Source organism: Bacillus rossius, chromosome 7 (assembly GCF_032445375.1).
Source record: "Bacillus rossius redtenbacheri isolate Brsri chromosome 7, Brsri_v3, whole genome shotgun sequence".
Taxonomy (NCBI): domain Eukaryota; kingdom Metazoa; phylum Arthropoda; class Insecta; order Phasmatodea; family Bacillidae; genus Bacillus; species Bacillus rossius.
In genome coordinates, this window is record NC_086335.1 from 44,978,229 (window position 1) to 45,039,176 (window position 60,948).

The 60,948-nt window shown below is 37.9% G+C and overlaps 1 protein-coding gene and 1 long non-coding RNA gene across 3 annotated transcripts; both read left to right on the forward strand.

The window, feature by feature from the left end:
• Nucleotides 1–11,049: 11,049 nt before the first annotated feature.
• LOC134533938 (uncharacterized) lies at nt 11,050–15,480 on the forward strand. The gene is made up of 3 exons (XR_010075411.1): nt 11,050–11,254; nt 11,342–11,699; nt 13,483–15,480. It is a non-coding gene; the product is annotated as an uncharacterized LOC134533938 (long non-coding RNA).
• A 6,683-nt stretch (nt 15,481–22,163) lies between these two features.
• On the forward strand, nt 22,164–60,649 carry LOC134533939 (ITG-like peptide). Of its 2 annotated transcripts, none has more exons than XM_063371757.1 (6): nt 22,164–22,374; nt 32,033–32,203; nt 50,584–50,710; nt 53,053–53,199; nt 57,152–57,240; nt 58,398–60,649. In XM_063371757.1, exons 2-6 carry the CDS (start codon nt 32,045–32,047, stop codon nt 58,536–58,538), a joined length of 663 nt encoding a protein of 220 aa, XP_063227827.1. In that variant the 5' UTR covers nt 22,164–22,374; nt 32,033–32,044; the 3' UTR covers nt 58,539–60,649. The 2 variants fall into 2 exon arrangements, with proteins under 2 accessions (XP_063227827.1, XP_063227829.1); XM_063371759.1 differs by having other exon boundaries at nt 32,037–32,203.
• The last annotated feature ends 299 nt before the right edge of the window (nt 60,650–60,948 follow it).

The following is a 60,948-nucleotide window of genomic DNA, read 5'->3' on the forward strand; positions in this document are numbered from 1 at the left end:
AAACAAACATTATCTTTTATGTGTTCTCTAATTAAAAAAAAACGCCGTCGGAGTTTATCAATCCCAAATATACCAATATTTCGATTATATGTACATGTATTAGCCTTTATACAGCTACGACTTGTTTTGCTATTCAGTTTTTAAATTTTTTACTTCAACTTCAGGAACAGACGTCAACTCCATAGACTAACACATCCATAGAACCTACTGTGTGTGAAACCTCCATTGTGCACCTACTTTATTGTTTCGTTTTATCGTTCGAGTGAATTACTGAAGTGCGAAGTTTCACTGCTAACGTGCGTGGCAGTCACGTACCCGTCCCCCCCCCCCCCCCACCAATTGTCGAACGCAAGTTCAGGAAACCGCCGCGGTGCTCCGAGTCACGTGCGCCTCGGATCCGCAAGGAAGCCGAGCCGTGGGCTGACGTCAGATTGCGCCCTGTATTGGGAACCCGAGACCCGGTCGCTCGGAGGTGGGGAGGCGCCGGAGTCACGTCAACGGAAAGCGAAGCCGGCCGATGGCATGTCGAGAGGAAAACAAATTTTAACTGAGTACTACGCGTATCGAAGCGCTTCAGATGAAATGAAAAAAATGCCAACGACTCACGACAGAAATGATTAAATATAGTACGTGCGTAAGAAATACATATGCTTGAAATAGATCGGAAAATGCTCAGAAATTTCAACGGAAAAGTTTTATGAACAAACGTACAAACCACTTTCAGTGGTGGATACAGGATATTTTTTAGAGGAGAGGGGCTGAGGAGGCTAAGGTGTGTGTGCTTATGTACGCGCGTTAGAAGCTATACATCTTTTTTTTAAAGACACTGAACTATATTGAAATTTATTGTAACAAAAATTAGATTTAAAAAACATACTCAGTATTGATGATCAATATAAGCATGTGTATAAAATTAATTCTCTAATTGAGTAAACATAATCGAGATAAATTTCAATTAGTAATGAAAATCAATAATTATGCCAAATGTGTATTTTAATTTATTAATTTTAATTATTTATTAAAATAATGTAATATTTATAAAATATTTTTTCAAATAAATTGTACATACGGGAACTTATAACTTGAAAATACACCTGTAAAAGTTTATAAACACAATTTCTGGCACAAATATTCAAATTAAATAAATGTTTTTTTGATTATATGGACAATTATTAAATATCAATGAATAATTTTCGAACGCGACTCACACGAAGTTCTGCATCCGCTAGAATTCGCTACCGGAGCAGCTGCGTCGACTATCAAATAATTCGATTTGCAGAGCTAAAGGTTAAACTATATAATGCAACGTCTCCGATAAAAACGAAAAAAGATTTAATAAAATTTTAAATCCCACCTTGGACCTGCTTTTCGACAAGGATATTTATTAAAATTCTGCCCAACCTTTTAAAATTCATTAAAAAGGTAATATATTAGTTTACGCACACTTTAGATAACTTTAAATTATTAAGTATTAAAATATAGTTGTACTGGTGTAAAAATTATTTTTATTGTCTATGCTAAATCATTGTTATTCATTTCCTAACAAACGTATTTAATTTAATATTAATTTAAGTAAAAATATAGGACTAAGGCTTACCTAGTATGAAATTATCAACCGAATGGACTGATCTGTTTATTTAATAATATTATAGTAATACGTAAAATAAATAAAAAGTATTCATACATATTTGTTTGAAGCACAATTTGTATAATCAAGTAACTTATAATTAAAAAAAGAGTAAAAAACAATAATTTCACTGCCACATTTTGGACCACATTTATTTAGCTTATTAACTTCGCGCTAAGAAGCCTGACAGAATATTGCGAGGAGAATATATATATATATATTATAATTGTTGCAATACCAGCATTCTTAAGTTTTTAAAATTTTTAATTACTCTTTACCATGACTATTTTAGATTACCAAATATATTCCAGGGTAGTTTCACTATCACAGAGTTTCATTTGTCACACCAATACGTTTGGTGCCCTAATTTTTATGAATGTGACAATATATGGGCTTATGTTCATACACGTGGGTCCGCCATCTTCCTGTAAAAATAAATTTTAAAAAGCGCTATCCAGTGGTGGGATTCAAATCTTAAACCTCGTAATTCAACACCGCGCATTTACCCACTGAACGTTTTTTTAAAGAGACACGGAAAATAATTGTGTAGAATATTGGGTTATCAATGTTGTAATAATCCCAAAATTACAGCGTATTTTTAAAAGTTTAAGATTATTTATTTTTATGACCATTAAAGTTCATGAAATGTATTTCAGGATAGTTTCGCTATCACGAATACTTGTTTGGAACACCGACACGCTTGGTACGTCCCCCGATGTTCACGAAAGTGACTATATAAGGGTTAATGCCGCCACACCCGGTCAGCTGCCTGGACATCTTCGGCACGTGGGCATAGCAGAAATGCGAATGCGAAATAAACTGCTTCGTTCCAAACTTCCGTCAATGGTGCGCGTGCCCTTGACTGCGTTTCCGTTTCTTACTAAAATTTCACCTCAATGCACCTAAAGAATTATAACCTAAATAAACTGAAAAGTATTTTTAAACTTTCATAATGTACAGTGTTATTTCGATCATAAACATCTAGAATTGCATCGGTTTTTCGTAACTTTTTTTTTGCTAAACTAAAAGAAAAAATGAACATAGGTAGGTTGTTATTTTGAACTTTGTTAATGAATGCATGTGTGTGTTATATTGTCACTATTATGACGTGTATCGTCACTCCGCGTATATTCTTATGTTAACAGTGGTTTTTTTTTGTGTAACTGTTTATTCATATGTAATTTAATGTATCATTTGTTTTATTTGTATGTCATTTTATAAATGGCCCTCAGCCGTTGGATGGTACATAAGACAAATAAAAAATACAACTAAATAATAAAATTTGACAATAAACATAACCTGCATAGTGCTACCGTGATTTTATTTTTTAAAAAGCCCTCAAATACAAGAAAATAAATAACCAACATGGCATACGAGACCAAGCCTTGAGTTTCTCTGCACCAAACCCTCAACTGTTATTGAATTAATAAAACAATTTATGAAAAATTACCCATTGTTGAGCTATGAATGTATTTCAAAACATGAATCTAAAGAAGCAGTGTAATTTGGAAGACTAGCTCGGCACTACTGTTGACGAAAAACATACGATTCACAAGGTCTTCAAAAAACGCCCGAATGTTTACCATCGTGTAACTTGGGATTCTTTTTAAATAATCTTACATGTTTTAACTTTCGCCCGTGCAGTAACGCGGGCGCCACCAGGCGTGAGTCCCTTCTCCTTGCAAACATCTTGCATCGGTAAAGACAGGGACCTTAAAGTCAGGACTTCGCGTTGCGACTCGTATCAAGTGACGTAACAAAGATACTCGCAGCAATTTTCGATGTTTTTTTTTTCTCTCTCTCTCTCGTTTTTTAGTGGCTCAAGTCCCGCACGTTTATTCAACTTCAACTGACTTTGCTTCTCCCCTGTTGCCCGCAGAGTTGCGGCCGAGCAGCCGCCCACGGCTTCCGCAGCGACGCGCTTGATCTTCTCGCTGCAAGTCCCTCAACCACCGCCGCGGCCCTGCCCCCCCCCCCCCCCATCATTCCCGTGGCCTCGGTGACTCTTCTGCGGTGTTCCTCCGCGACCTTGCCCCGGCCGCCGCCGCGCAGGCGAGGCGCTGCAGTCTGCCACGCGCTCAACTTTGCAGTGCATCTACACCGCCCGGCTTGTTGGCGTTGTTCATATTGTTTGGTATGATGAGCTAAGGTGACTGGCGCCCCTGGCCAGACCTGGATTGAAAGAGAAGGGGGAGGGTTCAGTAACCGCGAAACCGTGGTGGCGGCCCCTCCCCGCCCTCCCCCCCCCCCGCACACCCGGCTCCGGCGCCCCTGGCGGGGGCCATCCCAGCCACCCGCCTGCTACGCCACTGATGATGAGTCGTCTTGCCCGTCACTGGGTACCGCGAGCACAGGCAACGCACGATATGATTGCCGCGACGTCCCAGTGCTTCTTGCCGAGGCAGGGTGGTTCCCGCGGTGGTTTGCCATTGCCTTCCGCGGGATGGAGGTGGGAGACAGCCAGTCCTGAACCCGGGGAGAAGGTTTAAATGTCCCCTCCCAAGTCGGGAATCGAACCCGGGTCCCTCGGCCCTAACGCCAGACACGCTAGCCACCAGACTAAGTAAGTTTTAATATTTATTAATTTTTTTAATGTTTTTTATTTTTCTTAGACTATAAAATGTGTCTATTCGCAGTATTATTAAAGTTTTAGTCATTCTAAGATGGGGAAAAAAATAACTCGATACTAAATACCAATTTTTTCATGGGAGAAACCATTTGTAGCATTTAGTCACTATGTATTACAAGAAACGCAATTAAAATATATGCTATGCTAAATTAGAGACAATTTTATAAATACTAAACTATATAAAAATGTGTATGAAAAAAAATTGTTCAAACCAAGATTGCGTATTTAAGTTCCATCTCCTTGAAGTAAACTAGAATACCATAAGATGATGCTCTAGATGAAATACAAGAAAAAAAATTAATGCCCCGAAATATTATTCCTAAATTTCATCTTAATAATATAATGATACGTTTGAAATTTTTTCCAACACCTACATTATAGGCCTATGTTTGTTTGTCTAATGTTTTTGTCTAAAAATGTTGTGCTCTATGGTGTACTGGTGTACATCTGGCAACAGAGCACACCTAAACAAGGGCAATGATAATGGCAGAAATCGTGCATTGAAGAGAAAGTAAATGCCCGGTACAATGCACACTGCAAACTAACGATGCGACACGCTGTAGCTTCGCTTAGCGCAACTGAAGGGCTGAGCGACGAGGCTCGTGAACCAAAACACTGGCTACATATTATTAAGGGATCCTTTTAACCTCCAAGTACCGATGTTGCTTACTTTGGACACGAACTCACAAAAATAATAATGGTAAAATAACTAAACATTCAAAAACTAGTTAATTCCACAGTAAAAACACTGTCCTTCGACGTGCGTGTTTGTTTACAACGGAACTCAGAAATATGGCGTAGTTTCAACGAAGCTACGAGGAACGCTTTGTTTATATGAGGTGCATTCTTTCTTGAAGAGTCCGTAAAATTGACGGTGCGCAAATCAATTCAATATGTTAAAACAGCTCTATTAGTTGGTAAGTTGGAAGCAGTTTCAAGGCTGTGCAGCTACCTTCAGCAGGTTTTAACAGTGTTTTCATACTTTCGTATTAGAGTAATGCTGAGTGTTGGCGATGGTTAAGAAATAAATATAGCTACAAATATTGGCTTCTTGCCTGAGAAGAAAGGACTTGCAATAGGATAAATTTTTGAAATACAAGTAAGTATTCGGCTTGATATGGTGAAAATATTTTCAAGGCTCTACGAAAAACGCATATGTGTTATCGTGTTTCTGTTTGTTAGAAAAATTTATTGAAGCTGTGATTGCAGAGAGATGTTAAGCAATATTGCGACTCATTGGTGAGTAATATTGTTACGAGGCTGCTATAGACGAGGTCGGCCAGCCAGCTCGGTGCGCCAGTCTGCGGATTCCCGGGGAAACCCCAACCCGCCTCCTCCTTGAGCGGACGTGACACAGGTAGCGCCCGTCCTTCACCCCCCCCCCTCAGTCTTTCTCTACATGGACATCCCCCCTTTCCATTATCAGACCTCTTTCTCGCGGAGTCCGGGGTGCCTTACTGTCTGGAACGTTCTGCGGGTTCTGAGAGCGCCGTCGCGTGATGTGGCGTAATTAGTATGCCTTTGTTCTCTCAGAAACGAGTGTTAATTCGGGTGCTTTGATGACGCGATACTTCGGAGGGCTAAGAGACCTTTCCATGGGTAACGCCAGCAGGTGAATAAGGCGGTCCGACCTGCAGAGAGAGACTGTTGGCAATACCGGCGGATCCTCGGAGCGACGCAAGAGGGAAGCGAAGAGGATGAGGTGACACCCCTTGGCGAGCGATAGCAGGTGGCGAGTGACGGGCTTCGTTTGCGAAGATCGGAGCACCTGGGTCGGTGTTGCGCGTGCGGTGGGCGAGTGAGTAGGTTTTGGGACCGAGGGGTGTAGCTGGTGTAGCAAGAGACGAACAGTAGAGAGAGCCATTGTTGAGTCGAGCTGGTGGAGAGAGTAAATAGTGGACCTACCATAACTGAAATTATTTCTGTGTAAAGTCATAGTGTAGATATTAGTCAATCAAGAAACTCTAATTTTAATTTGTATTCGACTAGTCTTTCCGGATCTGTATCCCCACACTGTATATGAATTGTTATAAAGACCTTGGTATGTACAGAAGAGTAGTTAAATGAACAATAGAGTTACTGATGCCATGAGCGACAGAGATGAGTTGCTTCGAGGTAATTTCCTAGCACTATGTTGAAGTTATTTTGCTTTGGGGAAACAGTAGACGCAGGGTAGACGCTACGAGCGTCCAGACCTCGTCGTCCGAAGCGAAGCGCGCGCGCACACCTGTCGGCCAGGCGAGCCGGTGCAATCAGCCGCCCCGCAAACAAGGCGACTAATCAGCGGTGTCCGTGCCGCAGGCCTCCCGGGCCGGTGAAGGGGGGGGGGCCGCCCCCTCCCCCATTAGCGGCGGATTAGGCTTGCCTCCGCATCGATCGTCGGCCGGAGCTCGCGAATTTCATCATTCATCTCGGACAACAGGTCGAGGTCAGCGGAGCTCAGCGCAACCCGTGGGGACAACACAGCTAATAATGCACTAACTACCCTGACCAACACCGGACAGCTCCGCACTAAGGGGCCCCGTTCCACATTCACGCGGAAACGGAACCGGACCAGCAAGATATTAGCGGTACATCATACGCATGTCGCCTTTTATGCTTGTGTTTACCCTGACAGTAGGACAAAAATCACAATTATATTGCTAATGAAAATTCATTGGAAAACTTACAAAAAATATGCAGTTTTTTCTCCAGATCACGTTTGCAGTTATTGCAACGGTAACATTTAGTCTTTAAATTTATTTGTTTTGTCATTGTGGTGTTTGAATGATTGTACATTATGTAACTGGGAGGGCGGCGATAAAATTAGTTGTCCCTGGCCCCTTGGGTTTCCTCAGCATGCGGAATAGTTCCAGTGCGTGTTCTTTTTAAGACTATCTCTCACTGTTAATATGTCATACGTTTTTTGTCCTTTGAGTTTTCGCAGTGTAGCAACCATTTTGAGTATTGTTTGGCAATTTTTGAAGGGCAAGGTCAAAGGTCAAGGCCTCCGTGACGTCACAATCCAAGATGGTGGACCGACTCCACCTACGGACTCCTTTGCTCAGACCGGCCAAGCTATACTACTTACTGTCCGTGTCCATGCATTTGAGTTTAAACAAACGCGCGTATAACTTACGAGGTTGAGTAAATAGCTACGTACCAATGTTCTCCCAACCCTTTACGAAATTTTTACGTTTACGATGGTTATTGTCCGCAAGTTTATCAAACAAATTTGTAAATTTTTTTGGAAAATTAATACCTACATTTTCTAGGAAAAAATTTACCCTAACGTGTGTCAGAAACCGGACTTTTTTTTTTTCACGCCACGCTGCCAGCTTCGTAAAGTTATTAACGGACAAGTGTTTGCGTTAACTCGTTCGAAAGTAACGTATAAGTGTGAGTGCAAACGCAGCGTGCTGGGGGTCGCCACGAGGTAGCTATCGCGATCGAGTGCTCTCCGACTCCCGCCCTTGTGGACACAGCCTGATCCCTGCGCAAACAGCGCTGGCGGTGGCACATGTTCACGTGGGTGTCCCGCGTCCTGAACTAGAGCAAACAGTCGGAAACTGTGGCCAGGGGACATTCGCACCCGGGGAAACCGATTACTCTTGCCGGCCATCCAAGTCTTGTATCTCGAATGTCTGGTTTTAACTTTTCAAATACCTGAAAATGTTACGCAAGACAATTTTTTTTAAGTTAAACTTCTTTATTCTTATTATGAAAAAAAAATTATGAGAGTGACTTTTACCAATGCGCGCCCATACCATGCAACGAAATTTTCACAGGATGAACATAAAAGACTACATACAAATAAAAATTAAATATGCGCTTTTAAATCATATACTTTAGTGACTGATATAGAATACTCGTCCATTAACACATTTATTTATCCGAATATTAGTGATAGTTATTGTGTTTAAAAACTTTTTTCAGATATATTTTTGTAAGTGAGGTTATGTTGCCGTATTTATAAAATGTTTGCATTATAAATTATTATTTTGCCTTATTACTTAATAAATAATTAAAATAAATATATTATAATAAATGTTCACCATATTTATTGATTTTCATTATTAATTTTATATTAACTCGAGTATTTTACGAAATTAAATAATTAATTTTATACACGTGTTTATATTACTTAATAACTGAATACGGAGCATTAATTTAATTTTTTTTACCGTATTTATACTCAATTTACCGTGTTAAAAACATCTGCAGTCATTTTATTATTTTATTTATATTAATTATTTTCATGCAAAATTAAAGTTAGTTTTTTACTAGGTAAATTAAGTATAACTTATAACGCGCGCACATAAGCACACACGACCATTTTTTGTTGTTGTTCGGATAAAAATTTATGTGGAAAAATGCTAATATTTCACAACTACCTACACAAATAATTAAATCTTCACATACCTCCAACCTCTTGACAAACACTAAAGCTAGCATCGCTTTGGCGTTTAGTTTAGTAGCCTATGCTAGCCATGGACGAAATATACTGACATTTCTAACAGTGGCAGTATGTCTTGGTCTCTGAAATGAAGTTATTTCTGTTAAACGAATTTCCTGTGCTAATTTAAAAGAAATAAAAAATATATATTTTAAATTATGAACAGTTTCTCTCTTAAAGCTCATCAAGCCATATTTCTTTATTTAGATTTCTTCTCAGTAAAAAATGAAAGAGTTAATTAACGTTTATATTTTGCTTTTTCCAACTAACTTTTTTTACGTGACTCGTGTCATTTCTATGTCGTGTAATGTTATCTCATGTTCTGTCTCAGGTTTCTCATTATGCTATTAATATAAAACTGTCTGACTTGATACGTCGCTACTATATTTATCATGCCGTTTTAGTAACCGTTTTAAATCAAAGCTGTCAAGAACACGTTCACAGCGGGAAAATTGCCATTTTCTACTTGCAAAAACCTGTGATTTTACTTTGTATGTATATCAAGTGCACGTCAAACCTCCTAAATTCAACACATTTTAACCTCATTCGGTTTATCCATAATGTAAGTAAAGGTTAGGATATATAAATCTGTCATTCATATGTTGTCAAGTGGTTCGAAGACTCTTTATATTCCTGGCTGTATTTAAAGTTGTATTAACTATCACATTTAGTGTCACAGAAAATAATATCCCACAGTGTTACCACGTATTTAATTAAATTTTGTAACTTGCAAATGTGTGAATAAATAATGAAAATAAATAATAATAATTGGGCACCTTTATAATTCCCTAAACTGTGTAAATTAATAAACTCTCATCTTGACTATTTATAATGTTTAATAAACCATATTAAATTGACTTTCGTACTAAAAGATATTCCATATTATATACTTTACTTGTGATTATTGCTTTGAAATATTTTCAAACTTAAAAGTTTTTTGCAGTAACTATGAAATAAATATATTCAATCGGTTAAAGTTCATGATCAAGTTCCAGAAGTTCACAAACATATGTAAACAAATCATAAAGAAAATAAAATCAACACATTTCTTTAATTGACTGATCAAAATAATAACAAAGGTGATTAATCAGTTTTGGTATTCGCCTCCAAATCTACTAAATTACTATACAGCAAACTTGAAAGATACTTCTTAGTTTCACGTTGATGGGACCTCTCGTACTGCTGGACAGGCATGGCGTTGTAGTTCCTTCGAAACTGCTGAACTGGGACCTCTCGTACTGCAAGACCTCTAATTACAACCACGTCGACGTTCCTTCGTAAGCTGCTGAACTGGAAACTCTTGGATAAACGGGACTGTGGACTTGTTCCGCTCTACGTATTGGACCAGTCGATGTCAGACTTTCTTTCTTCTTCGAAGCCAACATTTTGTAGTACTGGTTCCTCATATAAGCTAGAGTAATTCGTTTTCCTTACAGATTAACTAATTTGTTTCTTCGTCTGGGATAAATATCTTAAAAACTTCTTACGTTGTTCTTGTTAGTTGAATCTCTTTTTTTCATTGGTTCAATAACAATTCTTCTTCAGCTTGTCAGATTATTTATAACGCATAGTCGTACACCTAAGTTTGTCATCTTCTCCGACGAACGATACTTGAAGATAATTAACTTAATTATTTTCCTACTCTCAAAATCTTCTATAAAGATATCAACTGTAGACTGTAATAAATATGTTCATTACCAAGATAAATATGTTAATATTTAATATTAATAGACGGTTTTATGTGGAGCATCATAACACTTATATCAGATAGAGTTCTAAACCAGACAAATGTTCCAGTCTAACGTTTCAGCCGTTGATGGTCCTTAAACACCTTCTCAAAACAAAACTCTATCGTCGCTTCCCTGAACTATCTCAACGACCAATATCCACCCTTTATACCGATTTCCGTTAGTTTACATATTTTAACTAGTACTCTTAAAAACTTTTATTTTTACTTACGTTTCACTAATGAATATTTGCATGAAAACCACAGATAACCATTGCGCCTATTCACAATTAGACAATTACAAATAATACTTACATCACATTATTTTACAAAAATACATAAATGTCTCTTCATGAAACGATAGCTTTCATTGGTTGCTATTTTGAAAACCAAATTTACTATTCAACGACAAAATAACGAAAAATTATATGCACAATAAAATATTTACATAAACCGTAACTATCCAATGACAACTAATAATACAGAATTTAAATACTAAGAATAACATTTCTCTGAATGGCTGTGTTTCGCCTTCACACTGAGTTCACATACTTTGAACATGAAACCCAAAGAATATTCTTGGTATATTAACAAAACATTCAAAATACTTTGGTGTAAGCATAGAGGTAATATGGGTAGAGAGAGCGTGACGTCACAAATGCGTGTTCAACATGGTTGGCTCGAAAAACACGTGACTTAAGGACGATTGCTGTTGTTGACATATCGCATCGGGGCGAAAATACGTGTTATGTGCTAATTTTTGAAAATGGTTCTGTATTGCTGTGCGTTTGGATGCAAGTCAATACATCATAAAGGAAGCCAGCTAAGTTTTCACAAGTAAATATGCTTATTTACGTGAATATTAGCATTAAAATACGCTGGTGTTTGGTACTTGAGAGCTATAATTGGCTTTTTATCTCTCAGTTTTAATCTTTTTCAGTTTTCCGAAGGATGAAAACCGTAGAAGGTTGTGGGAAATCAAAGTAAGACGACAAGATTTCAAAGCAACTTCGGCGACAAAAATATGTTCCAAACATTTCGAAGAGGAGTGCTTCGATACAGTGAAGTTTGGTGGTACATGGCTAAAGAACACTGCTGTTCCCACAATTTTCGATTTCCCTCCGCATTTGCTTACCACTCTAAACCCGAGGAAACCAGTCAAACAGTTGTGTTGTAGAGGAATGTCACGACACTAATGGAAAGAGAAGTAAACAAGGTTATGTCCGAGATACGACAAAGGCGACATACTCGTCCGAAACGTATGTGTCAACAGAGGCAGAAGGTAAAGAAATACATCACTTAACAAAGTTATAATCATATTTCACCTAAATGTGCAACAAAGTATTGCATCCACTTGTTGTGTAATCATTTCGGCTAGTGATCTCCGGATAGTTAATTGAATGCATCATTGTTATACATTGATATAATATGCAACACAATGTTGTAACCTAGCTATTCTATTTGAGTAAGTTATAGGCCTACACAAAGCAATATTTTTTTATATTTATTTTTATTAAATTCCTAAATAAATTTGGAGTACAAGTCTCATTGGATGTAAAATAAGTCAATAATAATAATAAAATTTTATATATATAACATAAAATAGGTAAGACAGATAAGTAAAAGATACAACATACAAAACAATATAAGAGTATACCTAAAGATGTAAAGGATAAATTAGTACAAATGTACATAAAAGAGTAATAATTATATAAATAAACAGACACGAACAGATCCTTTGAGAACTCCATGGTAAATGATCCGAGTATTAGAAGTTGAATTTGTTCATGTCATGTTATCTTTTGTAATTACACTTTGTATTCTAGAATTAAGGTAAGATTTAAGTAAATTTTTGAAATTATTTCTTATTCTATAGTATTCCAGTTTTTAAATAAGGATTTCATGATTTACACAATAAAGCCTTAGGTAGGTCATAAAAATTTTAATAACACCTTAATGATTATTTAGAGCTAAGATTTCCGTGGTTAGTTTAAATATTGCATTATCAGTAGATTTATTCTTTTCAAAGCCTAATTAAGACACAGTTAAAGTATTATAATGCATTATAGGTTTTAAAAGTCTGGTGGACTCAAGGAACAAATGTGTTACAATTTAAAAACAAAGAACATACATTTACAAGTTTTTGGAACATTAATTAAATTAACCTTAAAATAAATATATTCCTTCTTAAGTAACTGTGTAACTACTTTGCAGATTTTTTCGATTAACAAGTTTTTTCCAGCCATGTTTGGTAAAGTATTTTCTCTCAAATTCCAATACATCCACCAAACCAACATTACTATAACTAGGTACCACAAATTAATTTAACTTACTGTTTTTGTTTAACTTCGTTATTGACATGTGACTCAAATTTCAGTTGGTGCTGATGTAGGATACCCACTACTACTACATCCTTGGTTTAAGTGAGCCTTGGAAGTTGCAGTTGTAAATTTCTGAGGGCATTTTAACTTTCATTATGACTTTACACCTAGAGTAAATACCATACTATGCTTATCAATTAGTATTACATCCACGATTGATACAGTGAAAATGTTTAACAAAACTGGTGCACTATTGATATTTTATTGATGACTTTCTTTATGAGTAGGCTTATGATAGTAGTGTTTTAATGCACACACGTTAGCCTATACTGATTTCATAGAGTGTGACTTGATATGTTTTGTAGAATTATGCATAAAATACTATCTATCTGTGGCACGCAATTGGGTTGTGGACTGCCTGGTTGCCATCCCCTCTTCTCCCACTCTATCCTCCTTCACAGTACATTATCCTTTATTATGTCCACTAATGGCGTTCTAAACTTGTGTGCTAAATTCATGATTATCATTATATAATAAATTCTATCTGTCCTTGCTACAATGAATGAAAATTAGTCAATTTAACCCCTGTAATGTTTTACTAGATGGTGTCAACTATCATATAAAAAAATTTATTTAATTTATGTCACTTCTGTGTAGTGTCTGTTTTGTGTTATTTGATCGAGATGTGAGTTTTGTGTTCAAATTGTGTGTTGAATATTTTTTCATTAGTTGTGCTCTCAACAGGTGGCACCAGTTATGTTTCTCCAAGATACCAATACATTGGTGACTTAAATGAACAGGATATTCAGTCTCCGAGGAAGGCCAAGAAGTTTCTTGCTATTGTGAAAAATGGACTAAAGAACCACAGAAATAAGTGTAATGCACTGAGGATGAGAAAAAAAGACTTGTGAAGAAGTTTATAATTAAAACCACTACGAAATTGCAATGCATTAAGCACTAGCCTTTACATTAATCAGTAAGTTCGGTCTAAAGTCATAATATAACTTTTGCATCACAGTAATGCAACAGTTACACAAAGCAATATTATTTTATTTATTTGTATTACTTTCCATAAATCTATTTGTAGTACAAGTCTCACTAGATGTAGAATAAATCAATTATAAAATTATGCACAATTCATACAAAACTAATTCACAGATTCACACACACAATACAAGGCATAAACAAAACGTACACGTGGAAATGGTGAACTGCGCTATCACATCTATTCAAGGGCGCCCATAGGATGAAAAGGGGGGGGGGGTGAGCAGACCTTCAAAAAGTGCCAAAAATTACTAAAATTTGCCAAAAATCTTCAAAAACACCTAATTTTTTTTCTTTTCCTGAAAGCTATGGTGAGGGGGGCATGGCCCTCGCCTGACCATAGGTATGGGCGCCCTTGTATTTATTACAGTGCATTTTAAAGGAGCAAAATTATTCAATAACCTACCGCAGAACATTAAGGAAATAAAAATTTTTCAACAATTTAAAAAAAAAAGTTTTTAACTTGCTACTTCAAGAATGCTACTACTCCACAGCAGACTATCTAAATAGAACAACATTAACTTCCACTTTATACCTACTTTATTTTTGATTATTTATAAATACAATTTCAATGTTTACGAGATACAGTACACTCCCGATTATCCGCGAAATTAAGTGGCGGGGCCACAGCGGATAGTGAAAATCGCGGATAATCCGCAAAAGAGCCGAAAAAGGGAAACAAAAAAGGAAATATTAATTTCAACTTAATATATTAAAAATTTATTTACAGTAAAAGTTACAATTTACAGAAAAAATTATAAAATAATGCTAAAATTGTAGTATTTAACTGAATAATTAACATACAATAAATTTCACTGATATAAACATAAAAGTGCTCGGTACTTACTTCGTAACAAGGATACAGTACATACTGTACGTACTCAGACACTTCATTAGACATTAAAAAGCACAACTCTTAAAATTTACAACTTTTTGGAAAAAAAAATCAGTCAGTTGCTTTTGTATCTTGCTTTGGAAACATCTTTTCTTAATTCTTGATTGAATTTCCGCAACATAAGTTTTTCAGCCAACTGCGCATCGTCGTCTTGTTCCTCTAAATAGTGAAGCAATGCGACGATGTGTTGCCAAGCCGCTTCGTGAGTCATCTGCGCCTTCGCACTGAGCTCGCCTGTGGTGGTTTACTGTATACTGCACACCATACACTCGTCAGTAGAGTTCAAATTTGCTCACTTGTAATAAAATACAGATTTACATATGTACTGTATTTGTTTCGTAGCATGCGCGGATAATAGGGAGTTTACTGTAATTCGTAATTCATATCTTGTACAATATTTGTCTCTACTGTATTACTACTTTAACTTTATGCATGTAGTAATGTTAAGATATGTTTTAATTGTATTGTAAAATATGTAATTGTAACTGTACTACTACTGTTTAAATTGTAGGGCCTAACTGTATACAATTGTATTATTGTATCAAGCCTATACTTCTACTTGTATTAATGTTTCTGCAACCATTTTGTGTTAAACTTGTGTCAACTGTCAAATTTAAAATTTTATCTTTAGAAGCTGTATATGTACCTGTAACACCAGTTTTATTATTTTTTTCCCATGACTGGATTTTTGGTATTTTTAACTTTTACTGTTTGTATGTTAAATTATATTTCTTGATGTGTCCTATACCATTTGTGCAAATGTCTGTATGTTCAGATGGACTAAAATAAATAAATAAATTAACAATAAATTATTTTTATATATACACACACACACACAACACATCAGGTAAGACAGAGTTTCATTTGTATATGAAAAGTAGATTTTTAAGATCTTACTATATTTCACAAAGTCTTGATTTTATTTGAAGAGTTGTTAATGTTTTTACTTTTTTCATTTTAATTTATATATTTAATTTTTTTTAATTTTTACTATATTTTTTATAATAAATTTTATCTTCAAGGAGACCCGTATTTCTAGATTTTAGATATGTCTCTTTTAACTTGACAAGATTTAGCTATACCCTTTGTTAACCTTGGACAGTGATGTAACCGGGGGGGGGGGGGGGTGTTACGGAAACCCCCCCCCTTTTTCCCTTCAGGGTTTTAAAACAATAAGAGCCAGTGAAATCAAAATAAGAAAATTATAAGCAATACACAAGGTTACACAGGGATTAATTTGAAAGTATTATTGTAATCCTCATAGTGGCCTACAACAATGCATCCCTCCCCCCTCTTCCCACACAAATCCAAAATATAAAATGTTTATCTGTCTTTTCTCTAGCAAAATCACTACTTTAATTTATGTGTGTAAGTAATGGACTTATATAAGTGAATTGTTTCCTAAGATGTTAGTGTGACAGAGTTTTATTTAACTCAATGAAAAATATGTAAACAAAACTTAACCCACCCACCCCCCTTTTCATAAAAAACTGGACCCCCCTCCCATTTCACAAAATGGGACACCCCCCCCCCCTTCACAAAATCCTGGCTACGGCCCTGCCATGCATTTTGATATATAGATTTTTTGGGAGTACTACAGTATTTTATGGGGCAACAAGCATTGAAATGAAATAATAAAATCTTTTGAAAATTGTTATAAAGTTGTAAGAATCAGATTCAAACATTAAAGGCTCCCAAGATTTTGACTAAAGAAAATTATAGTAATTTAAGAGAGCTGTCATATATTTGTTTATATCTAACTTTTGTTATAGACTTATTTACATTACTTAAATTATAATTTATGTTCAAAACCTGTGGATCATGTTCAGACTGACCATTTAAAATAGCCCCTTTACTAAATGAATGATAATTTTTAGTTATTCTTAAATATATTACCAATAACTGTTGCTGTTGAGAATGTTATTCTATTTGGAAAATTACCACATTGATCATACTGTACGTTAAGAAAAGAAAATTTAGCAATTTTTTTGTGAGTACTTTCCACCATATAATTCACATTAAATCACCTCACAAAATAAAATAAAAGTTAACTGAAAAAAAAATTACATTTATTTGCCAGTAACCCTGCTAGGTGCTCCCAGCTATCCCTCACAGAGAGGTGGGTGACAGCACCTCTAACATTTTGATTAATTAAATTAAGAGTAATATTATTTAACTTATCTTAGGAACTATTTATTTTACTCATAATTTCAAAATTATAATCAAAAGTGGTTTCTATTTGAATTTTTTTTTGTAGAATCAAACTAGTTACTCACTAACCTATTTAAAAGTTATATTTTTTTGTATAGTATGTATTACAATTTAACAACAAAGAACACATGTACGTTTACAAGTTTTTTGGAACAATCATTAAATTATCATTAAAATAAAGAGGAACATCATCTTCCTTCTTAAGCAACTGTTTAACTACATTGCTGAATTTTTCACTCAAGTCTTTTCCAGCCTTATTTAGAGAAAATCCATGTTTGGTAAAATATTTTCTCTGAATAGCACATCTAACACTCCCAAAGGTATAAATACTCTCATTTAATGATCAGCGAACGCCTACAGAATCGTTACGTTCATGCTTTTGTAATTACGAATCTGAAACAAACTTTGAATTCCCGCGCAAATTATCCTTAAGTCACGTGATAGGTGTTGACCACACAGTTATACATGTCATGGTATAGCCAACGCTCCCTCTACCTATTATACCTCTATGGGTGTAAGAACACTTTTCTTTTGTCCACGCGTATATTTATCTTTGTTTGGAATGAAATATACAATTTGGAAGTGGAAATACAACGTAGTTTATACGAAGATTCAGTTATTTGAAATTACGAAGAACTCTTAGTTTGAGTAAAATTCTTTGTTAAAATGTCGGGAAAATTACTGTTATTTATAACAGTGTATAACTCAGTGACATAAGAGCGTACCTTTTCTCTTTTTGTTGATTTCATAAACGTTTAGGTTGTGTTAACGATTGGATGAAAATATAAATATCACAATAAAATTTCACGCTTTGCTGATAACATCCTGGTTATTAAATTCGCTGTCCTGAGGCAGGTTAATGAACTGCCATGTGACATTCACATAATTGCTAGTCTATTACACGACTGTTAGTTACTGCCGTCCAGCGTTGCGTTTGCAAACGGGTAATTTGTTTCACAGACCATTTTGAGCCATTTTTGGTGATTTATTTTCCGCAGTTTTATTTACCAAGTCCTAATATTCATTATGAGTGTCATACATTAAGCCTCAAACTTCTAAAAACCCCTTGCAAACAGCAGTTAACACAGATGTATCAACACAAATAAAAATTTTTGAAGTGTTCCAGCTAATTCATTACTGTGTCGTTTATTTTTTGTTGGCACAAACTGCTGAAATTTGGCTCCATCCTCAGAAAAAAAAACCCACATAAAACAGACCAAAAAGTGTGAGGTGTTTAATAACCTCTAATGTCAATAGCTCAAGAATGACACGTGTTTATGCATTCTACTTTGGAAAAGAAGAAAGCTTGTAATTTTTAGTAAAATTTTATTTTGTTTACAGAGAAAAAAGTTAGACAAGGAACTTTAATATTTAAATATAAGTTTATTCCTATAAACATAATATATTTTTGCACACATTTAGGTGAACTTACTGACCTACGCAGCACCTACGGACTATCCCATAGTAAAATCACACTAACTAAAACATTTTAAAACCAACATTTGAATAAATTAACTTCCCATAACTCACAGAGTTAATCTTAAACACTGTCTCGTACACGCATAATCACATTTTCAGCCATTAATACCACAGATTTTAACTCTGAAGCCACTAAAATTATTTATTTTTTTTTCACGTTGAAGTAAAAATTGATAATAGGTTTACAAGGAAAAAAAATATGTACCTTTACAATAGATTTCTATGGAAACCAGTTGCCCAGAAATAGTTTGTAATATTACAAGAAAAATATTGTAACTTTGTATAACTCATGACAATGGTTATTTTTTTGAATATATAAAATATGTTTTTCGAGATAATACTGCGTACTTCTTACGAAAATTGGAGTATAATTTTATATTTTAATTGATATTTCATTCAAGCATAATATTTTGAGATCTAAAATTCAATAATTGCACTTTATTTTGTTGTATAATGCTAATTAAAGTGCGCAGTAAATACTGGAAAGCTATTCAGGGAACGGTTAATAAATAACTTCAACTATTCGAGGCACTGGGACAACGCAACGGTTAAATACCAGGGGCAGAATCCGAACCCAGTTTTACTGCAAACACTATTTTGTAGTGATACAGTTGTTTTCATCAAAAGGGTACGAATTTACAAATATCCGTAATTTTACATGATTATTTCTGTTATATTTACAAAAAACAATTACAGTGTAGGTCTTGCTTACGTTTCCAACTTCCATGCCGGCAAGCTAACGTGGAGACAGCTATCTCACTTGCTTAGTCCATGAACGTGAGTAAGCAGGTTATGGAACTGTCCTCTCTTGGGGAGCCGATCTCTTAGGCTCCGGATACACCCAACGGAGACAGGCGTAACGTTACAAGGAGAAGAGATATGAACTGAAAAATTACATCTTTGTTAAAACAGTTTTCAAGCCATGACAAATTTCTGATGACTGGTTGCTACATATAATTTCCTCTATGAAGTCATTGACATTTAACACATTTTTTTTTTACGTGATAACGTCTTATCGATGAACGCCGGTTGCACGCACGAAAAAACATGACTCATTGTCACGTTCCGCCTGAGCCGAGCGTGCAAGAACCGGCCAACCACCTTGCTAGAAAATCTTCTATAATATCAAACAGGTTAAGGTATGCAATTTTTCATCAATGTTTTCTTGTGACGTTATCACGTAAAATTGTCGTCCGTAAACCGACTTTTTATTTTTGGTAATGACTACAACTGTGATAATACTGTCAACAAAACTATGTTATGGAATGTGCAGATCCATTAATATGTTGTGATCGCGTGTAAGGTCACGAGACACTTTGTTTTTGCGTATCTACACCACGGTCATATAGCTAGGTCTGGCAACTTACCTACATTCTCCGTCGGCTTAGTGAAGTTCGCGGCGACCTGCGAAATAACGGCGCTAGCAGTAGCGGAACCCATCATTAACATCTATAAAAGTGGGTATATTTTTTTTACAGCTCTGTTTCGTTTTAAACGTCAGTTACAGTTTAAGGTTTTTAATTTATTTGGAAACTTTGTAGAGGTTGAATGCATATCAATAACTTGGAGTGTTGAGAATGCATATCCCAAACAAACTGGTATCTCCCATAAGAAAGCAAATTTTAAAGGTTAAGTGCGTATTTGAATCAAGAATATTCATTTGCTATATATTTTAATCTTCAAGCAAGTGAATTTTAATCCAGTGTTTCTTTTTAATCTTACAAGGGAGGATCCAAGCCAGGGCTCACCGATTTTACTTCAACTGTGTGATTAGAAGCAGGCGGGTGCTCCTTTCAACGTCCTAAACATATCTCGCCTGAGTGGGCCCTAGGTAACAAGAAAAAGCTCTTTAAATATTTTACAGAGAGTTTGAGATATTTTTTCACACATCTGTCAGCGGCGAGGCGCAGTGGTCTGGCAATCTGTCAGCTGGTGTTAGTTTCTTTATTTTCATTTATTTTATTTCACACAATGCTAAATTATTAACTATATAATTTAAATATGTTCAAACAGTTAAATTACGTAATTGGGTTAGGTTTTGAGTAAAATAAACATATACGAAAATTCTAGCAAATAATTATCTACCCTGCTTCTCATTTATTATCAGGAAAAAATTATGTTTTTTCTTTGAATTTTACAATAAAATAATACGTGTTAATGACAAATAACTGCAGGCACGTGGTGAGACGCTGTTCACAACTGTAGAGACTGTTACAAACTGTAGAATGAAGGTATAATAATGGCCGACAACAGGTGATTTGAATCCGCTGCCAGAATCATGTTCGCTGAACGCACGAAAGAGAATAAATAAAAAGGATCAAATGGGAATATAACGACAGTAAAATGACGCTAGACGTTGCTATTGAAGGACAAAAGTTAAAATCACAAACCACGCACGACAGTAGTGACTTTTAAGTATAGATCTGAAAAATTCACGGATTCATTCCATGATAGGCTGGAAGCCAGACATGTTTACCGATTTCCTGATTCTGTTATTATTGGACCACAGTTGGTTGGAAGGTCTCTGGGCCAGTGAAAAACCCTCAACATGAGATGTATAGAATCACAAGCAATCCAGACATCAGGTCTTACAAGCCAGTAGCCAATGAGCTGGTGGCGTTTTCCCGAATACGTAGAGGATTGTGGAGTCCATCCAAGAGGTCAATGAAACCGTGAATTTTTCCAGTCCCTTCCTATAACGGGAAATACGAGTGTGGCTTGAATAGTTTGAATCGCATATATTTCTTATCACAACTTACAATCAAATTAAATAATAGTTTCTGGTTGAAACTGGGGAAAAATCTTAATTTCTGAATATTACTCTTTTTTTATTTATCGCACGACCTTTTTGATTGACAGGCCATAATGAGAGACAGGTATTTTTCTCGAGAAAATCTGACTGCAACAAGGTATACCCCACACAAAGCTGTTTCTTCGTTGTGATTTGCGGCCGTCTGCGAACGAAGTCTTTGATTTGGCCGAATCAATCGAAACGCGTTTGCTTCCGTACTGAACTTCTGTGATTGGTGGTGTTAAAAATCGACATGATGTACGTGAGAGAAACTCACCCAATCACTAAACACAGACGATAGCCTGCTACATTGTTTTAACTTTCATCTGGTCTGGGAATATTTTCGCGAAACACGCATGACTCTAGCCATAATCTACATTAAGTTGTTCCCGAGCACAAATGTGTAATTTTTTTTTTGAAGTGCCGCCCGTGTACAGAGTCGAACACGATGTACTTTAGTCCACCGTGGCTATCTCGAAGGCCCGTTTCTACAATGACACGTAAACGGAGACGGATCTCCCGTAAGGAGACGGACCCGTACCCGCTTAGCTCAGTGCTGAGCACTTCCGTATAGTGCGGCCTGGTGGTAGCCATGTTTGCTTGTGTTATAAAATCGTTAAAAAATTGTTTTAAATACAAGAATATCTGTAGTTATATTATTAATTTGTAGTTTTTTTTATGTATGTATATTATGGGCGTGCTGTGATCTGGTATCGTTAGGGACCTGAAAAATTCGCGGTTTCGATGACCACCAGGATAGTCTACACGGTCTTTTGTAGACTCGGGCCAATAACGCCAGTTCGTTGGCTGCCGACTCGCGAGTCGTCTCAACTGGTTTGCCCCTGATTCGTTACTTCTTTGGTTGAGGGTTTCTCATTGGCTCAGAGTCGCCCAAGACGAACAGTGGTGAGCCAACAGCAAAAGCAGCTTAAAGGTATACGTGTATGAATTCCAGACTATCGCGAAATGAATCCGCGAATGTTGCAGGTCTCTAGCAACGTGGGTGGTTCGCCGTGCGCTGCGGGAGTGAAGGCGGCCCGGTCTGGCGGGGGGCGACGAGGCCACGCGCAGCCCCGGCCGCGCACAGGCGGGGGCGGCGCGAGGCAAGGGGTCGATACTCGGCGGGCCAGCGACAGCCTAGTTCAGCGAGGAGTCAGCCAGCGCACCGGCAGCAACCAGCCCACGGCAGTCGCTGCAAGCCGCCCCGACCACACAGGTGACACGCCACACACCGCCTCCTCTTCCTCCTCCTGCTCCTCCACTCGACCCTCGTCACAGCGACGTGTTCGCAAACCCACGGGCCGAGCAACTTCCGGACAATGGCCGCGGGAGATTCGCGATCTTTCTCGCGCATCTGTTGGTGTAGGCTGGTAGACCGGAAAAAAAATTCGCGAGTTCATTTCGCGATGGGTTAAAATACAAATCGTTACACCTTAGTGCTGCCTCCGCTATTGGCTCAGAACTCACCCGGATGTCTCTGGACCAACGAGAAACACCCAACCAAAGCTTTATGCGAATCACAGGCTGCTTCGCTGGAACGTCTCACAAGACAGCGGCCAATGAGTGGGTGACGTTTGACCGAGTGTACGTAGAACTATGGAGTTCATCCTACAGGTCATTGAACCCGCGAATTTTTCCTGTCCCTAGGTATAGCGTTAGTAGACAAGCAAAAAAAAAATCCGAGACTAGCTGAAAGTTAAAAAAATACTGTAGCGTCGTCTTGTGTTTCGCGATTGGATGAGTTCCTTCCAGGAACATGTCGTTTTGTTAACACTACCAATAACAGTAGTTCAGCGCGGATGCAAATGCGGTCCGAGTGGCTCAGTCAAATAAGGCAACGACTTCTCTCGCAGACGGCCGCCAATCACAAGGAAGAAACCGCCGGGTGCGAATATACATTGTTGCAGTGCAAATATATTTTTTTCACGAAAAATGCCGGCTACTGTATATAAGTTGGTATTTCAAACATGATTCTTTCGCAATAGCTTTAAACTTTTTTTTTAAACAACTCATACACTATATTGGTTTACGTCAGGTTACGCATAATTCTATGTACATTTTATCGTGAGTCACTTATCTAGATAATCACGGTGGTCTATTTTTAAAGCAGTGACTACCTGATTAATGTAACATCTCGACAGTTTCTGGCCACCATTATGGTGTGATAAACATAATCATTTCCCAACTCCCGCCAAGCGGCCATGCGTCCGTAACGGAAACAAAAATTAATTCATTTCCCTCCTGAGCGCACGACCGTACCACGCGTAGTCGAGTTTCAGCAGGTTCGAAACCCCTGCGCTCGAATCTTGCGCACACGACCCATATTCCATTTCGCCGTCACGGGGGCCTCTGTTCCGCTGCTCGGTCGGCTCGGTCGGCTCGGTGACTCGCTCGCTGCGGGCAATCACGATCGGTAAAATCACGCTCGCTAGGTAAGGTTGTAGTATCCTGCATCACTTTTCTTCGATTATTTCTGGTTATTGCACATGATTTAAAAAAATTCCTTAAATAACCACATTCCATCGACTTTTTATAATAAACAAACCCTTATTTAATGTTTTTTTTATTAACGTAAGGGCAAATTTTTATGTCAGTCCTAGTAAGTACTGTTAGAACGAAATAATTTGGTGCACAGTTTTGTATTAACATTCCGCGTGTATCCTTTATCTTCAAAATCTTTATTTTTCACTGATAACCCTGACAATTCAGTTTTTAATGGTTTATGAAAACGAATTTTTCATTTATTTTTAATGATGAAATAAAATAAGTTTAAGATAATGCCTACGTACGAAATGTTAATCCAGAACTGTTTAACGCATGATTCCATACCTTCAGAAAATGCTAAGATTGACATAAAAATCTACTTTCCAGTTCATAAAAATCATTAAACAAGGACTTGTTTCGTAGAAAAAGTCTCTACTGAATTATTAAATTGTGTTATATTATGAATTGATTAAAAATAATTTGAAAAAACACATAATTATATAGTCGAAATGATTTATGATACTACCACCTTACCTCGCCGCTCAATTTTCTCCAGAGAGTGAAGTTAAAGTGTCGATATCTCGGCTATTACTGCTGTGGCTTGGTTTCATTGGTCGTTAGGGAGTCTCAATGGGCAGTCGAACTATACAAAGTAAATTAAATATATATAAGTAGTGTGATTTGGGGGTGTTTGGCACACGATTCAGGCTGGGTAGCAGATATCGGGGTCAATGACTGGGCGCCATATTGGATTTGTGACGTCACGGCGTCCATCTTGAATGACTTGACATTTTACCTCAACTCCAGCCGCCATTTTGTATTCGCATTTTTGTTTTCAAGGACTCTCCGCCATTTTGAAATATACCTTCACAGCTACCATATTGGATTATAGAACATTCCACCATTTTGGATTATGAAGTCACATACACCATATTGAAAATCTGTAATTATCATCAAAATATTCAGAGAAATTTAAAATTTATGTAATATAAATAATTATAAAGTTTATAAAATAGCAATATTTGGTTCGATGAACACTTTAATCCGGCAACAATCGACCCTCTCACGTTCAGATTTTTTTCTGGTGTATTCTGGCTGTTGATATTGGACTTCGCATTACTGCGCTGCCTGCGGGTTTTATTTATTTATTTTTTTCGCTCAGGATTTATCTTAACTTTCGGTTTTCATTTCAGTGCATTATTTCATGTTTAGTAGCAAATTGTATTTCGCATTTCAAAGGTAGCTTACCGTAATGATTTTTTGAAGACCACGGTCATCTGTATTTTATCATTCTATAGATCAACTCACTAAAAATGTTATATTTATTATTATTTTGTATTCTCTTTAAAAATACATTGACGGTAGATATTCCGTTAAAATTCACCAATCCGGCACGTCTTTGCCGTATCGAAGGACACTTCACTGTATCACTCGCAGAGCAATCGTACAGCCAGCTGTCCAGCAAGCAACACGTACACCACACAAGTCTCGCACGTTGCCTACCACGAAGGCGCAGTCTTCGTATTATGAGGGTTGTTATCCGCAGACGGAGCAGGTAAGAGCGCTATTTGCCCGCAAGAGCTCTAAAACTAAGGGGGAGCTAAGGGCGACGATGGCTCTAGCATCACACGCCTCATCACCTCTACGTGCCAGGCACGCAGTCTTCGTGTCTGTAACCAATCTAATGGTGTTTAAGAGGTGACCCTATGTATTTATGTTGGAATATTAGAGATAGAAGATTCTTGCACTTCCCTATACCACTTAAACTTACAATACCGTGCGTAGAATTTTTTCATTCCTTAAAGTTCCGTGAAAACACACTTTTTAGTATTTTTTTACTGTTCAAAAAGTACACGCTAGAGACGAAATTCAAGCAAATATTTAGATTTTAAAACTTTTCTCTGACTAATTGGCTACGGCAATTCTCTACATTTTTATTTACTGTGTGTCCGCATCTGAACAATTAATACAAATTTTCTTCTTAAATCACATTTTCAAAGCTATTTGGTTCTAACAATTAGCCTTGTAAATGGATGATACTGAAGCTAAATATTTTATTCTTCCGCTCGCCATGCATGAAATCTAATGAAAAAAGCGTGTTACTCTAGAATAACTACGGAGCATGACGCCAGTCCTTCTGAAAGCAGACGGAGCCGTAACGTTTCATCGCGCAACCGAGAGTACATTTTCCCGGAACCTTACAGGCAGCGCTGAAAGTACGTTCCCTGAAGGAAATGAGCTTATAAAGGACAGCTGAACAGGTCTGTAATATGCTTTCCACGTAGCAGTCACCAAATTCCAGTTCCAATGACAGGCTATAGTTAACTGTTATATGCATGGCAGCAACAGTCACAAGATACCAACAGCCGATCACATAATTGTCCCTAAATTAAGTCTGTATGATCTGTGTGTACTGAAATGTCGCTTCTACAGCCATACTTTATTAGATAATATACATGTTTGTATAAATGTATGTGTACTCATGTATGTGTGTCCCCAATTTTTTTTTCTTCTCAACAAGTTTCAATAAACATTCATGTTTACGATTTTTTCTGCTTCTGGATTTTACTTGTGCAAATTTGGAAAAAACGTAGGCCCTAAATATGAATTCTTTAACTTGCTGCTTTAATTTTAAAAATAAGCATGGCATCGAAAAATGCATATAGTAAAAAAAATGATAAATTCTATTTATTCAATGTTGATCGAGTATTGAAACCGCGTGATCGCTGTTCATGAAGCTTTGTTTCTCTGCGTGCCAGGGTTTAAGGGGCTCACCTCGTCAGGGGTGTATCTGTGTTAGTGAGGCGGGATGATAAGCGCGACGCTAGCTGGTGCTTCTAGCGCGGTGTCGCCTCTAAGCGCAAGGCTCTGAACTGCCGCGCAGTCTTCTCGTCGTTACAGGATAACTGTGAAATTTGAGCGGTGACCGTAACATTATATGGCGGAGAAATGGCGACAAAGGGGTAATGCAAGTCCGTTAAGTGCTTTCAAGAATCTGTAACGGTTGTTTTACGCCTAAAAATTACACTGAAAACATACGTTTTAGCCATTTTAACTCTTCTAAAACTATAATTTAAGAAACTAAATCCGAAATCAAAAGTACTATTCGGCCTTCGGCAAACTCTTAAATGCTTTTCGTAAGCAGACCCCACTCGGATGTGTTGAGTAGTTTTGAAATCGCGTTGTTTTTCCTGAAGCTCTGCGCACCGTGTGTGTGCCCGGGTGGGACGGGTGTTCGGAGTCGCGGTCTCGGAAAGACGAGGTGTGGCAGGAAGGACGGGGCGAGCAGGGGAGATGAGGGCCGGAAGTCACGTGACGGGGCGCGGACGGCTGCAGGAAATGAGACGGCCGACGAGTAACAGGACGTCGGCAGTCGCGGAGTGGAAGTGCGTTCCGAGCCCCTCGCGACGTAATCCCGGCGGCGAAATAAAAAATAAAAAAGTAACGCCCCGCAGACAGCTTTCAGCAGTTCCGACCTTAATGCTCTGACGTGCGCGCGCTCCAGTAGATTCTCCCCACCTTCGGATTATGTCCTTCGAAAAAAAAAGTTACGATTTTTCACTGGCTTTTCATAGGTTTCTTAGGTTTGTGGCAAGTAAAAAACGAACATTAGAGTAAAGATCGATTTGCTTATAAACTAAGCAACGCGCTTTAACCGTCACACTTTGTCAATCCCCAATATATCAATTTTTATATTTTTTTATTTTAAATAAATTTTTGTAGCTATATTTTTGTAGTAATAATTTTAGTCATAATATTAATGTATAATTATTATATTTCAGTATATAAAATTATTGTAATATATTTTTTTTTTATTTCATAGCCTTAGAGTATGATGTCAACTAGCATGTACACAATGACCTACACATTCATGGGTTGATAAACTCCATGCATCATTGCGATATAAATCGTCCACTCCAGTGGACTGAAAGGGTTAAATATTAGTCATGAAAAAAAAATTAACCTTGAAATTTGACACCGCAACGGCTTTTCTTTAAAAACAATAAACTGGAGAAATTAAAAAAATAGAACATTTAAGACAAAATATATATAATTTTATTCACGATTTATTTACAGTCATGTCAAAATGCGTCAACGCATATTTATAAGTATACGAAACAAAGTCGAATTTGAATGAAATGTCACGTTAGTTCTAAACCAGAAAATAAAAATTGAAAAATATTCATATTATGTGTATAAACTGTCTATAATAATTATCGAAATTTACTTCAGTCTCTGGCTAAGGTCTTGCATGGTGTAAAATTTTATTTATGAGTAATTAATATTTAATTAATAGATTTTAAATTATTAAAAAAAAACTTGGCCTTATCAAATTCGAGGTTTTAATTTCGATCTGAGGTGAAAGAAAGAATAAAGCTCATCACGTTTCAGCTCGATGTGTGGCCTTCCTGGTGGCTCGATGCAAGCAGAAGACATACACAGACATACAGTATGCATTGTTGGCGGGCAAGTGCCGCGCTGTGTTCCCGCAAGGCAACGCGCATTTGCGTTATGTGACGGCGGCGAATTTCTCGGCGGTTATGGTGCGATACAGGAGTGACAGTTGTGGGCTGTGAATGAAGATCCCAAGACATTCGCCACTGATATTGGACCCCGGCGAGAACAGTGCCTCCACGAGAAAAGGGATCGGGGACAATTCTAGAGTTTTCTTGCCCTCCCAACCTTCCGCCCTCCCGCTGAACAGGAGGACAGTTTACCGAATCCGAAACTCAAATGCTGAAAAGAAAATGAAACACGGGGTCGCGCTCGTAAGTAAACGCTCTTGTAATTTGAAGAACAAATATTTGTCTCGCGGTGTTTGAGTTCCTGAAAGCCCGCAGTTTCAAGAAATGAAGCAGGATTATTTCCTGCGACCGAATTGCTGAAGTATTTGCTGAAGCAATGGCATTCTTCATTCCTCACTATTTACTCGTCATAAACTGTTTAATTATTTAGGTATACTGTGTCCCCTCTCTAAAAGTACGCGTGCAAGTTTTAAAGTTTATTTCACTTAAAGTAATTAAATAATTTAAACCCATGGAAACTCTGTTGTAAACACTTAAGTTTTCATGCATTTTTTTTAAATTTATACATATACCTATATTTTATTAAAAAATATATATAAACACAAACTTTAGGTGGTATTCAAGCATTCAATTTTGTCTGTAAAAAATATTTGTACGTAAAAAAATTCCTTCTTCTAAATATTACTTCCAAAGAACATATATGCTTTAGCTTTATTTTTTTCGATAGGAACGGAACTGTGTTCTAAATGATAACTTTTTATGTTTAGCTATCACGATCATGCATAATGTAGAGTTTAAGTAACGAGAAAGAATTGAATAATGTTTTAATAAAAGTAATCAAATCATTTTTTTTTTCAAGTGGCTCTACTTTTGGCCTAAGTATAATTCAATGATTAGTTGCATGTATTCCTGGAAATATAAATATTTGCGAAGCCACCCTGCAACTTACAACGATACTATTGCATGGTCACCGCTTAATGCCCTGTAGTTGCAGGCATCATAGCGGTGAGACTGCTCATCCTTTCGCTGCCCTGCACACAGAGGCGACTGAGCGGTTGATGCGCTTGATGGAATCGCCCTTACGGATGGCCAGTTGCACCTTGAAGTAATCTAAGTTTGTTCCGTGATTTGAACCTAGAAAGCACCATTGCATTTTGTTAGTTTTATTAAGAGTTTTTTTCCCACATCTAGTAAACCGACAGATTGTTAGGATCAGTTCTTCGAGTCAATATGAATTTTTATTTCTTTTATTTCGTCTTTACTATTGGCGATGCTATCATTTGGTAATGTTTGGTGTATAAGTACACATTTCAAATACAACTGTAAAATAAATTTTATTAGAAATGTCCAATCATAGTGAAACAACATGTATCCAGAAGCATGAAATCATGTGATGTATAGTTTTGTATTAACCGTTCGTGTGTATTTTTCATCTTAAAAAAAAAATCTTTAATTTTTCGTATATCATTCGCAAATCAATGACATGTTACAGCTCCCCCAAAATTATAATAAAATCTGGTTTCTGTGGTTTAGGAAAAACCTAAATATGCTTTTAAAAAAACGTTTTACGACAAAGGCTATATACAAAAGGTTAACCCAAAACTGTATACCACAAGATTTAATGTTTTCAATACATACTAGGACTGAAGTAAAGATTTGCCGTTAAGTTCCTAAAACCCATCAAATAAGGACTTGTTTAATTGAAACAATAAAAAAGTGTTTCTATAGTGAATGTATTTTAAAAAAATGTGAGCGAGTCTTTGAGCTCTCGCCAGCGATGTGTAAACATCTTACCTCATTAACGAAGAGCTTAATGTATACTCATGTTGCAAATAAATTACTATAGGAAACTCGGACACCAAATTTAACGTAGAATTCTTAAAAATAACGCCGATTGTGATAAATATACGAAAAGTATTTATTTGAGGGGGTAAATTTAACAATTTTACTCCTTTTTAAAATCAAACTATAATTCTGTTCAACAACATGGTAATAATCTAACAGAACCAAACCCAACTTAACCTAGGTTAGGTTAGGCTAATATTTTCTTATTTCCTTCAATTTTTGTCAAAGTCTGTGCATTTTTTGGGCTTCGGGTAGTTTCGGAACAGTTACGATGCAGTTCGCACGCTGATTAGGCAGGGTGGATTAAAAGATCAAAAAGTAAAGTACTCGTAACAATATTATTTTCTCTGAGATATTCTTATTGTTTTTCATAATATGGTGACTGAGGAGGTAAAAGTATATTAATAAGTGTGGACTTTTATCAAATTGAAGCACTATCGAGCATGGTTGGTATTGTGATGGGTGACCACGGTTTTTATGATACATACAAATTAATCATGGCGGGTCCGACATATTTTCGAAGTTTCTGAGACTTATACGGTTGCGCATTTCCGTTTCATATCAACGAAATTACTCCTACAAAATGCCGTATACCGAGAGCTAAGATGTTTACTCATCAGTAGAGGCAATATTTTGTGGTCTTATAAACCATTTTATTTCAATATTTATACAAAACAATACTACATAAACTGACGAAACTTCAACAAAAAAACTGCAAATAAAACATGCCATTAATAAAAAATAACAGTATTCAGTATTAAAAGCCCACAATCATTATACTTAAATATATATTTCCTTGTCATGTTTCTCTATAGGCCTTTATCCGTGTCTGTATGGTATCAGTTATAGACTGCTTTTATTTACTTTTAAAAAACCAATAATAAAAACTAAGTAATATATATATTTTTTAATTTATTTTAGTTTGTTTTTTAATAAATACCAAATTAATTATTTATGAAATTAATTCTCTATTTTAATGATATATGAGGTAATTGAGGTGAATTTTGCTGCATTTCAGTGTTATGAGTGGAGACATGCAAAATTCGCGGATTCGTTTCGCGATAGGCTAGCATCAAAAACAACTATACCTTCGTACCGCTTCTGCGATTGGCCCACATTTTATCCGGGGAACTGTTAGCCAACGGGAAACACTAAACCAAGAAACTGCCAAATTACGGACAGCCTAGTTGAGACGTCTCACGCTTCAGTAGCCAATGAACAGGTGTCATTTCCGCGAGTATTTAAAGGACTGTGGAGTCTATCCTGGAGGTAAATGAATCCGCGAATTTTGCAGGTCTCTAGTAATTGAGGTGAATTTTGCTGCATTTCAGTGTTATGAGTAGGGACTGGAAAAATTCGTGGTTTCAATGACCACTAGGATAGAATCCACGATGATTCTCTATGTACTCGCGGCAACTATCACCTGGTCATTGGCTACCGACTCGGGACACCTGTTTACTGCGATTATTTATGATTCGATACTTCTTTTGTTGAGTGTTTGCCATTGGCTCATAGTCCTTCAGGTAAATTGCGGTCCAATCGCTGACGCAGCATTAATCTAAATGAACTTTGGATTCCAGCCTGTCTCAAAATGAATCCGCGAATTTTTCCGGTCTCTAGTTATGAGTAGAGACCCGGAAATTTCGCGGATTCTTCTGGCCTCAGGATAGAATTCAAAGTTATAGGTGTGCTCGACCCATGTTTACTTTCCTATTGGTTGATTTCTTAGCGAGAACATTTTTATCCTTGTTATTTGGCACTACCTGATTCGCTTACTTCTCTCCTAGCTGGGCATCATTGGCTCACGGTCGTAGACGGGCGTGTCCAAACAACTGCGTGCCAATCATGAACACAGTGCGAGAGTGTGAGTGTTTGCATTCTAGCTTGCGACTAAATGAGTCCGCGAAATTTCCGGGTCTCTAGTTATGAGGTGTTACTGACCACATGATGTTGCCTGCACGCATGAGTGCTAGGAGGAAGAAGGCAGGCTGGAGGCTACCAGGCGGCTGGTGTTCGCAGACAGGACCCGCCATGAAGCTGCTGCTGCTGAGCGCCGTGGCGCTGCTGGCGGCCACCAGCCCCGCCCTCGCCTGGGGCGGCCTCTTCAACCGCTTCAGCCCCGAGATGTTGTCCAACCTGGGCTACGGCGGCCACGGCTACGGCAGCTACCGCGCCCAGCCGCTGCTGCAGGTGAACAACTCCCTCCGCTCCACCCCCCCCCCCCCTCCCCAAGCCTCCTCCTGCGGTGACGCTCGATGCCGCGCCAGTTCGCGGTTCATTCCGATAGTTGGACGTAGTTATGCAAAAAGGAACCAACCCACAATTTTGTTATATTTTATTTGAAAATAAATTAAAATAGTACAAGGTTGATCGTACCGTCGTTGCTATTATTATATCTGTATTTATACTAGACCATTAAAATTACACCCACATTATTTTATCAATACGAGAATTACAATTTATAATTAACTTTAACTTCAAAATACTCAGAATAGGTTACATGCGGGTTGGTTCCTTTTTGCATAACTGCGTCCAGTTATCATTCACATGCGCTCCTTTCCATAGTCGCTGACTGGCAGCCGCGGTAGCTCACCGCCAGGGGTACCAATCCGGACGCGCACTAACACCAAAAATGGAACGCAAAGGCCCAATCTCCCGACCCCGGCTTGGTTGGATCTTTCTCCCCCCCCCCCCTCCTCCCTTCCCGTCAAGCTCTTCTTCAGGAACATCCTTGAACCTGCCTGCTTAATGCTTGCAAGAATTTAGCCCCCGCATGGAATGTGCCCAGGGTTTTATTTGCGTCTACGCAAGGTTCTACCTGGGCCCAGCTTATGCAGTTACAGTCCAGATCTGAGATAGGGGAGTAAGTCATGGCATGAATGATGTCATTACCGGGTCAATCCCCGAACAAAGCACATGATGCATGCTACCCTTTCTGCTGAAACCTATACCATGATTAGGCGTATATGCTTCGGTCTGAGACGCACTTAAGAGTCTTCTCTAACCCAGATCCTTCCCAAATCAATACACATAGTTTTAGTTAGGCCAGGAAAAAAATATTACGTTAACTCCCCCCCCCCCCCAAGTCGAGGTCGTCGACAAATCTTCCTATGGGAGGGGTAATTAACGCAATTCCCCCCCCCCCCGCCGTCCTTTCCCATCCCAGACACAAACCCTTAAAAATGACGACTTGATCCATGGGGCTGACACTAGATAGGGGCCTACTAAGCTTTCGTCTGAAGTTGGTCCCAATGCTATTACCAACCTCGAAATAAAGCACCAACCAGTATGATTTACAGGTATACGCTTTTATTCATGAGTATATAGAATGCTTTCCAATAACCTTCGTTCTTTTGCATATTTTAATATTTATGTCTTAACAAAGATATCTAATATTAGTGTATCAAATTAATCATCTTTACTGTGGATGTCTATAAAACTATTCGAAAGAGTGGTCACACTGTTACACTTGACTTTGTTTTTGTGGCAGATGTTTGTAAATCTACGCACGTGTATACGTTAGTGGATTTTATTGCTAAATAACTTGAAAACGCCAACTGAATTCGTTTAGAAAATCGAAATTGTGCCGGAAAAAAAATGCTGAGTGCGATTTATAAACAAAAACCTTCTCGACACGAAATATTATTGAGAAAATAACTAGCCTCTGAAAATGCCCCCCTGCATGACCATACAAATAATTTATTTAAGCATGTGATATAAAATGTATTTTGACAAAAGGAAGACATTTAACACGAATATACTTTTCATTAGTATTAGTTTGCAGGATATAGGCGCTATTGCACCTTAGAAAAGTTTTTCTTTTTTCCCCCCATTACGTAATATTTGATGGTTTTATTTCTCGTCTTTATTAATGGTATGTGTACAGACTCCTACTACCCACCCACCACTCCATAATGAGTGACTCCTGTGTCTCTCTTTACTTACTCTGTGCCCCAATCTCGCCGGCGAAGGGGAGCCTTCAATTCACAGGGATGAGAGCCACACCCAAACAGTTCCGAAGCTCTATAAAGTTTTTCGATCGCTCGTAAAAAAAAACACATTCCAAGGATTTAAATAGTTTACGTTTGTAGAGTATTTTCAATAACGCTAACCCAACCTAACCAACCTTTCATTTTAGTTGCGGTAACCTAACCTAACCTACTCTCCCGGAAAAAAAAAAATTATTACCCTGACCGAACCTAACCTTTTACTTCCTGGGATCTGGTTGTGGCTTCCCTCCCTGTGAACGGGCTGGTTGTAGTTCCACGTCAGCTCACTAGCAGCGCTGCTGTTGCTGCCATCTGTGTTTGCCGGCAAGTTACTTTCTAGCTAAAATACTGAACATAGATTCGAGATTCGAGGGTCTCTGCTGTCACACTCTAAAAAAATTTTTGTACTTTTACAAGGGAAATTCTTGGAAACCCTGTTGCCAAGGATATTTCTTGCAAAACTACAAGGCAGAGCCTTGCAAAATCGCACATGGTACAAAGCTCTGCATTGAAGTTTTACAAGTAATATCCTTGGCAACAGGGTTTCCAAAGATTTTCCTTGTAAAATATACAACAATTTCTTTCAGTGCAGTGCTGGTAGAGTATAAACACATGTTATGTGCAAGGGCGCGAATTTTTCACGAAAAGATTTCGAGACTGGCTGTTCGCTGAGGGTATCAAAATAAATACCTTACTGAAGTATTTAAATTCCGCTTGTGCAGGAAAATAAAGAAAGCGCGCTGGTACTCAGAAAAAAATATTTTCTGAACTTTTACAAACGTTTCCTTTGGAAACCATTTGCCAAGAAATAGTTTGTAATACTACAAGAAAGATATTGTAACTTTGTACAACACATGGCTATGGTTTTTTTTTGCACATAAGAAATACATTTTACGAGATAATTTCTTACTAAAATTGGCGCATAATTTATTTTTTTAATTGCTGTTTCATTCAAGAATTATAATGTTTTTAAACAATGGGAAAAAATAATCGAATATTAAATAATTTGACTTTATTTTTTAATATGCTTATTAATTTGTGCAGTTATTACTGGAATATAACTTAAATTATTGGAGGTACTGGGACTACACAAAACATTAATGACCGGGTAAGAATCCGAAACCAGTATTACTGAGAAACTATTTTGTAGCGATACAGTTGTTTTCATGTAAATGTACAAATTTACAAACATCTGTAATTTTGAATGAATATTTATTTTCCATTTACAAAAAAAAGGAATTACGAGGATTTAATTATATATATATTTTTTTAATTTACTAAGTGATTTTTGTTCAAACGTTTGGTGTAAAAATTGGAAACATAAATGAAGTGTCTACAATATTTTACTCATTCGTGTGTCTTGTGGGATTCTCTGTTCGCAGCAGGGGTTTTCCAAGTCAGGGTCTAAACGAGGATTAACGGGGCGCTCCGCTAATTCGGATGACAGACTCGGGTCTGGTTCCCTCCCGAGAATCAGCGGAGTAATTGAAAACACGCGGCGACGAAAGGAAGTCCCGGCTGCGAGCGCGCGAGATGACATTAGAATGACGCACGGCCCTCCCGTTGGACGCAGGGGGTTTGCGAAGGGCCTAACTCCGCCGCCGCCCGCGCGCTTTTCGCAGTCTCTCCGACCCACGTACTGGGTCACCGTCTTCTCGCCTGCATGGACTTGTGTCCGCTTTTTTTTTCCTGGGAGGTTGGTAGACTACAACTTTTGGGGGTGCCTTCCTTTTCAGGTCAAGATTTTACAATTACAGTAATCACAGATAAACTTGTAGACTTTTTCAATTGTTTAACTTTCACGACATGAAAAAATATATACAGCGCATACCTTTTGCATAATTAGCTGCCGAAGTTACATTGTTAACGTTTTTGGATTCTACAAATAAGGAGAATTTAATCTATTGCAGAACTGAAACTTTTTAGGTTTAACTGCAATGCCACTGGCTACTTCAATAAATGGTTTGAATTTATTTCAGAAAATATTAATTAATTTTACCGGACATTTCAAAATTCTCAAATTGTTATGATTTTGACAGCCAATAAACATGAAATGAGTTTTTGTGATAGAAATGCAAACCATATTAAATTCTCCTTATTTGTACAACCCAAAAACGTTAAAAATGTAACTTTGGTAACTAATTATGCGAAAAGTATGCGCTCTATATATTTTTCATTTCGTGAAAGTTTAACAATTGAAAAAGTCTAAACGTTTATCAGTGATTAATATAAATATAAAATCATGACCTGAAATAGGAGTCACCCCCTTAACTTCCGCTTCTTCATGAAGCACTACCTATCTTCGCCGGCACTAAATTCTGCCCCCTCTCCCCTTTCTCTCCCTGACGGAAATAACAGTACTCTCGGTGTTACGAGGGTGGTTTCCAAAAAATTTTTCCTTTTAACGATATAAATTTAGATGATTGTTTGTAAATGGTTTTATCAATTAAATAAGTGTCGATTTAATGATTTCAAACACATTAAAAAACCAATTGATATTTCAATCTAGGCACGAAATGAGCACATTAAATTGTGTGATATCCCCCCCTTACATAATTATAAATTAACCGTTTGTCGTAACAATATTTTAATGACAAAATTATAATTAAAAAAAAAACTAAAATCATACACAAATTTTAAGTTTTTAGATTTTGAAAAACCTGTTGTTTTTTCGAAGATGAATAACATCCTAAAAATAAAGTTTTACCACAAAAGCAACATATGAACGGTTAATTAAAAACTGTATACCACATGACACCATGATCTCGTACCATACTAGCGTTGATATATAAGATGTTCTTTTAAGTTTCTTAAAACTATAAATTAGACTACTTCTTACATTTATATAAGCCTTTACAAAAACATTAAACACTGTTAAAATAGAATTTATTTAAAATTATGAAGAAAAAAACATGAAATTATAGTAGCAATGTAGAAGCAAAATAATGTAAGATACTACCTTTAAGTATTATATACATATATGCCACTGTGAACCAAGTAAGACCTCACAAAATGCAATCTCTCTAATGAGTATAGATCGGAAACATTTGCGATTTCCACCCGCGATTTCAACCTGTGCCTTTGGCATGCTTGTGCAATCGTGAAAGACCCTGAGCCAATGAGAAGCTCTCCACCAAAGCTCTCGGAATCATTGCTTAATGAAGCATCACCGTGCAGTCATTACTGACAGAAAATGGCTTATCATAATCGCCAGGGCCGAATACCAGAACAGGGCATCGAATCCCGGAGCCCACAACCTCTAGTTCTGAAGCTAAATAGGATTTTCCATATTCTGTAGAGGAATGTGGATTCCATCTTTCCAAGACCCTACTAATGATATAACATTGCGTTCTATGGTCTTTGAAGTGACACAGCAGATTCTAAAAATTAAAACAAGTACTGCGTTGTTCATCACTAAATTTTGAAAATGATTTTTTTTTAATGTTGTAAAGATATGTTTCTTTTAGTTTCAGTACTTTGTTCGAGTCGCGTGATGTTGACTAAAATTAATTATTCTTACAAATGCAAAGAAAAAACTTTGCAACATTTATTACTCTACGAATGATTTTTCCTTAATCAATAAACTGTGCTGTTTTCAGCCATGACAGAAAATAGTACAGTTTCTTAACTAAAAAAAGACATATTTATAGATTAATTAATGTTGCAAGGTTTTTTTCTTTGTATTTGTAGGAATAATTAGTTTTAGTCAGATTTAGTTCTGTAAGAAGAGACTCAATCGAGTTTGGTAACCCATTTTTAAGTTTGACTTACCGACACTAACATCACGCGACTCGAATAAAGTACTGAAACTTAAATAAACATATCTACAGTATACATTTAAAAAAAAAATTATTTCAAAATGCAGTGATAAACAAAGCGGTACTAAAAAAATATATGCTATTTCACTTTACTTTGTTATATTTTGTCGAATCTGTTGTGTCACTTCAAAGACCATAGACGTTAAAGTCGTGAATTTGACAGGTAATCACGCAAGTGAAAAATCCAGTCGGTTGGGAACCACAACCACGCGCAACTCGTGGAAAGCGCGCAATGTTCGGCTCGCGAAGAACATCGGTGGCTCTTTGTCGGTGGCGACAGTGGCGGTGGCTGGTGACGTCATCCGCCCGCTTTACACTTCCTGTCAAACACACGCGCGTCAGACAACTCCCAGGTCGCTCACACTGCTGCTATGTCACATTTGTTTGTTTAAAACAGGAACCCAGTGAAGCCTGTCTGTTCATTTTGGACAAACCTGTACACAAACAAGTCTGTCAGTTGTCCATCGTATGCTGTAAACTTTTTTTTTTTGCCTTCCAGCCAAACTGCGTCTGCTATCTTTGTTTGAATTTTGTCATGTTGTTGTTGCTGGTTTTCTTGTTCTGCAGTGGCATGTAGAAACCACCTGGGGTCCAAATAGAACGCAGTTCAAGTGTACAATGGTATGGATCCCAGCCCATCTCAAAATAATAACTCGAATTTTGCAGTTCTCTATCGATGTGATATCAGGAAGGCTATGTATAATTTTCGCGATTAAAAAAATTATTCTGAACGCTCTTTTAGACTACAATCATGTATGTATGTCCGCATCAGCGGTTTCTTTCTTGTAACTGATGGTCGTCTGCAAGAGAAGCATTCATTCGTCTTATTTGAACAGTTCATTCAGGGCGCATTTGCTTTAGCGCTGAATGGTACTCAACGATGCTACTCTCAGCTATAGTCTCGGCATCTTTCCGCGAAAAAAAATACGTGCCCCTATCCAGGATTTTTTATTTTATTTTTTATTTTTCCACGCACCCGGGAATCGAACCCATGATCTTTGGTCCACCAACCAGACGACCTGACTGCCACCCCAATAGACCGGACATCTCCGGGATAGCGGCGATCAGGGCTTCCTAGCGTGCATGGTTATTTGTGAGCTAGCGCGGAACGGCGCAGAAGGTAAAAAAAAAAGGAAGGGGAGCTGCATGGATACTAATAGGACGCCCTCATCATCAGAATGAAAGACGCCATTCGCCCCAATATCCCTGAGTGCACTGTAACTACCGCCCCCGGCCGCCACCCGCCGCCGGCAACTGCCCACTTAGCCAGCCAGGTAATTAGATCGCACGAGACGCAGGGATGAGCGCCCCATGCCGTACGGCCCGACCCACTCACGGGCCAGGTGTGTTTGTTTCCCGACACATCGCTGGCGGCGCTCGTCCATTACAGCAAGTGCTGCGTGACAGCTTCGACACCACACCGGCCCGCCGTCGACATCACGCTCCGTTTGCTGTTTCTTTCGTCGTCGCGGAACTGGAAAACTTCCCCGTGCCTGTAACTTCGCGTAGGTACGCTTCAACATGTCCGTTTGGCTGATTAACATCCCGGTCCCAAAAAAAAAACCTTTGTATGGTACAATTGTAGCGATTGGGTAAAAAAAAAAAAAAAAACATTCTGCATACTTCACATGCGTTTTCTCATAGCCACAGGCGACAAACTACCCGATTCCATCCAACGTTGCCGGACATTTTCTTCCCCAATGTTCACCTGCTAGTGATTTCTGTTAACGTTTCGCGCTTACGGCCTTCGGCGGTTAGCAGCCCCTCCCTCCGGGGGAGGGGGAGGTTGAATTAGTTTGTAGACCGTCCTCGTCTAAGCCTCTGGGCCAATAACGGAGACGTTAATATAGTCTAAACGTCCACGAGAGAGAGACAGAGAGTGTAAAAGGAACAGCTATATAACCGTGGGCGGGAACATCATCCTATAAAAATATGTATAAAAAACAGCGCGTATCTTGTATCGTGGTAAGGTCTCCATCATAAAAAACATTTAGTATCAACTTTGGAAGGAAAAAGGCACTAGATATGAGCAAAAAAGTAGCTGCAAGATTGTTATCTACAATTTTTTTTTACACTATTTAGACAATTCTGCGATGTCACTACGCTCTTATATACTAAATCAAAATGTAAAGCCGCTGGACTAACAAAAAATATTGAAATTAAAAAGTAAAACACTACTTAGGTTTCGTAAAAGTCTATGATTTTTAGGCCTCTACATACTGTCTCAAGGAAAACAGATATCAATTTTTATTTTTACACGTTACACTTTTATTGATTTACGGTTTTATTTTTAGTATCAAACTAAAGCTTTTATAGTAATTAAAATATCCGTACATTAAAATGTTATTTTTTATTTTTTAATATGGTTCTAACAGACTAGGAAAAACCAGAAAATATTCGTTAATTTGTTTTACCACAGATTACTGAATTAATGTATTCTTCTGAGACAGTAAAATCTGTAACCGATGAATACTTCAATTTTTTTTGTTAAAGGTAGTCTATTTAAGCAGAAGGTTTTATTTTTTTTTAATTTATTTTGGTAATGGTACTGCTGAAAACGTTCTTTCCGTTGCTGCTCATGAAAGAGGGAGGCACAGAACAGATTTGACTAACATTGTTTAAAAATACATTTGCTCCTATAGCGTTTCGAAAAAAAAATTTGTTGCGTGCGCTTATGTACGCGCGTTAAATGTTCAACTCACTTGGCGTAGTAAAAAATAACCTAAATTTTGTATGAAAATAATTAATAGAGATAAAATAATAAAAGGATTAGATTGAAATTTTAAATACGGTTCGTAAAGTATAAATTCAATCAAATTAATATATTTAAATAAATACTCAGTATTCAATATAATATAAACACATGTAAAAAATAATTATTTAATTTAGTAAAATAATCAAGATACATTATAATTAATAATGAAATCACTAAATAAACTGAATGTTAATTATTATTTATTAATTTTAATGATTTATTTAATAATTATTAAGAAATAACATTCAAAAAATACATAATTTATAATGAAAAAAATTATACATACGTGAACATAACATTAAAACTCCCATGAAAACGCCAGGAGATACTAAAACCATTTACAGACCATGCCACAAGACACTTCCTGCCAGCGACAGTGGAAGCTTACAAGCAACCTGACAATGTTTTATATACGGGAACATAACCTCACTTATATAAATACAATTGAAAATACACTTGAAAAAGTTTATATGCACAATTTCTAATCACTAATATTCACAATAAATAAACTTTTTTAATGATATGGAGCAACTTAAGTATAAGATTTAAAAGTGCATAGATACTTTTTATTTTTATTTAGCCTTTTTTGAATGTAGCTTTTTGTTTCATCCTGTGAAGCTTTCGTCGCATGGTGCGTGCGTCGTAAAATTTCACACTCGTTTTTTTTTTCATAACGCAGATAAATAAGTATAACTTCAAAAAAGTACGAGGCTAGAAAGGTAAAAGAACTAAAACTTATAAAAAGCAGTATTAGAGGTGGGAAGCAGTGGAGACCTGCGGAAAGAACGCTCCCCTGTGCCAGGGCCCGCTGACGTCATCGGCGGGCGACGACAGCGCGGCTCGCGGCGAACACGGGAACCAGCACCGGGCCGGGGCGGGAGAAGCAATCTCGATTCCCCCCCTGGCGGCGACCCAAGTCTCACAGCCTGGCTGAGAATGGACGGAGGGCGCGGTGTTTTGCTGGGGGGAGGGGAGGGAGACTGTGGGCCTGCATTGCGGGCGAATCCCTCCGCGCAGGCGCAGCCATCTGCCAGCCTCCCTCCCCCTCTTCGCAGGAAGAATATCGGGTCACCCACGCGCTCCCGGGAGGGACGGGCAAGAAACTGCCGGTGCCTTATCGCCCCGCTCCGCGCCTCGTATGATCCCCTCCGGGCGCCAGCTGCGAGATTACCTGCGATACGAGCGTGGCAGGCCCTAACTCGCTCCGCGACTGGCTTATGGGAGAGCTTCATCTGCCGACCAAGAACACGACGGATGGAGAAAGTTTCATTACGACACTTCCTCTTCCGAATGAAGATCGTCCAGCAAGATGAAGGTCTTCCAAATTTTGGGGTAAACGCGAAAATATACGTAAGATATGAAATATCACACCGCTTAGCACAATTAAAACGCTATTTTGCAATGCTTCGTGTAAGAATCATACATATCCTTTTTGATGCGAAAACAGCTTAGCTCTCGGTATACGACATTTTTTAGAAGTAATTTCGAGCAAATGGAACGGGAGTCGATGAAAGGAAATATGTCACAAAGATGGCGGTCCTACGTGTAGCAACAAAAACCCGTATATAGTCACTTTTGTAAACATAAGAGGATATTCTAATAATAACCCAGGAGCTCCCAACTTTAAATGCGGGCCGCAAGGCCAAAGCACCCAACTCCACCAAGGTTGATTTTTCAGCCCCTCCAACTCTTCTTACCTGGACCCTTCTTCCTCTTGTCCAGTAGTTACCTGCTTGCGTAATGCATGTTATTTGATCCCCGCATGAACCGGCCCAGGGTTTTCCCTGTGTCTATGCAGGTTTTACCTGGGTCACATTAGCTAGCTTTTAAGCTAGGCGACCAATGGGGCGTCAGTCATGGCTAGAGACCCGTGAAATTCGCGGGTTCATTTCGTGTTATGCTAAAATTCAAATAATTATACCTTAGTGTTGCTTCTTTCATTGGTTCACTGTTAATCTGGAGGACTGAGTGCCAATTAGAGACCCTCACTCATAGAAGTGTCTAATCACAGGCCACCCAGTCGAGACGACACACAAGTCAGCAGCCAATGAACAGTTGGCATTTGCCCGAGTATGTAGAGGATATTGGAGTCTATCCTGGAGGTCATTGAACCCGCGAATTTCACGGGTCTCTAGTCATGGCGCCAATCGCAGCCATGGCTGGCCAGTAAACCCCAATAAGCACACGATGCACGCGCCCTTGTCCTGCATGGTTAAAAACCCGCATGGTAGATAGAGTGTATAGGCTTCGGCCTGAGACACACTTAGGTCCTCCCCTAACCTGGACCCTCCCCTACACACTTAGATTTAACTTAGGCTAGGAAAAAAAAAGAGGATATTTCCCAACGTATTGGTGTGGCAAATTAAATTTTATGGTAGTGAAACTACCCGGGAATATATTTGGTCAACTAAAATAGCCATAGTAAAAAGTAATCACAAGTTATTTAATACGTTAGAAATCTGGCATTAAATTGATTATAATAAGGGCCATGAAAATTTCGCGAAAAGATCCCAAGAGAAGCTGGAAGTTAAAACACTGTAGCATCGTATGTGTTTCGTGATTGGGTGAGTTACTTTGAGGTTCATGTCGATTGTTACAAAAACCAATCACACTAATTCAGTGTGGAAGCAAACTCGTCCTTAGTGGCTCGTGCAAACAAGGCAACGACTTCTCTCACAGACGGCCGCCAATCACAAGGAAGAAACCGCTGGTGTGGGTATACCTTGTTGCAGTCTAGTAGGCGTTCAGATATTTTCGCGAAAATTTCCTGCCCCTAATTATAATACATATTCTCCTTCTAAATTCCAAAGAGGCGTACTAGCACAGTGGTAGAGCGCGCGTTTGGTAACCTAAATTTCTATTTTCCTTTTTAAAGATACTTTATGATATAATAATGTTAAATCAGCTCAATAAGTTTGAGGTTTGTTTGTAGGAAGTATTTACAGACTGATGTCAGTCGTTTAAGAAAAAACATAATACAAAATGTACTTAGTGTTATAATATGTGTTTTAAAATGTTTCTGATTATAATTTTAGTAATGCTTTAGAAGTATAACTTCTAACATATTCGGAAACTTTAAAGTGTTAACTTTTTAGTTGTCTTAACAAAGTTGGGCAGTATTTTAATAAAAATTTCTTGTCGAAATTTAGGTCAAGAGCCGGGGTTTTATCGAAGCCTTTTCTAATAGTTTAAACGTTCCGGTTGCTTCGTGCTGCTGATTGCTATCTGCTTGCCTGATGGTGGCAAGCAACGCTTACGATTCAGGCAGTGAATTCTAGAGGCGTGCGCAGAAAGTAAGAGTGTGATTTGCATCCAGAAATGTTTGGTATGTGAAAAGCGACTGTTTTATTTGTAATGCTAGGAATTATTGTAAACAATTATACGTTAATTTTGTGTCCGAGTTTCGTATTATAAGTTTATTTGCAACATGAACAAGACGAGAACACGTGAGTTTGCTCGTTACCGAGGTAAGATGTTCACACATCATTGGCGAGTAGGTACTGAAAGACTCGCTCTCTATTTTTTTTTAATTTCCCACAAGTTGAAAAGATTAGAGCTGACTATTTTGCAACAATGTCTGTGAACTCTAAAATTTATTTTTAAAAAAAAAAACAGACACTGTGTGTACGCAGTCAAGTGACCAGTAGAGCGACTCATGAGACCACCTTGCAGACACATGTACTTTACAACACGCTAAATCTACTGGATACTAATACTGGAAATGTCAATATATATATGAGAAAATATTGCGTGTTAGTCACCCTTGGCCACCATATGTCAGGAAATATGTCCTGTGTTAACGTTGTATTTATTTAAAATAATTAGTGTTGCCAACAAAAACTTGCTGTTAAAGTTAAAACTTCAGTACACAAGTAAACTTTAATTGGAGTGCGGAAGGTTTTTTCCATCAGTTAATAAAATTTAAAAAAAAACACACATATTTCTATAAAATATTATTGTCTTGAGGCTAAGTTATTTTTGACACTGCTACCTATAGCGTTGGCATAGAGCTGTCAGGTTTTGACCTCTACTGTATTTGCTATACTTAAATGGTCGGATATATTTTATTATGTTTCTGGATTTATATTTTAAACTGTATTTTTAACAGAGTGTCTAAAACGCGTGTTTTCAGAATACGTTTTAGAAATTAAAATATTGGTACAGATCCTTGAAAGCACTCAATTGACTTGCATGACACCTTTATTTTCATTTCTTTACCATACAAGTTTATGGTTGCTGCTCAAATCACACAGTTGCCCTATGCACGAAGAGAAGACTGCACGTCTAGAGTAGATACCGCGCTAGAAGCACAACCAACGAGCGTCGCACTTTTCATTGCGCCTCACTGACACAGACACCAAAACTAGACGGGGCCACTTAACAGTTCCTCGGCATTGGGTTCTAGGCAGCTTCCTCTACAACCGCGCTACACTAGTTGCCTAGGCACCAGGCGTTCACCAGTCTCGTGTCGAGTACAAGCCCAATAAACTTCCGTCTAGTTTATTTCGCAAGCCATCTCAGCAAGAGTGCTGACAAAATTCGAGTGTGTTTAGAACTAATGGTGCTCCAGCGCGGGGGTGGCATTACCGGACAACCGGAACTGAACGATGATGGGAACTGTCACTTCGCGCTTTGGAGACAGGCCAATTTTCATGGTCCCGCTTGGTTTGTTTGATTACAAACGAAAACATTCAGGACATGGGTCTATCTGCTCAGTGCATTCATGAGTGACCGGCACTATAGACAGTGCTTTCTCGGAAGCTTAATTCACTTTGATGATAAATGTTCTCATCACTTCAAGCAGTTTACGAACTTACTAACAGAAAAAAATAGTGAGTATAAAACTGCGGCAGATTTAAAAAAAAAACTAAAAAAATTGTTAGAAGTCATAACTTCATTGGTAGTGCCAAAATAAAATAATTTTATGTCTTTATATATATAAACACTGATTCCTGCAATTTTCTTAATAAGCTTTTTTTTTTAATTTTGCTGCAAAAATCTATACACAGCTATAATATATTTTCTGCATTCGCTCTTGAATGAATGCTGTCACCCTTTCAGGAAAGTTTCTCAGTCTTTACAAATCCAAATTAAAGTAATGTGGCTTGTATCAATCAACTGTAGCTGTTTAAAGTTAAATTTTATTAATGCATATAACACACTTTAATTAATTTTCATACATAAGTTCAGTGCCTATTTGCACTATTATTACAGTTTGTAGTTATTCACGAAAATTAATTAAATATTAAAAGCCAGTGATGAAACAAGAAAACCTCTTGTTGCAGGCACTTCATCAAAGTGTTAGTGTGTGTGTGTGTATATATATATATATATATATATATATATATATATATATACATACACACACACTCTATGTGTTAACAAAGCCAAATTGTGAAAACTAAACGATAGAAAATTCTTATGGCCGAAAACTTCTGAAACCAAGATGGTGTCTTTCGGTTCCTAAGTCTCACTCTTTACATTAAAAAAAAGTACCCTATTTATTAATTATTTGATACAAGTTTATTGCTGAAGCAAGTCTTCCTTACAAAATTCTCTCTCGTAGCGGTAACATGTCGCTCATCGCAAAATACTCGCGGGCCGGATATTTTTGCTAAGACGCTGTTTTCCGGTTGACCTCTCGTTGCCCGAGTTGTTCGGAGTCGCTTCTACCTCCGAACCGTCAGAAACGTCACCGCATCACGCGAAGCGGTTTACCACTGGACGGCACGAAGGGACTTCCCCCCCCCCCTTCTCCCTGCCCGGTCCCTGAACTATTCAAGGCAACCATCACCGCCTGGCGCGACGTCACAACCCCTGGGCCCATTATCCATATTCATGACTGGCGATTACAGCAGTCACGCCAACCCAACAGGTCTCCTGCTCCCGGGGCCGTCGAAATCTCCCGACAATTAACCGCACTGATACCAACCTGCCCCGTTTACCCTCAGAGCTATTCCTAGGCGCATAGGGAGGCTATATCCGTCCCCTGTGAGGTTCTCGGCTGAATCAAGGCGATCTGTTGAAACACGTGGAACTACAAACCACAAACATCAGTGATGCATGTTTAGGATGATAATGTAACTTCCAAAAATCTTTTGACATTGAAGTAATGTTTTTGAATAAAAAATCTTATTATTATTATTTTATGTGTAACATTTGGTTGGAATAATTTCTTGAATTCTACGGACAAATGCCACAGCAGTAAGGGTCACGTCGGCTCAGTTATATATTCTGTAGAAATATGGTTGTGTCAGAAACGGATGCCAACTTCAGAACGTTTTCCTTTATGGAGTTGTCTGCGAGTTTAAACGAGCTGAGATATTAATATCTCATTATTGATACTGTAAATTCTCTGTTTTTGCAAATACTTGTGTTTTTTTTCAACGCCTATTAAAACATTTTGTTTTTTTCACTGCAGCTTGATGTTACATTTTAATTGAGTCAGTGTATTTCACAAAGCACGTTGGGAGCTGTGTGCACAAAGGAATAATGTAGCAAACTTTGCTATTCAGTGCGCACAGATAATAACCAGCGTTTTTTTGACACCCCAGTTGTACTGGGCTTCAAGCTCTAACGAGCGACTGTGCGTGAACGTTTATTTGCTCTAGGGATGGCTACTGGAGAATTATTTTTTCACTGTTGATATTCAATCGTATTCTAGTAACAATGTAGTAAATTAGGGAAGCAAATTGGCACAAATTATATTAAAAAAACCTATGTAAAATAAATAATGTTCTGCTTTGTTAGCCAGTATTAGCACACAAATATTCCTTCACTTTTAATTGATTATTTTTGAATTACTCTTTAAAATCTCCTCCAGGTGGCAAATTTAAAATTTGCATTCGTCTAGCAACTTCTGTTCGTGTTACGACCTCACAAAAATTTCAAACTGTCGTGAAGATAAATTTGTTGCTTTAACACCAAATCTTACTCTAATGTCCATGAACGAAATTAATAAAATTACAATTTCCAACCATTTTAACGTAGTACTTTCAGTGATACATTTAGTCGGATTTGGTGGCATTGCTTTCAACTTGACAGATTGAAAGCTTGGCTGTTTTTGCTTGGCTGTGTTTGTCAGAGACCTGCAGAATTAGCATTATTTTCTGCTCCAGGCTAGACTCCACAAAAGGGTCATGACACGTGTTCATTGTCTTCTGCCGCATTTATACCTTCTCTGCGGGTCGCAATTGATTTGGACAGTTAGGTGTTAGTCATTGGCATCCAGTCCTTCAGGGAGTGTCAGATAATTCGTGACGCAATTCCAAGGGTCTTTTTAAATATACAAACATTTTGCAGTTTACACTGTCACAAAAATAATGCAAATTTTGCAGGTATCTATTTATTTTCACTGACTTTCTTACAAAGTTTATTTAAAATGTGTTCAGATAAGCTTAAATGGATTGTATTTACTATTTTCCTTTTTTGAAACATTTTTGAGACAATTAAAAAAGATATATGCAAATGGGAAATTTAAAACACACCAATGTTCTTTTATTTTTCTGAAAAACTGCGGTTTTAAATTCATAGTAATATTTGAAACATTCGAATGTCGCTGACCTATCCTAATCACTCCTTCACTCTCGATACGTTATTTTTTACCTGTTGATAAAATCTATTAAGATATTAAAAATAAGTGAAATCAAAGGAATTTTTTTTAGAACCGCGAAAGTGATGAGATCTAAAAAAAAAAAAAAAAAAAGTTGCTTCTGTATAAAATGACCTTATCTTTGTCTCGGAGGCCACAGCACTGTAGCGTGTTATATGATGGAAACCTTTACCGCACGTCTGAGGCAGCCGGCGGAGGCGGATGTGTCGTGGCCCCTGACCTTCAACAGGTCGTTGGTCTGGATGTTATCCGTCGATGCAGCACATCTTTCCACGCACGCGATCAACCGGGGTTCTGATAGCTGCGGACTGTAGGTCAGCGGCTGACCTTTGGCACGCCATGGCTCCCGTCTGTCGCCGGGAAAAGGAGAAAAAAATAACGACTTCCTAGTAGCTTGAAACGAAATACCCCACCAGGCACGGAGAAATGTCGCTGGTAATTAACTTTGTCGGACTTCGTGGAATGCGGAGACATTCCCCGAAGAAGTAGGCTATGATTAGTTGATAGTCAGAAGTCATGCAACGAGATCAAACCACGCCTGACAAACTCAAGAAGTATAAAATCGCTGTGATGATCATGTTGTGATCGCCACATTTGTTTCGTGTCGCGAAGTGCTCGGCCTGGCGTGGGCAGTGTGTGGATTGGTTTTCGGTTATGCGCCTGGTCTCGCGCAGTCCTGGTAGTTGAGCTGACTGCCGCGCGGTGAGCTAAGAGTTGGAGTGTAAGTTCTTTCTGGTAGTATTCCTGTCGTGAACTAGTGCGCTCTCCCTGTCTTGGCAAGCGCCTGATGTGCTTTGACGCGGCCAGCTTCGGGGGATTGTAGAGTGGTTTGTCTTCGAGTGAGCTCCGGAAGCGCTTTGCTTTGGTGCAGATACTGGATGGCTATGATTAGGGACTGGAAAAATTCGCGTATTCATCGACCTCCAGGATAGATTCCACGATCCTGTGCACACTCGGGCAAACGTCACCTGTTCATTGGCTACTGACTCGTGAGGAGTCTAAATTGGGAGACTCGTGATTCGATACTGCTTTGACTGAGAGGCCTATAATTGGCCCACACTCCTCCAAGTTAACAGTGAACCAATAGCAGAAGTTGCACGAAGGTACAATTATTTGCATTTCAGCATATCGCGAAATGAATCCGCGAATTTTTCCGGTCTCTAGCTATGACTTGCAGAGTGGGACTTGTCCGCACAAAACAATATTGTCTTTTTGCAATTTTACTGGAAGTTGGGTGTGGCAACGGTGTTCGTAATTCAACGATGGTGATAGCTACTGCGTCCAGGATTAATACAGAATGGGCTGTATTAGTATTATTATTTATATTTTCATAATTTTATATGGTTAAAGCATGAGTTGGCCAAGCAATGGTGTTTCATACAGTGTGTATAATTAATTATTTTATATTCTCTTTAATCTGCGCTAATGATTGGCTTGGTGATTTGAGTCAATTTTGTCAGTGTATATAAATTACTTGCAAGTAATGGTTATTGAGGGGATATGTTTAAACTCTGTAGAGTATTATGGGTGTTTCACAGTGACGCAAATCAATTACCTGTGTACACCAGCACTTTTAGAGTTCCCTGTTTTAATGATAAACTAAGTTATTTAATTAGCACATTTACCTTTTTTTAAGTTCAGATTTTGCTTGAAAGTAAATGTTAATGATTCCATGAAATGCTTTCATTTTGTTAAGAGATAGTAAGATTTTGAGAAAAACACCAATAAATCTAACTGATTTTTACACTAATTTTTTTAATTTGGTATTATTACTTTGCACACCCTTCCCTTCGCTTGAATTATTTACGAGAAGGTCCAAAGCAAGGTAGTATACATTGCAGTGAAGGAAACTTTGTGTTTCAGATGTCATCAAGGTGTTTTGATATCTACAAAATTTTCAATAGTTTGCAGTAGTATAAGATTTTAAAATGCCCCGACACCACCAGGAAACAATCCCATGAACTTTGGAATTCCCATTAACCCATCAGTCAAATGTGCTAGCCAATAATTGGCGCCGAGTTTATAGCAAGTATAAAACATATTTCATCTTAATTATCACCGACATTGATTCATCTCATCCTGCCAAAAGAATTATATCGAAATCATAACGATATATTTCATAACTGCTTCTGATTACTAAGGGAGACTAGAACCAATAATTTATATTTTACTATGTTAGGAAGTTATTTCTTTTATTTAGAGCATAAAATTTATTTGTCAGAGTCGGTAACTACTTTTTGATTTCTGGATTCAAGCGATGTAAAAAAATCGGATAAATGGCTCGTAATCGGGTTTATAGTAGAAAATTAAAAAAAAAAACTAAGTTAGCGGGGCCTAATCCTTCTTGAAGTATGTATATTCATTCCTTAACCAGTCATGTTATTGCTGCATTGCAGCGGTTCCAGAATCCTGGAGAGGTGTTCCAGGAACTCCAGGAAGAGGAAGAAGAGCCATGCTACGGAAAGAAGTGTACTGCCAATGAACATTGCTGTCCGGGGTCTGTGTGCGTGGATGTAGACGGCAGTAAGTAGACTTAGGTGTTACGAACATGTTCCCAGAATAGCGAACTGTGAGCGACAATGAAATGACAAACATAACATGGTAAATTTGTACTTCGTAGCTGATGTCCCCATGCTTTGCTACGGAAGTACAAAGGTAGAACACGTATTGGACATTACGGGTGCGAGATAGTCTTTCTTAGTGCGGCTTTATGACCTACTGTGAATCTATTCAAGTAGGTCCTGTCTAATTTTTTTGTGTTTAGAGATATTTAGATAAGTGAGTGAGTGAATTGTTGATTTCATAGAGAGCATATGTAATTGGAGCTGAGGCATTATTTTCGTCAGGAATATGTTCTTGCTGCTAACATTATCTCAAACCGTAACTTGTCAGTTTGTCAAAAATTAAAAAATCAGATATTACTAAATTTTTTCCTTATTCCATTTTAAATAACTAAAGAGGATATGAAAAATAATTTCTTGGCACAAAATAAACATATTCTAAATAACAAAATCTCAGCTCTACAGTTACATCTTTTAAATAGGGAACTACGAGGGCAAACATCAAATGACAGATTAAGACAACTCAAAAGATGCATTTTTAAAATCCATTTTTAGTGCATTTCTGGAGCAAAAGATAAACCTATGTAGTAATTACGTAATTTCAGTTCTCTAGTCCTTTTGGATCTAAAGATGTGATGATCGTCAGTGACGTGTGTGTGTGTGTGTGTGTGTGTGTGCGTGCGTTTAATTTGTATGTAGGCTATGTATGTACACTGTATTTTCTTTTTTGTAAACGGAACTGAAAAATTCACGAAGATTTGTACATTTACATGAAAACACCTGTATCACTATAAAATATTGTTCGCGGTAATATCTACTGGGTTCAGAGTCTTAGGTTGTGTTCCCAATTAAAAAAAACATAAGAGAGTGCATAGCAGGTCATGCGCTCGACTGTGCACACGAATTTTCAATTGTGCACCCAGCTTTACCGGGAATTCATGCTTTGTGTTGTTCCAGTACTTTCAATAGTTAATGTTTTTTTGTAAACCTTTCCCTTAATACCTTTCTAGTATTAACTGCGCACATTAATAAGCATGATACAACAAAATAGAGTCCAACCATTGTAAATTCTATTTTAATTTCCATGTTTTAAAGATCTTATGATTGGATGAAATATCAATTAAAATATGAAACTATGCGGCAGTTTTTGTAAGAAATTATTTCAATAAACGTATTTTAAGTATGCAAAAAAAAAATTTGTTTTCAGTATTACAAAATGTTTCCTGGCAACTTGTTTCCAAAGGAATATTTTGTGAAAGTACAGAAAAGGTTTTTTTTTTCTCTCCTGTGTATGCATGCATGTGTGTAGGCTATGTGTAAAATGTACGGCTGTATATCCTGAGCTGCGTGCGAGCGATGTGTTCGGCCGGGGGAAGCCTATGATGTACATTTTATTTTGCACAGACCCGAATACTCACGTTGGCAAGCCTTCTTTTCACAGACGAGAGAGCCAAACCCGAAGTTCCCCGAAGTTCATGTTAGCTTTTTTTTTTTTTGCGTTCTATCTCATTGTATAAACCGGTGTGGCATTAAATTTTGCGGTCGATTAGGATAGGTTAGCTACATTATAAATACTTTAAAACATTGTGGAAGGTTGATTATATTAGGTAAATATAGCTACATTAAAAATATTGTAAAATCATTTTACGGTTGCATAGCAAATAACTTTTTAATATGTAGCTATCCAGGGCTAGGAAACCGTTTACATGATTTCACAGTATCTTTAATGTAGCTATCCTAACCAAATCAACCGTCCACGATGTTTTAAATTATTTATAATGTAGCTAACCTAACCTAATTGACCATTAGTTATCATGGGTTGTTTATTTATTTACAATGAACAAAAGAAAAACCGAAGATGATGCATGATCGGGAGTTTGGCTCTCTCGTCTGTTGAAAGGAAGGCTTGCCGACGTGAGTATTCGGGTGTGTGCAATATGGATAGGGACTGGAAAAATTCGCGTATTCATCGACCTCCAGGATAGATTCCACGATCCTGTGCACACTCGGGCAAACGTCACCTGTTCATTGGCTACTGACTCGTGAGGAGTCTAAATTGGGAGACTCGTGATTCGATACTGCTTTGACTGAGAGGCCTATAATTGGCCCACACTCCTCCAAGTTAACAGTGAACCAATAGCAGAAGTTGCACGAAGGTACAATTATTTGCATTTCAGCATATCGCGAAATGAATCCGCGAATTTTTCCGGTCTCTAAATATGGAATGCACATCACGGGCTTCCCCTTCGGGCCGGACGGGGAGCGGGGAGGGGTGTTGACGGGAGGGGCGCGGCGTGTGCGCAGTCGTGGGGTCGTGCTTGTTCGCGTACGGCCTGAAGCAGGGCGAGGCCTGCCGCCGCGACAACGACTGCGAGACCGGCCTGCTGTGCACCGAGGTGGCGGGCGAGGGGCGCACCTGCCAGCCGCCCATCTCCAACAAGAAGCAGTACAGTGAGTGCACGACCCCCCCCCCCCCTGACCCAGGGGCGCAACAACTACATTTCCATAAGGGGGGGGGGGGCAATATACCTTTTTATAAAGAATCATCATCGATCCCCCCCCTCCTATTGAAGCGGTGGGTCCGGGGGTCCTCCCCCGGGAAAACTTGTATTTTCAAGGTGTAAAATGGTGCTATTTAAGCAGTTTTATTATCTAAAAATTGATTACACAGAACTTTCTTTGCCCCCGTTTGCCCCCACTTCAAGGTTTCAAGGGGAGGGGGGAAATACCCTTGCCCCCCCCCCCTTGTTGTTGCGGCCCTGCCCCTGACAACAGCTGTCTCGGCGAACCTGGCATCGGGGCGCTAAACTGGCTCTAGATAGTATTTACTTGAATATCTTAGTGTTAGAACACACACAAAAATAAAATGTTTGGAGGTCAGATGAACTGAAGTATTTGTATTGAAATATATATACATGTACAGTACGCCCGTAAAAGAATGTCATAGTTATATCAATATAATAGTAGCAACTGTAAGCGTTGTAGAGTGTTGGTTCGAGGCCACAATCAAAGAGTAACTCAGGTAATTTTTGATAAGCGCATGCGCGAGTACTGCTTTTGTTGTTTCCTCACTTGCAGCGCGAAAGAATGGCTTTTGCCCCAGTTAGTTGAGGGTGAACCTGTAAACTTTATTTCGCGACAGGATAGAACCCCTCCCCATTGGAATTTATGTACGAGAGTGGTTGAACCTCGAAGTTCCTAGCCATTGGATTGGTCGCAATGGTAGAGACCACAGGAATCTTTTTCGCTGGCCTCCACGTTCACCTGACGTAACGTCATGCGATTTTTTGCCTTTGGGCCTTTGTAAAAGATCGTGTCTACATTCCGCCACTACCTAATGGTTTGCCAGAGTTTAGAGACAGTATTGAAAAGGCTATTTCTTCCATTACTCCGGAAGTGTTAACCAAAGTGTGGGAAGAATTGGACTTTAGGTTGGATGTGTGCCGTATAACTAATGATGCACATATTGAATATTTGCAAAAAACCTAGGTTAAATTACCTTTGATTATGATTTGTTGAAAATAATCTAAATTAAACGATTATGATAATATACCTTTGAAACTGGGACATTATTTTATGAACCTTCTGAATATCTACAGATATTTTAAAACTGGTATTTGTGCGTACTATTCAACTTGCGATGTATAGAAATGAAATTACTATGCTATTAAATTTATTTATTGATTATCTAAGTTGAATACAATATATTTGCAATAGTGGAATTAATATGTGGTGGCGGTATGAGATGTTTTCGGGAAAGGTTTTGGTTTGTTTGGTTTGAAAAAAATGGAGGTGAATTCTTACCCCGGGTGGGAACTAGTGCAGTTACTTCCCTGTGGGAAGCCCACAGTTCACAGGGAACGGAGCCATCTGCACAGAATGTTCAGCGGAACATTTTTTTCTGTTGTGCCTAAATTTATTACGATAGCTTTCTTGCATTTTAATTTTTAGTCCAAAATTTTTTCTGTACAGTGATTTACTAAATACTATCTAAAAAGAGGTAAACCATTATGCAAGTGTACATAACCATGACCTTTTACGTGACCTTTCATGTCTCGAAAAAATGTTTAGTAAATATGTGGTGAGAAATGTGTGACCCAATAATAAATGCAAGTTAGCTGTCGGGTTAGATTTGCGGGAAAATCCCTTCACTGTCAGTAACAACAAGTAAAACGTGTTTTTCTTTTGTACATACATGGACGATTTTCTGGTGATCTGTGTCCTAGCACCAATTACTTAAAACTGTGAATTTGCCAGAAATATTTGTACGTAACTACTGCGACAGTTGTTTCTATGATTTGTAAGAAAACAAGACATAGAAGATATCATTGGCTTTTTTTTTATCAAACGACAGTGGAGCGGAGCGTTCACTGTACACACTTAGACTTAAAATAATGTAGGCTGATTTTCGTATCCTGCTCATGTTCCCATTATTAGCATATCTTACATACGGTGTTCCATCATATTTACAGTTTTGTACGAAAGGTACGGTTTCACGAACTATCAATAAATTTGGCCTAGAACTTAGTGTGTTCTTAAATTCCACTACCTAACAATATGAAACTGTGTGCTCCAAAGTATTTTTCGTTTATGATGCGTAAATATTTTAGCTCTCGGTATACGGCATTTAGTAGGAGTAATTTCGAGCAAATGAAACGGAAGTCGATAAACGGAAATGTGTAACCTGGATGGTGGATCAATGTGTAGCAATATAAACTCTTATATAGTCACTTTCGTAAATATGAGGGGACATAGAAAACGTATTGGTGTGCCAAATGAAACTTTATAATAGTGAAATTACCCTGAATTATATTTGGTAAACTAAAAAGTAATTTCAAGTTTTATAATATTTAAGAAAAATGGCATTACAGTGATTATATTACATATTCTTCTTCTAAATTCCCAATAGGCTTTGCAGAAAAATGGTAGAGTACTTACTTGTTGACCGCAAGGGATATATTTTAAATCTCGTCACTGGATTTTTTTATAACTTTTTTAATTACATTATAATATTATAATATTATATTGTAATAATATTGAATCAGCTCTATAACGTTAAGGTTTGTTTGTAGGAAGTATTCACAGACTGATTTCAGTCGTTTGTGCAAAAACAAATATACACACATATACTTAGTATTATATATTTTTTAATGTTTCAGGTTAATAATTTAGTAATGCCATAGACGTTTAACTTCTAACGTTCTAACGTGTGCGTAAACTTTAAAGTATTATCTGTTCAGTGAATTATAACAAGATGGACAGTATTTGAATGAAATTCCTTGTCGAAAATCAGATCCAAGGCGGAGGTTTAGGATTTTTTTCAAGACTTTTTCGCTTTTAGCGGAGGCGTTTCTAAATGTTTAAAATTTCCGTGTTTCGTGCTGCTATGTCACGTGATGGCAGCAAGCAATGTTTACGATTCAGGCAGCGAATTCTAGTTTTCTTTTAGATGACATAATGCACAGAAATATAAAACATTCACACAAAACAAAAACATACACGGAAGACAGAACGAATAGCCACAAACCAGCCTGGGTGAAGGGCACAGACAAACTGACTGGCAACTGGTACTGACAAAACAAACAGTGCTCGTCTGATTGATGACTCATCGTCTGTGTATGCAGTAGCCGCTGCAGTACACTCACTGAAAGAAGAGCCCAACAAAGTACGCATAACTGATCGTACAGTAACAACTAATAACTATCGAACGAAACTACATAAATCGCTGGTTTAATAAAATTAAGTTTTTTTACCTTAAAGCGATCTAGATAATTGGCGATCCGGATAGCTATATTACGGATAGTTGGAGTTCTACCGTACTTGCAAAGTTCCAAATCGATACGACAATTAACAGTAGGTTAAAATTGACTTCCAAGATTTGATTACATAGCTATTTGCAATTGAAGCTAATAAAAACAGTAGATGTATGGATGTCAATTATGGAAGTTTGTGTAATAGTTTAAAAAGGAATTCACTAGGAAGAGTCGTAGAAATGCCACCATGAAGAGAGTACTTGTTAAACCAAGACATCTGCAAGGAAATAGCATTTAATACAAAAAAAAGTTTTGCTATCCATTTGGGAAAGGAAGGGGTTGTGGGTCGTTCTCATTTTGTCAGAAATGGCACGAAACCCACTCCCTAACTTTAATAATGTTAGCAGGCTTTCACGGCCATTGTCTGAAGTAGCTTGACTTCTGTGTTGTAACCGCGTCTTTGGCGAATAATTCACCGACGTTTCTGTCGACATTGCAGTCGTCATCATCAGGGAGCAGTTACCTACTGTAGGTACCACTGCAATGTCGACCGAAACGTCGCTGAATTATTCGCCCAAGGACGCAGCTACAACCCAGAAGCCAAGCTACTCCCTAACTTGTCGCCTCCACGTTTCCCCTCCGTGTTTCAGGCGAGGACTGCACCATGAGCAGCGAGTGTGACATCGGCAAGGGGCTGTGCTGCCAGTTGCAGCGGCGACATCGGCAGGCGCCGCGCAAGGTACGAGCCTCGCGCGTCTCTTCAGCCGTCGCGTCCGTCCGTTCCCCGCCCGTCCCGTCAATCACTTCACCTCAAGCGTGGAGTTAGGAATAGTCATGACACGGTGTTCTGTCACGTAGTTGAGGTCACTTTTTAACCTCAACATCGCCATAGTGTCCCGCCCTTAAACTTTGCGGAAATGGTGCTTGGCCACGTCTGATGATAGTGAGTATGAATGAGAATCTCCACCGTTAAAAACGATCACTTTCATTTAAAAAAATCATTTAAAACTGTTCCCTTCACTGCAAACACCAGACTTCATTCAATGTTTTGAGCGTCTGGGTTATGGACGGCGCAAGGTACGAGCCTAACATCCTCACGTCTGCGTCCATTGTTCCGCGTCGCTTTGTTATTCGCTGCAAATCTCTTCCAGTGTGTGCAATCAATCGGCATTAGTTGATCTTGTTCACTCTTCAACATCGCTGTTCATTTCGTGATTAATATTGTGCTATGCTTTTATTGTCTCCAAAATTGTTGGATAAAGTGGAGCTGGTTGGTTCTTCTCAAACTAAAGAAATTTCGAGAAAATTATGCACAAACGTCGTAAAAAAACTATTTCAAAATAATCACATTTATACGTTGCAATAATTTAGTTATATTTTGCGTTTTTTGTGGTTTTAAGGAGTGTTTGAAATATTTTAAAATTCTCTTTGGATTATTGAATTATTTATTTCGTTACGATAATTGTAAATGATTAAAAAACACGTAACGTATTTGTCTTGCATTTAGCCTTGATTATATTTAAAAAAAAGTTATTGGTTTTAATTCAGTATTTTCTTTTAGCGTACCATACATCAAAGCCGGCGTAAGTTAAATAAAATAGGCATTCATAATTCCTAAAGCACCATCATTTTCACATAGCCTAACTGACAGTGTTCGTAGATATTTGTTGAGCTGAAATGAATGACTGAAGTTGTTTCTAAAATACATTTCTTGGAATCGTCAGTTAATTGTCATTTACTTAATTAAAACAATCTTAAGTTTTTTAATCAGTGAAATGTTTTAGTCGTGTACCCCAGTATTAAAAAAAAAGTATCAAAGGTCAGTTCATGGAGATAACAATAATACCTCTAAGGTTCAGCCAATACGTAAACTTTCATTGTATGATCCATGTGCAGGTGTGCTCCTATTTCAAAGACCCTCTCATCTGCATCGGACCAGTAGCAGCTGACCAGGTGAAAGACGACATAGAGCACACGGCTGGAGAGAAGAGACTCACCGGCAAGGCTACCAACTTCAACCACCTGCGCCGGAAGTAGAACGACCCACTCCTGCCAACAAAAACACATAAATATTTATTTCTCTTTCAGATAATGTCATGTCGTGTTCTCTTGACAGCCTAATGTCGTACCGTCATCTATTGGTTCAACATAAGTGTTTTGTAAAACATGAATTACGGCTAGATATTAAGTTTAGACGAGTTTGTTGTAGATGCTACCAAAAGCAAACATTACATGATTCTGTAAGAAACATGTATTCGGTTACAATTGTTACTGACTATCCTAAAGAAAATGGCGAGAGGCCTACAAACAAATTATTGTATACATTTATAATATTTAAAATACAAATGAAATACTGTAAAAAATCTGACGTCAACTAGTTGAAAGCTAGAAACTTAATATGGCCTAAAGAAAAAAAATGCAAATACGTTTACAAAATCTCGTTTGCAACATAGTAAGGCTACGAAGAACAATTATGCAAATAATTAAATATCCAACTATTGAAACCCGGTGACATCTCCATGACGATTTCACGAGAAAAGTGATCCAGTTCTGTTAGCGTTTTTATCACATCATATGATACATATTGGAGAAATAAAAGGTTTGATAGTGTGGAAAGAACTTTAGTTCATATAATCGAGTCAGCCTAATCGTTTTATTATTGTATAAAACGTTTTTAACAAACTTCAAACCTATACTTAATGTCATACGTTTTTATTTGAAAATATGTATAACCTTCTTTTAGTACTTAAAAATAAAATAAAAAGTAAAATGCTAAATTTGTTAGACAATGATATGCAATAAGTGACAATACTTGTAAGTATTTTGTTCAACTGTGCATAAAATAATTACACCTTCACTTTCAGAACTAAAAAATTCCAACGCAAAACAATTAAATTTCTAAATTGTATTCGCTGCTTGAAAGTCGAGTAACGAGGAAGTTTAAATTATTTTCCGTTGGTTTTATTCCCGAACACGCTTACGCACAACAGATATCATGCCCAGACGAGACGTTACCAAAGAAGTGACGACAGAAGGAGCCACTCGTGGATTGAAATTTCCCTGCTCTTGCCAACTTCGCCGTGTGATGAAAAATAATAATACATAATAATTAGGAAGCACGGCTCGAGAACTTGAGAGATGGACGCGCGCGCGTGTGTGTATGCGTGTGTTTTTGACACGGAGGTTTAACTGTGCGTGAGCCGTCAGCGCCGGTGGCGACGCTCCACTTCACTGTGCTGTTACTGGCTGAGGCATTGTTGGTAACCCTGCGCCGCCGCGCCTGCGGCCCGCACTCCCGCGCACGAACCACGCACACTAGCGGAACTCCGGAACGCGCCCGCTCTCCTCTCCCCGACACAAACAAAACCTGATGCGACATTTCCCGTTCGGTCGCGTGCCCCTCTCGTTTCCGTCGTCGGCGCGGTTAAGCAGGCGGTCGGCGTCGGCACGGAGAACGCGGAGCCACTGACCGCCCAAACACAAGGTTGACGCTCGTAAGTGAATAAACATATCAGAAATGTAAAGGAAACGAAATCGATTTTAACGAAGACATATCATTTTAACACTAACGTTTGTGCGATGTCCATTGTCAAAGATACATATCATATTGAGAAAGAAACAGACTACAGCAAACATATCATGTACGTTCACATTCACAAAAAAAATTTTTATTCATAACTCTTTTTGTTAATATTTTTGCATTACTACAAATAATTTCATAATTTTCAGTCATTGAGAATATACCGTATAATAATCACGTACAAAAATACATAATTTTCACGTCAAACATTGTTAATTTTTTTTTTTTCTTGATTTATTTACGTACATTGATTTTCCGCAAATGAATATTGCCAAGAATTAACCCAAATCATATGACTAAGGCTGATGCAGTACAACATAATAAATCTTTTGACATGAGTTTATTCCATTATTTTTGTAATGTTATTAAATGTTGATATATTCTATTCAAAAAAGTTATAGTCTTAAAGCTTTAAATGTTGTTTATTGATAGATACCACAAAACTGTGCTATATTTTCAATGTTTCTGCCTCTATAAAATTTATGTATTAAAATTATATTTCAAATATGATTATACATTTATTGCATTATTAAAGTCATGCGTGTATTAATTACTGTGTTCAAAGCAATATTTGAGTTTTATTCCAGTCCTTGAACACAAGCTGTATACCTTCAGCGTCAAGAGAATCCTTTACATGTTGTTGTTCAAGTGAATAAAAGCATCATTCAGGACTTAGATAAGCAGCTAAATACTATATTTTGTCTGCTGATTTAATTATAACGTACCTTAAAAGTTCTCTATGTCATTTGAAACGTATCAGTGCCATCAAAGTCACGTCATCAATATTGATCTGAAATTATTTTGTTTGCATTGCCAATAGAGAAAAACTTACCAGGAAATAAATTCTCCTCCCATTAGCAAGCAATA

Bases quoted from the DNA above. Each gene is read 5' to 3' on its own strand.
- LOC134533939 (XM_063371757.1), top strand. From the start codon at position 32,045: ATGAAGCTGCTGCTGCTGAGCGCCGTGGCGCTGCTGGCGGCCACCAGC. The intron at 32,204-50,583 runs GTGAACAACTCC...GCTGCATTGCAG, and splicing joins GCGCCCAGCCGCTGCTGCAG to CGGTTCCAGAATCCTGGAGA. The intron at 57,241-58,397 runs GTACGAGCCTCG...ATCCATGTGCAG, and splicing joins ATCGGCAGGCGCCGCGCAAG to GTGTGCTCCTATTTCAAAGA.